Genomic DNA, 72,089 nt, shown 5'->3' on the forward strand with positions numbered 1-72,089 from the left:
AAACATAGAAGTCAGGGCAAGCCTCGGTATATCCAAGGCTGTATGGGGCCTTCGAGGGCTGACAGCAGGGGCAGGACTGTTTGGGACCCCACTGATATAACAAAACCTGGGCCTCCTCCTACGTCTGGGTCTCTCGGCCTCACACTCAAGTCCTCACCTCCCTCCGTCGCTAGACAGGGAGCACGGACGCACTGCATCTATCCCTGCCTGTAGCTCTAGTGGCGGATGGCCCCTCCCCCCTTATGAGGGAAAGGTCCCTTCATTAGCACTCAAGGTCCTACCAGGACTCCAGTCAGGGCCCATGATTCTCCCTGTAGCAGAACTGTTGCCACTCCCACTTCAGCCTAGGCCCTCCCCTCCGTGGTGCGCCCCACAGAAAAGCCAAATAATTTTGCCGAGCCTCCCTGTGCTGAGGCTGGCGCGGGACTTCGTGGGGCTTCCTTAGTGCTGGGCAGAGTGGTTCCTTCAGTCCACATCCAATACCCTAACCTTGATACCTGAGCAGTCCTGAAATTTCGCTCTCCAGTAACTCGAGGTCGCGTCTGTCAGGATAAGTTCCTCACCTTCCAGAACTTTCAAAGCGGAAGTCAGAGTAAGCCACATCCGGCCAAGCCCCCTAGGGGTCTCTGAGGGATGTCAGCTGGGGCGGTACTACGGCAACCCAGTGGTATCAACCTGAGCCGGGGACTCCTTCCTCTACCCACTTGAGTCCACCAATCTCACACCGTCCCTGAGTCCCTAGAAGAGAAAGTCGGAGTGCACCACATCTGACTACCATTGCTACGGACTCCCAGACCTGGCAGCAGGCGTGGGACTCCGGGCACCCCCCACCTCTTTTGGGTAAAGGTCCTCTCTGTAGTATTTAGGGTCCTCACCTGAATTCCGATTAGGGCTAGAACTCTCCCTCGTCATGACTTGTCACCGCTGCCTTTCTACCAAGGCCTCTGGACAGGAACGAGGAGCTCCTGGGCTGAGCGCTCAGCTTCCTGCTACAAAGAACAGGGCGCTGGGAATGTGTGACCCTCTCCACTGGCGGGGATTATCTCGTATCACTAGGTCCTCGCATTGGCTCTTGTTAGTTCTTGGGTTTCCTCCCTCTGTAGGATTGGGGCCCAGTCCCCCTAGATTAAGGGCTTCCTCGTTCTGAGGCCCTGTAGGCGAAAATGAGGGGCTTCTTCGGCCTGACAACTCTGCCTCAACCTGGGCCTCGCAGGTTGTGGGGTGTGGGTGGGGGTAGGCTCTGTGGTGTCTCCTCCGTTAGCGTGGGGGTAATTCCCTCATTGCTCCTTAAAGTTCATCACCTTGACACCTGGCTAATCCTGGGACTTCACTCTCAGGAAACGTGGGGCTCTCCCTCTCAGATCAAGACCCTTATCTCCTGGGACTACAGAATTAGAAGTTGGGGCTAGCCAGATCTAGGCTTCCCATGATGGACAGCCAAGGCAGAACTCCACGGGACCCCACTCTTCTGGCCGGGTCCTCCCCTTGAAGACTATTAGAGGCTCCCGCTTCCCCTTCTGCTGACCTGAGGTTGCCCTCCTTAGACCAAGGGTCTCGTGTTCCTGACAATGCTGTAGGGTAGCAGGATACTTAGCTGCACACACCTGCCTGGGACCCTATAGGTCCTCAAGCAGCCACATGCCAGTCTCTGTGCGTTGTCTATATTATGGAATGTTAGTCTCCCCAAGTCCTCCTACATAGGGATCCTCATTTCAGTTCCTGTCTCCTTGATTAAAGGCTTTCTGGGAAATGCCACATCCGTTCAAACTCCTGAGCAGTTTCCCAGCTGTAAATTTTGCAGAAAATAGTTCCTTGCCCCAGAGTTATGAGACCTGAAGAAGCTATAGCTTAAGATAAGAGTGCTAGGGCCGGTGATGTGCTCTCACCAGCCAGAGAACTTTGGCTGTGACTTTGACTCTCTTAACTTTCTACAGGGAAAGGTCAGAGCCTCAGGATTTTTGAGCCCCCGTTCTTTAGACGTGCTGTGACAGCGCATATGGAGATGATCACCTGATTGCCAGATATTATCTCTTTTTTCTTTATTCACACTCTTCATTTATTTTAGAATTCTTATTGCTCTGGTAGTGTGCGCCAATGCAGCAGTTTGTACACAGCCTTTTCTTCTCATTGCCCGAGATACATTTATTATTTATTTATTTACTGTAAAGATTTTATTTATTTGAGAGAGAGAGAGCACGCACAAGCAGGGGGAGCAGCAGAGGGAGAGGCAGAAGCAGGCTTCCTGCCGAGCAGGGAGCCCGATGCGGGGCTCGATCCCAGGACCCTGGGGTCATGACCTGAGCCGAAGGCAGAGGCTTTAACCCTCTGAGCCCCCCAGGCACTCCGAACCTGCATTTTTAAACAGATGATGTCAACACTGCCGGTCCACAGACAATACTTTAAGCAGCAATATCCTGGAAAACTCCTCAGGAGTGGACCCACGAACATAGACTGTTCTAGCAAACAGCACACTGGGGAGTCAGAGCTAGTCCAGACCCTCTGAGGGACATGGAGGAGCACTGGGCTGTCACAGAAGGTGGGTAGGGACACCGGGAACCATAAATGTCATAAATGTCAAGTGACCTAGAGAAAATGCTTGACTTGTCTGATTTTTATAATATTGAACATAGTTCAGTCCATATTCAGGGGACAAGATGCCTACTTTTGTGTCATTTTCTTAATAAGATGTTATCTGATATCTTTTGTATTAGAAGCCAAAGTTTTTCAATATTGAGCCCAGTGAACAGGAAGGAAGGTTCTCTGCCTGATGTGTTACCAGATAGCCGTGCATAGATTTCCCTTCCCTCTAGCAGAGGGCGTGATGAACCTCTCCTCATCCATGCCATCGCCAAGCCTGTTGTTTTCATTTCTCTGAAGTCTGATGACCATGTGGAAACCCAAATCATGATGCTCTCTTTAACTTCCTGCTTGGTGAGATTTGGGGTTGTGTCTGGGCATTTCTCTGGGGTATCTTCCAACTTTAATAATCCAAGACTCTAAAGAGAATATTAAATTCTCAGTATTACAATCTGTGCATCAATGAAGCCGCTTTTCTGACATGGCAGGCAGTGTGCTTACAAAGAAGTTAGAGTTTCTGATAAGAAAATTCACCTGGGCTTTGGATAGAGCTCTCAGCTATTAACATGGACCAACCTTAAATGTCAACTGGATTTTTATACCCCAGGTGTCTCAGAGATACTCGTCTGCTCATCTTCTCATGTAACCCAGGAAAACGAGAGATGCAGGGTCTCCTTTAGGCACAATCTCGAGTCACCTCTTTTAGCTATTTAAAACATTGACACGTTCAGACAGCACTGACAATTTAACGGTGGGGATCCATCCGGAGAGCCTTCTCCCAAGATGACCCCGTGGTCGTGATCATAGACACCCCTGCACTCTGGGGCCTCCTTGGCCTGGCTGTCAGTGTGCCCCTCGAGGAACTTGTTCACTGTATCTGATAGGCGTGCTCTCCTCACCTGGAATGCGGGGAGCTTCAGCAGCCCCCATTTGCAACCAACTGTGTTATCTCTTTCGTGCTTTTCTGCCCACTGATGGCTAGGGTTATCCCAGAAAGCAGAGGTTCTCAAACTTTGGTATTTAAGGCCTAAAAAGAGCGATTTAGAGTATCCGTCAAATAATAAAAGTATATGGTCTTTATTTCTGCAATTCCACATTTAAGATGTTTTCCTACAGCAACACTTGCTCATGTGTGTGATTATGTGTTATTCTTTGCAACCTGGTTCATCATAGCTAAATACTGAAAACACCCTAAGTGTTCATCAAAGGGGGGCTGAATAAAATGTAGGAGATGCTATGCAGATAGAAGAATGGGGAAGAATGTTGTATAATGATGTGGAAAGCACTTCAAGATAGATAGAGTGTGTGGTGAAGAAAACAAGGGGCAAAACAATGCATATAATATGCTACCACTTCTGTAAAATGGTGCTGGGCTACAGGAAAACACGTATTGTATTTACTGGCAGGTGCACAAGAAGTGGCCAGTAGCATACACATCTAACAGCATAGCCACAGTGGTCACCCATGGAGGGGGAGTGCTGATGGAGGCTGGGAACGGTGAGTAGCCTTGGGGCTTTTCCCTGAATATGCTCTCTTATGCTTTTGATTTTGAGTCATGAGAAAAGCTTACTTATTCAAAAGTTAAGTATATATCTTAAAAGTTTAATGAAACAAAACCCTTGCGTTTTGAGGAATCACCTGGGGAGCTTGTTTTAAAATGCAGATTTTTAGGCCAAACCCCCAGATGTTCCATCAATTGGGAATTGGAGAATCTGCATTTTGCAACAAGCAGCCTGGATGATTCTAATGTAGACGGTTCTGGAACAGAAGAGCCCGGGAACAGATGGCCACTGACTATAACCATGCAACAGCTTTATTTTTATTGAACACTGAATACATGCATCTGTCCATTTAATAAATTATGCTTTATTATATTAAGAAATAAAACACATTTCTTATCTTCTATGACTTAAATGTTCAGCTACACTGATTTGACTTCATGTCACACAGATCACATACAATGTGATAGAAGCACTGGAAACATGTCTCAAAAAACTGGAGTACAGTCATTGAGCACACTTCAGAGAATTTCACATGGTCACACAGTTAAGTTTGCACATTTAAAAGAACCTGAATCATTCATATTAATATTGTGAATTTCTTATAAATAATTCATTAGACTAAGGAGTCTAGGCAAAGCCAAGCCATGACATTATTTATACAAAGTACCACACCTGGAACTTGTTCTGACTTATTGAACACAGAGCACATTTTTGATGCAATAAATATTTACAAAATTTACAAAATATGAGCCTAATATTTAAAACAAAACAGAAAATGACATAAAGAAGCTTGCGCCATGTATTTTTACAACTCAGGCCTTTTCAACAAATTTTATTACCCAAAATTCTGCTGACTTGGATGCAAGAAAGGTTGTGTTTGAATCTGTTAACCCCAGGTTACGGGGGTGAGGGGGAATTTTTTTTTTTTTATCACTTTTACTTTCATAATGTTATACATTATCAGTATCGATATATCAATAGCACTGGCTAAAACTTAAGCAAAGTGATGAAAAAATACGGATTCACAACAGTCCTAAATTGTATAATGTACCTTGAACACTGAAATCCCGAGGTATACCAAAATTTTCAAGCTCATCTGGGAATTAATGAGGTGTTGAATGTGTGAAGTTTTACTGTCCACTAAAATGATCCTTTTAAAAGACCATAAAATTATGCGAGTCCTGCCATGTCATTGTATGGCTCTGGGAATGAATTTTAAATTTGGAGGAAAAAAGGAAATAATCTTATCTTCTAGAATGTGAGCTCAGAACGGGCAGAGAGACGATGGTATCTATGTTTTTAACAGGGCACCTAGGGCTAGGCACTCAGATGCCTAAGTGCATACCTGAGCTCATAACTTAGTCCAGGAGATATCTTTCTGTTAAAGGCTATTCTTATAGCCTGGGTCTCCAGGCTTCCAGAAGACCATCTGCTGTCATATCTTACTGTTTGGTAGGGGAGGGTGGGAGTGGGGAAGGGGTTCTACCCCTTCCTGACGCCTGTTCTCCAAAGAATCCGAATTCAAAGGATGTCTGGATTGACTGTTCTCACTTGGGTCTCTGTATATGGCTGTTTGCCAAGGTTTTTTTCCTCCTTGGTTAGTCACCCAACCAAGTGGGAAATTCTTCCCAGGGCTTCCAGTTGCAACTGCATTGTGTCTCTGGGGGCAACCAAACGGACAGACTTCCTCGTCCACCTGCTCTGTGCTACGTTTCAGCCTCTGCCTGCAGCAAGTCCTTCACTTCCGTGCTCAGAAGCACCTTCCATGCCTTTGTGTGTATCCCTGAATCAGCCTCCTGGGTAGCTCGTGCCTCTGGACAAAGCTAGAGTAGGGAATGGGGCTGTGAGTTACTGTGAGCTTAATTTCTCGCATGGGCTGGATTTGGGAAGCGGTGCTGAGCAGTGGAATGGACAGGGTCTTGAGAGAGATCCAGGGCCACGTTAATACTCTGCCATTCCACTGTGCCATGTGACCTCGGGAGGGTGACGGGATCTCCCTGAGCCTCAGCTTCGTCTTTTGAACACTCCCCAGGGTGCTCGTGAGCGAGAATGGGAATGGGCTCAGCCCGGCATTCGGCACATCACTGGTGCCTGGTGAAGTCGAGCCCCCTCCTCTCCAGTACTTCTTGAGCCACAGAGCTCCACTGAGGTTCCACACAGATACGGTGTGTGCTGTGGCTTGTGTTTTTACTCCCCAGGCTCCCGCCCTTCGTCTCTTAGACTTCTGCTTCAGTGTCATCAGCGCTGGTCTTCGGTATCACAGAATGGCCGTGAACACAGATGAAATCACATGACGGCAGACCATGTGAAATCACCCTTTTGTAGGTGGAATATGGTTCAACATCTGAGCCTCATCGTTCCTGGGTCTTTTCATCTAATCTAGATGGTCACTAGTAAATGCCATTTACAGATTTCCATAGTGAAGGATGTTAAGCAACTCTTTGGTGAGCAGGGAAGGCTTGGATAAATAATCGTGGACATGCAATATTTTAACCAGGGGCTCTTAAACTTCTAAAAAATCAGATAACTTCCATTGAGTGCACTTCTAATGTGGTTTCAGAAAGGTCTGTTCCTGTGCGCGATTTGTGGACTGTGCTGGGTATATTCCGCTGGCATTCATGCTCGGCCCCTACCCAACAAAAGGATGTCTTTGAAGAACAAAGTTATGGTGAGAGGTGGTTTGATATTAAAGTTATTGTGTTTGTGTTGGGGGCTGGGGGCTGGGTGCTCTGTCGGGGTGGGGGCCAAGAGGAATGACAGTCACAGGCAGGATAAACTTGAGCTTGTTAGGGCTTGGTTTCTTTGAACAGCGGACACAAAACCTGGCCCCAGGAGAGTGACTGATTTGTTTTCAGCTGTTAATCCATTTTATGAAAATTCAGCTGAACTTGAGACAACGTGCAAAATGTGCTCCACTCCTCCCAGCAACTCAGGGTTAGTTCAGAGCCACTGTCTAACAACAGCTTCTCTGGGACCTGGATGTGAAGGGCAGAAATGGCAAGAAAGTTTGCCACCATCAATTCTCCCACCCCCCTCAAACTCACCACCACAGAAGTGAGTACCGCTCATTCCGCTCTCATGCGGTCCCGGTCCCGGGGCTATCATTTCTATCTGACTTTTAGGAAAGTGACTTAGCCACCTTTTAGTCCACAGATTGAAGATGTCATTCAACGTGTAGTCCCCAAACAAAGCTACACTCTATTCCTAGAAGACATCTGGTACAGGATAGACTCTGAAACCACTAACCACCTCTACTTTGGGTGTAAATGAAAACTATAACTTCAGTGTGCCCGTGTCCCATGGCCAAGTTCATTTACTTCTGTTCAGCGTGCGTTTTCATAACAAGCTGGGTTTGGGTCATCTGAAGCAGCCTCTAAACTGATTCTTTACCTAAGGGTTCTCCATCCTTCAGGATGAAACCAAATTGTTTGTGTGGCAAAGAGGGAAATCCAGGGCTCATTAATGAGGCAGAAAACCAGGTGCAGTGGGGGGAGTGAGGGCAGCCAGAAGAAGAGGGTTAGGCCATCCACATTTACGGGGACTCATCAGATCGCCAGCAGGGAGGGGTCTCATCTGCGCTAAGTGGGGAGCATCATCTCGCTGTGGAATATCGCTCCTAAAAGCCGCGGCGCCTTCCCTGCCGGTAGCAGCCGCTGGTGGGAAGGCTGCCTTGTTTATTGCTTAATCTATCACTGTTGAGCTGCCTGCCTCAGGGAGGCTCAATTTAAGATAGATTGAAAGGTAGTGTCTGTCAATTGAATAAACACAGATGGTTTTCCGCAGCAAAAATTGATTTTTTTTTTTCCTCGCCAAAGACATAAGCGCTAAACCTGATTATCTTTGGAAGCCAGGCGTGAAATGTCTTAGCTCCAGCCCCTGCCATGCTCTGCCCTAACAGGGAGGTGATATCACTTGGGGGCTGAGGTGTCTCTCACCATAATTTCAGGTTCTTGAGGTGGAATAAGAAGTTGCTGTCCCTAGAGAAGGGCCCGGCTCAGTCCAACCCAATAAAAAGGTTTGGGTCTATCCATCAGTTGATTCACAGAAGTTTCACCAGTCCTGGCTCACTGGCGGGCAGAGGCCTTCTCCGACCCTTTCATTTTGGAGTCCCAGAGAGGTGGTAAGATTTGCCTCGGGACACGGAACTTAACCTAGACTTCAGTCTCCTTGCTGTCTGTGCAGAAGCTCGGGAGGAAGCCGACCGACTCAGTCTATGCCACGGTGTTCCCTGAAGGAGACATTAAGACAAGTCCTACTCCCAAAATGTCTTTGAAAGCAGGTCGATCAGAGATGCTTGAACAAGTCACACTACGCACCCAGAATGCTAGACACTGCAGCCCCTAACTAGGTACGAATCTATGGATCTTGGCTTCATACTCAAGAGTTTTGAAGAAATCCAAGGGTAAGATCGTGGAGCACTCGTTTACGATGATGGGGGCACGGAGGTTGGAGGTGAGCGGGAAGACGACCCTTTGTGCAATGAGGAGATCGACCAATATGTTTTCTTATGTGTCTTTCAGCTTTAATTCCAAAATGTAATAAGCTAATGGGAGATTTTTCACACAAATGGTTCCAGTGAGCTCCTGGAAGTGACGGAATAGTCGGTCTCCTTCCGTTCCACTAACGGAAACAGGACTGTAGCATGTGGGTTGAAGGATTTCCCAAGAGGAGTTGTTGCAAAGGTAACAGAAGCCGGGCAGGTGTGAGCGGGAGGGCTGTATAAAAGGCTTTAGAGACAGAGCTAGAAACGACAACAAGACCCAAGGATGTTGGCAACAGAGGGGCCTTAATACTGACCTCTCCTGCTAGAGATGAAAACATGAGTCGAGACAAGGGAAACTGATAGGTAAACTCATAGCTAGAGACAGAGTTGGGATGCCCAGCTAAGAATCTTGGTTCTTTTCAAACTGTCCAGTGTTGTTATGGAGTACCAGGAAAGCAGGTGGGTACAGAAGTGAAGAGGTCTCACTCCAACTGACAGTTCCTTCTCACTTGGACAGAGAAAACCAGAACTAAAATCATCTTTGGATGTGAGGGATACACCTTGGGGCACATTTGCAGAATTTGGATGTGAGGGATACACCTTAGGACACATTTTGCAGAATGTGGGTTAACATGTTTGCCATCTGTCAGAATCAGCCCTTTCCTGGAGTCAAGAAAAACTTGGTTCAGGGTTTCCAAAGTAAGATTGTCAAATCTCTTTGCTCAGAAAAATAATAAGATTTCAGTCTAGTATTTTTCTGCACATGACCTTTTCATAAATGCTCCTCTTAACTAGAAACTTAATGTATCTGTAGTGTTTTATGACTCTTTCTGAAAGCTAAGCCCTCTGTAAATTACTTAGACATATTCAAACAGAACTATATATTACATACATTTTATTCATTTCCTCCCACAGATTTTAGGTAAGCATATGTTAAATGTAAACATGTTTCTGTTTCCACTGAGATGTGATCCCCCTTTTTTTTTTACATAAGAAATTACTGCTTCGGTAAAGTAAAACCTGTTGTACCAAGTACCATGTACTTGTAAATGATGCATTGAAAGCATGACCAAATTCTTCCCCACAAGGACTTCTCTTTTATGGTAGAACTAACTATACCATGGCTCTGAGTTAGAATTCAGAGTCTGATATACCAATCCATAGCCTCGTGTGGATCTTGGTATATGTGTCTATGTGTTTGGTTGTGTTTTTGCCTTAAAATGATGTGTTGAGTGTTTCTCCGATGTCCCCAGTAACATCTTTTAAAAACAGTCAACACTCAGGGATTTGTTTTAAACTGGCTTCCAGTGTTACCAGTTTGGGAATGGTCCCTCCTACACGGGACTTTTTCACAGGGTTGGCTTTCACGTTAGGTGTGTAAAAAACAGTTCCTTGCTTTGTGATTATAAATATTCCTGAAAAATTACTCAAATCATATTTTTAAAGCACTAGTTTCTGCTTCAAGAAACGATAAGGTGAAGTCTTTCACTTCACTTTTAAAAGTGAACATTTAATACATAATTGTTCTGCTATATAAATCTGGTGGTTCATATAGTTTCTATGACTTAATTGGCCATACTCGTATATCAGGGCTTGATGCTTAAGATAATAATTTCTCGGGTGCCTGGGTGACTCAGTGGGTTAAAGCCTCTGCCTTCGGCTCAGGTCATGATCCCAGGGTCCTGGGATCGAGCTCCGCAGAGAGCCTGCTTCCTCCTCTCTCTCTCTCTCTGCCTGCCTCTCTGCCTACTTGTGATCTCTCTCTGTCAAATAAATAAATAAAATCTTAAAAAAAAAAAAAAGGTAATTTCTTATTCCCTTTTCTAAAAAGGGACAGTTGGCTCAACATCAGAAGAACATTCAGAAGTTGAAATGGAAAATATAAGCCTTGATGGGCCTTTCAAACACCACAGCAATCCATTTGGGCTTCTCTGCAACTTGCCTACAAATTCATAGCCTTTCGAAGGGTCTTTGGAGGGTATAGAGACAACAACAGATGTTGTTACTAGCCATAAAGCAAAAGCGGGGCCCCCAGGTGTCAGGGTCAAGGATCAGCCTAGACGTACCCTTCATGACAGATGTTTCCGTTGATGAGGCTGAAGGTGGCCACAGAGGGGTTGGTGCTCTTGAAGGAGGTCATGCACGTGGTACTTCTGCCAGTGCTGTGAGAGCGGGTCATCAGGCCAGGCCGACAGCAGAGGAGCTGGGTGTTGAATTGTTTCCTGAAACTCTTGCTCAGCATGTAGAGGGCAAAAGGGTTCACACAGGAGTTGGTGAAGGCCAGGAGGCGGGCGCAGATGCTGGTGATGAAGTGGAGCATGGAGGTGTCCACCTCAGAGTAGTGGTAGGAGCGGTACAGGTAGATGATGTGGTTGGGGAGCCAGCAGAAGGCAAAGAGGCCCACGAACACCAGCACTGTTTTGGCGAGGCGCTTCCGGGATTCAATCTAAGGAGACAGTCACACACATGGAGACAGAGGGACCAAGGGACAGTGTGGGATGAATGCAGAGAGACAAAGATGCAGACAGAGAAAAAAATAGGGAAAAAGAATCGGGGGAATAGAAAGCCACAGAAAAAGAGTTCAGTGGGAGAAAGAGGACAGGAGAAAATCCGGTAAAACGAGAGAAAAGCAACAGAAACAGACGGAGAAAAGGGGGGAAAGTCAGAAACACAGAGATGGAAAAGCCAGGAAGTAGAAACCCATGAAGTAGAATATAGTTAGAATGTGCCACTGAGAACAGATCTTTAAACAAAGTTGATTACATGCTTGAATGGATTGCACAATGAAATTTTAGTAAGTGACCTCTTTTTCCTCAGGAGAGCCCTGGTACAATTTATCAGCCATATGACTTCATGTCTTTCTTGGCTCCACAGTTAATCATTTCTTATTTCCTCTGATGCTCAAAAAAGCAGCCAGCTTTGTTCTTTCTCATTGGCCAAGCCAAAATAACTTCCTATTATTTTTTTCCTATTATTATTTTTTTTTTCAAGTTATTTCTGGGCTATACGATACAGGAATGTTCTTAGAACTTTTTGTTCCCAGCACCCTCTGCTAATTACTACAAGGGGAAACGTCTTTCTCGTTTAAGCATTCGAGGTACAATGGATGTTCACTATTGAGAGGTCTTTCAAATGTAGAGACAGTTTCACTGAGAACTGCCACTCTCTCCTCATAATGGAGGGGGGAAAAAGAGGGGTACTGAGTCAGCTGTACATTTAAACGGATGGGGAGTCTTGCTGCTTTTTCTATCATAAATACCACATGATCTACATTCTGGCGAGAAAGGAAGAACTGACGAAGCGGAGAAAGCTGGAGCCCCTGGTTTCCGCTATTCATGCCTCAAGTTTGACATTTTGCGGTCAAATGGGGAGTGAGGAGGGAGTCTGACATGTATGGAGGGCATTCTGCATTCTGTGCTCCAGGTCACACAGCCTCACAATCCAGGGGTTATCACCCTATATCATGGGTAAGAGAACTGAGGGCCAGAGTGTGTAAGCAAGTTAGTTATTAAGTTTGGATTTGAACCCAAATCGATGTGAGCCTATCTTAATCAAACTACTTCTGTTTCTTCAACCAGCCTCATTTTCCTGTTCCCTCTGCTTTGTCCCCATGTGGTAACCATCTTCCTATCCAAATAACTTGACTGGAGTTTAAAGAAGTCACATCCCTAGGAGTCTCAATATTTTATTTTGTTAACAATATTTATTCAGTTTTTTTTTTTTAAAGATTTTATTTATTTATTTGACAGACAGAGATCACAAGTAGGCAGAGAGGCAGGCAGAGAGAGAGAGGAGGAAACAGGCTCCCTCATGAGCAGAGAGCCTGATACGGGACTTGATCCCAGGACCCTGGGATCATGACCTGAGCCGAAGGCAGAGGCTTTAACCCACTGAGCCACCCAGGTGCCCCTATTCAGTTGTTTCTCAAAAAGAAGCCCACACTTCAACTCTTCCAGATTCTCAACACCTCCCTAGCTTAGGTCTTTAGTAAGAAAACAAGATTATAAAGAACGCCTGAATTCCTGGGCTTCTGTGACTAGGAGTTTCCATTTACCATCACCCACCTCCTCTAATTACAGAATCAGGTGACGTGACCACCTAAATAATGTGGTTGTCCGTGGAGTGCAAAGGGGACCAAAGCCCTGAAGAGGAAGTGAATCAATCCTAAACACTCACCTGCTTCTTGACATGTATATTCCCTTCCACAGGCAGATTGTAAGCACTCTGGATCAGATTTCTAGCAATGAAGTAGTAGTAGACAGAGATAATCGACAGTGGGATGATGTAGAAGACCAGGAAGGAAGCCATGGAGTGAATTTTGGGGTGCAGCTCATTAGAGTGTGGGTATGGGGCACAGCTAATGAAGGTCTGGTTGGTGCTTTCCTCATGGAAGGGATGTAGATCAGAAAACACAGCCTCGGGGATGGCCAGAAGCATGGAGATAATCCAGATCAATGCGGCTTTGAGGCAGATCTTCATCAGAGCGTGAGAGGCCTGGATATCCATTGGTCGGACGATGGCTTTGTACCTGGGGCAGAAAAGAGCCAATGTCATGTATCAGTTGCCTAATATTATTGTGGATGCCGGGGTTGGGACTAGGGTGAGGCAAGCCAGGCAGCTGGGTGCAGTATTTAAGGGTGTGCTCGCTCTCAAGTTCATGCAAATGCTGACTCTGTATTCATACAACCGCGACAGTGAGTGCCTCCTTTAATGTTATACCCTAGTACCTTGCTCTCCTTATCCTAGTCCTGGCTCTGAAGGATGTGTTCCCGTTTCTTCCCACAGTCCCTCCTGAGTTTAAAAATGCTTCTCAGGAAAGCTGAAGCTCCTTTTCTTATTTATTTGTTTTTTTTAAGGTGTTATTTATTTATTTGTAAGAGAGAGTGTGCGCACAAGCAGCAAGGAGCCCGATGCGGGGCTTGATCCCCAGACCCCAGGATCATGACCTGAGCCGAAGGCAGAGGCTTAACCGACTAAGCCACCCAGATGCCTCACTCCTTTCATTTCTCTTCTTAAATCATAGAAATTAGTAACAAGCATGTTTAACGAAGGACACAGCAGGCACGTGGCACCTGGGTGCCTCGGTGGGTTAAGCATCTGATCCTTGGTTTTGGCTCAGGTCATGATCTCAGAGTCAAGGGATCAAACCCTGAGTCAGCTTCTACACTCAGCACGGAGTCTGCTTGAGATTCCCTCTCCTCTCCTTATGCTCTCCCCCTGCTTGCACTCTTTCTTTCTCTCTAAAATAAGTAAATAAAAATCTTTTAAAAATATAAAGAAGGACACAGGGGCAAGAAGGTTGGGGGGTTTTGTTTGTGTTTGGTTTTCAGCAAAGCCTTCATTTTGAGTATTCAAACGCAGTTTAGGAAACCTGAAGTCACTGAGTATTTACTTATACCTCTTCGCTTTTTCAAAGGGTGCAGAACAAAGAGCTCACGGAAAAAGTTATACCAGGAGCATCCCTGTAATTGTCAAATTAATCTTCCCCTGCTCTCCTTTCAGTCTCATCTTCTCTTGGAGTATTTAGGTCCCTCCTGGGTTCTGTGCTCTATGTGCCCCATTTTAAACTGAGTGCTCAGGGAAGCAGACACTGAGATGGAACCAGGGGGACAAAAATTTATTGGGGAGTAATACCCGTGAAAGGCAAAGGGAAGGAAGTAATATTGGATGGTAGAGAGCTTTCAGACTCTGATGCAGACATGACAAGGTCTACACCAGGGAAAGTGACCAACCACCTTAATTTGCCTGGAAATTTCCCAAGTTTAGCACTGAAAGTCCTACATCTTGGGAAATCTCTCAGTCCCAGCAAACCAGGACAGCTGGTCACCCTATACCAGCCTAATGGGTAGTTTGTGTTAAAACTGGTTCTACCACTGATACTCTTTTATGTGATGGACTTTAGTGATGGGGGAACACTTGTTTCTACTTGCTTCTGTGTTGATTAAACTTCCATTGGGTTACCACTCTTTGCTGCACCCTGATTCTTCACTCACTCTCTGCCTCCCTCCAGGGAACGGGGAGTGAGTTATTAAGAGGTTAGTTTGAGAAAAATAACGTGGCCTATACACTGGGCTCAGAGAGGCCTATGGTTGTCTAATTGTCCCTGACTAGGGGAGTGGCACATGTAATATAGGAGATCAGGTGTTTGCAATTCATTATTGCTGTGGACCTAAGTCACAGTCTCCAAATAGATTTATCAGGCATAGAAGCAATTATTTGTATTGTTCTCGATTTCTTTATCTAGCTCTCTGTTCCCAGCTCAGGTAGAGAAGAGAGGGCTCTGATTTCATGGGTACCCCCAGCACTCCCAAACAATACTATAGTCCTGCTTCAGTGTACCTCAGTTTGCTTTTTCCATTCACAGACTATATTAGTTCATTTTTAAAAAGATGTTATTTATTATTTTGAAAGAGAATGAGAGAGAGAGCCTGAGAAGGGGGAGGGTCAGAGGGAGAAGCAGACTCCCTGCTGAGCAGGGAGCCTAATGCCGGACTGGATTCTGGAACTCTAGGATCGTGACCGGAGCTGAAGGCAGTTGCTTAACCAACTGAGCCACCCAGGTGCTCCAGTATTAGTTCATCTAAAACAATTACAGAAAAACATAAAAATTTCAGAGGAAGTTTTATTTTCTTTTGGCACTTTCTCTACTCACTAGTCATCTCAAAACATTTTTGTTCCTAGTTTAGAATGTAGGCAAGGAATTTATCTTTAATTAAAGGTATGTCAACATCTTCAGCCAAAGATGTATACGACTAAAGCTATCTCTGATAGATCAATTATAGATAAAGTAGTAATTACGGCTTCTATCTGCATTTTCTGCAGAAAGCAGTCATAAGTACTATTAAATCTCCAATTGAAGGTGATTGACTTCTGCATGAGTGACTCACTTCTGCAAGAGGCAGAAACCAGAGTGAATGGCTTACCTCCTTTTCCCTTGGGAATCTTGTACTCCCAAGTGCAAATGCCATGGGAACTGTTGAGCTGCTATTTCAAATTCACAACTTTTAAAACATAAAAGATGGTATAGGGATGCCTGGGTGGCTCAGTTGTTAAGTGTCTGCCTTCGGCTCAGATCATGATCCCAGGGTCCTGGGATGGGCCCCACATCTGGCTCCTTGCTCTGTGGGGAGCCTGCCTCTCCCTCTCCCTTTACTTGCTACTCCACCTGCTTGTGCTCGCTTGCTCTCTCTGTCCAAAAATAAATAAATAAATATTCTTTTTAAAAAAAGATAGTATAAGAACATTACTTTTCTAGTTTTGCCAGAAAAATAATTTGAATCTAAATAAGCCTCTATAGCTGTGTACCAGTTTTCAGAAAATGTGGGGATAAAAGAATCTGCTAAATGATGAAGATACAGTCAAATCCCAAACTGGAAAATTCTACAGAAATGACTCCATTTTTTCCCCCAACAAATATATGGCATAAAAAAGGAGAAAAAGAATTTTTAAAAAGGAGGGAGGATGTTTATAGACCTACTGGGATGTGTAATACATATTAAGTGCAATGTGTAGGCTCCTGTTGGATTTGATTCAAACCAAACAACCATATAAAAAGATATCTTTGAGATTATTGAAGAAAATCAAATATAGATTTACTACTGGTAATATCAAAAAGTTATTTTTAATGTACTGGGTGTGATAATGGTATTGTGCTTCTGTGTTTTTTAAAAAGACATTATATGTTGGGATGCCTGGGTGGCTCAGTGGGTTAAGCCTCTGCCTTCGGCTTAGGTCATGATCTCAGGGTCCTGGGATGGAGCCCCGCATCAGGCTCTCTGCTCAGCAGGGAGCCTGCTTCCCCCTCTCTCTCCCTTCCTGCCTCTCTGCCTACTTGTGATCTCTGTCTGTCAAATAAATAAATAAAATCTTAATTAAAAAAAGACATTATTTGTAAAAAGCACACCCTAAAATATTACCATGAATATATTTACAGTGAAATAATATAGTGTCTAGGAATTGCTTTTAAATATCCAGATACATTTCTGTATCACTTGTGCAATTAAAAAGCAAGTAAAAATGCTCTGCAATTTTCTGTTAATGGCATATTCATAAAATATCAAAAGTAATTAAATAAATCTCATTTACTAAGCTCTTGCTTTATGCCAAGCAGAGAATAGCATCCACATTATCTCATTTATGTTTCAGACAACAGATGGGTGCCATGATCCCCATTGTCCACGTGACAAACTGAGGCTCACTTTCAGAAGTGGTAGAGTCAGCATTCAGTTGAGGACCAACTCCTTTCAGGATATCATAGCTCTTTCAGAAGAAAGCTCCAGGTAAATCCTTCTTAGAAGCAGAGAAACAAACCAGAAGTTTCCCAAATGGGTATGGGACACACCAAAGGTTCCCTGGAAGTCTTATGGTTCCATAGAGCATGGGACATGTCAGTCTGTTTCTTCTTCTGGTTTAGATAGCTCTCCCCAGAGCGCCCAATGCAGGGAGACACCACTGGGGTGGGGTGGTGGGGGCGGGGGTGGTGGTTCTTATTTAGGAGTGATGGCTGGTTGGACTGGGGTGGATACTTCATCTAAACCAGCCAGTGAACTGCCTGACCAGCTACTAAAGAGCCTCTCTTTCTCTTAAGCATTTAAACTGAAAAAAAAAAAAGAAAAAAGAAAAAGAAAGAAAAAAAAAGAGAGAGAGAGGATGTAGTTAGTCAATAACAGATGCTGGAAATAAAAGATTTTGATGTCAAGAAAGGGAGTGGGCATATTTTAACCATGTGCAAGATAATAAGCAGAGTAGGTAGATTGAGAGAAAGAGAAAGAATGAGGCACACTTGAAAGAAGCTGATGGGGCGCCTGGGTGGCTCAGTCGGTTAAGCGTCCAACTCTTGATTTCGACTCAGGACATGATCTCAGGGTTGTGAGGTTGAGCCCCAAATAAGGCTCCTCGCTGAGTGTGGAGTCTGCTTAAGATTCTTTCTCTCCCGGGGCGCCTGGGTGGCTCAGTGGGTTGAGGCCTCTGCCTTCGGCTCGGGTCATGATCCCAGAGTCCTGGGATCGGGCCCCGCGTCGGGCTCTCTGCTCGGCGGGGAGCCTGCTTCCTCCTCTCTCTGCCTGCCTCTCTGCCTACCTGTGATCTCTGTCTGTCAAATAAATAAATAAAATCTTTAAAAAAAAAAAAAAGATTCTTTCTCTCCCAAGGGGCACCTGGGTGGCACAGTCAGTTGAGCGTTTGACTTTTGGTTTCGGCTCAGGTCATGATCTCAGGATTGTGAGATTGAGTCCTGTGTTGGGCTCTGCACTCAGTGTGGAGTCCGTCTGAGACTTTCTCCCTCCCTCTCACTCTGCTCCTCCCCCTCCTCCCCAGAAAGAAAAGAAAAAAGAAGCTGAGATGATGTGGCTCTAAGTCAAATGGAGGACCCCTGGTTCCTGGCCCATGAACTGCTTATGAGTGTACAAGAGGTCTCCTGTTACAGTCTTAAACTCTACCATTTCCTTTTCACTTGAGTTAGTTCGAGTGGCCTCTGTTCTTTGTCAGCGCAAGAGCCTTATCTAGAACAGTTAGACATGATGGACATTTAAAGTTATCATCAGATTTATTTCCAGCATCATTTTGCATGCATTATCCCCCACTTGCTGCCCTCTGAAAGAATGAGCTATCAACCTTAATTGTACCCAAGAGATGAACTAGTCTATGGTCTGTTCCTAAATTGTCTGTCACTCTCCTGCCTTCCTCCTTTCTTTCTGCCCAGTCCCGGAGTCTTCATTCATCAGAATCCTATCCTTCCAGATTCCAGCTGATAAGTACCATCTTGATGAAGCTTTTGCTGCCCAATCTAGGCTTCCATAATTCCTGTTCTTTCTCCTAACCTGTTTAATTTTATGACAGGATTATTGATTTTTTTTTCATTTTATGTTTACTAGGCACCATCTTAAATTCTCTGCTAGCTTTCCATGGGTATGTCTTTTCTACCTGACTTCCTAATAAATGTCCTAAGCTTAGAAACTTAAACATCTGTTCCTCTTCTTCTGTCACTAAAAATGCTCCAGGTTCCTTTTTCTACGTACCATTTAATTCAAAGTAGAGGCTCAGTGCATATTGCTAATTAATTAATAATCTGTGACTTGCAGGTGTGTCTCTTATTCCCAACTTCTCAAAAATAAGAGTAGATTCACTTTTACATATTGAGTAAGAATCATTCTTCTACAGACTGACAGATTCACTCCTCTGATACCATGGGGCTCGAGACAGTTGCTTCCACTCCTAAAAACATCTGTGCTTCATTTTTCTTATGCAAACATCAGAAAGGTCAGAAACTTTCCGTGTCATAAGATTAAAGTCTCAAAGAGATTTTTGGCAAGTAGCAGGAGTGGACTCCCACATCCAGGGTTAGAAACCTTTGCCCACAGAAGCATATGTCTTTTATTCAAATATGGGCAGTGTGTTTATTTTTTTTTTTAAAGATTTTTTTATTTATTTATTTGACAGACAGAGATCACAAGTAGGCAGAGAGGCAGGCAGAGCGAGAGAGAGGAGGAAGCAGGCTCCCCGCTGAGCAGAGAGCCCCATGCGGGGCTCGATCCCAGAACCCTGAGATCACGACCTGAGCCAAAGGCAGAGGCTTTAACCCACTGAGCCACCCAGGCGCCCCCAGTGTGTTTATTTTTAAGAATGCTGCATTTCAGCCCTCCTTTGTCCATAATTACCTACTGAAGTCTGTAGGAGTTGTTGAACAACAATATTTTAAAATCTCCTGAGGAGCGGACTGAGGGGAAGAGAAAAGTAAAGGAATCAAATGGTCTAGGTCATTGGCACATTGTCATCATTTAAATTAGAATCCTAACACCTAATCAGATTTGATGAGGCTATTAAACATCAGCTTTATTTTGTCCTGAGAATAACGTCAGGAAGTTTTCTGAAGAAATGTGAGGTGATTATTAGCTGACTTGTAAAATGACCATAATCCAGAGCAATGGCATCTTATCTCCCTTTGAGCTATTACTCTGCCAGTGCAGAACTTGCTGGTCCTTGGTGCACAGCCAACCATTATCTTTAAGTGTATAACACATTATAGTTATCCTTTTCTGTTCTCTCCAGGCCAAATAGCTCCAATGCTCTTTTTTCACTCCTTCTTGATATACTCTGGTTCTCTCTGGCCTCTAATGTGTACTTGGGAGCAGAGATATGTTTCCTAATGGTGATACTCCCAAGTAGATTTACGGTCTTGGACAAATCATAGACTCTGCACTTCAGTATTCTCATCCCTCCACAGGAGATGATAACTGTAGTCTTCAATGTAATTACTGATTCTGGCAAAAATGATAAAACCACTGAAGGAGAGGTTTTAGGGGAACAGGATATTCACATAGACTCAAAGAGTCTCCCCATAGACTACTAGCTAATTGCAAAGAGGAAAATGTACCTTTATGTTGGGGAGATCCAGAAGTCAGTCCTTTCACTAGGTGGCCAAACCCTGGGTGAACTTCTCTACTAGTTAGAGTAGGCACAAGGCCTATGGCCCACGATACTTTTAGGGGTTTAGGAAAGTGTTTCAATTTCTTTTGGAAGTAAAAGAAAAAAAGATGAATATAATCCATCTTGGATTATATTTATCTTTATGCTGAGACAATTATAAAATATAGTCATTAATTTTTTTTATGGAGAAAGGGTCCCGTGAAGGTAAAAGTGCCAAGGGCCCATGAAATTCATAATATGGCCTTGATTAAGTTTAGCATCACCGATAATGGGACCATCTGAGATCATGCGCCTCCTCATAAAATGCAATGGGAGGAACACAACATTGCCTATGCAGTCATCTTCCCAAATTTTTAACCTGAATCTATATATGAGGAAATAATCAGACAAATCCAATTCTAGCACCTTCTACAAGATAAGTCGCTTAGATTCATCAAAATAGTCAGCATCATTTTTTAGAAGAATATAGGGGAGCTACTGTTAACACCTTTAAAGGAAATACAAGAGATATAACAAGTAATCCTTTTCATAATATGTACATACAGCGAATTATGCATCTTAAACGTATACAATGTTATGTGTCACTTGTATCTCAATAGGACTGGAAGAAAAGAAATATAACAAACAAATGCAATGCATATGCCTTAATTTGATCCTGGATTTTTTTTAAAAAGTAGTAACTTCTGGGGTGCCTGGGTGGCTCAGAGGGTTAAAGCCTCTGCCTTCGGCTCAGGTCATGATCCCAGGGTCCTGGGATCGAGCCCCACATCGGGCTCTCTGCTCTGCGGAGAGCCTGCTTCCTCCTCTCTCTCTGCCTCCCTCCCTGCCTACTTGTGATCTCTCTCTCTGTCAAATAAATAAATAAATAAAATCTTTAAAAAAAAAAAAAGTAGTAACTTTTTTTTGAAAGTGGGGGAAATGTGATTACATATTACTTATGTAATGTTATGTATGTATGTATAATATTACTTATGTAATATTCTTTAATACATAGATCATATTAAGGAATTCATTGTTAATTTCGTTAGGTGTGATAATGGTATTGGGGCTCAGCAAAAGACTGTCCGTGTTCTTAGGGAATGCACACTGAAATACTCAGGATATCTGCACCTTACTTTCCAGAGTTCAACAAAATAAGATAAAACAAACAAATGTGTGTGCACATGCATGCACACACACACGTACATACCACACACACTGGATTGCCAAGAACAAAGTCTAGGAAACGTTAATTGTTGAATTTGGGTGGCTATTATATAGAAGTTCATAAACAAGGGAGAAAACATGTTAAAATACAGAATTTTAAAAAGATAAACTAGGAAAAGAGATAAACTAACAGTAAAATAACAAATTCAAAATAATGTGTTAGGGGCACCTGGGTGGCTCAGCTCAGGTCTTGATCTCAGGGTTGTGAGTTCAAGCCCCGTGCTGGGCTCCATGCTGGGCGTGAAACCTACTTACATAGAAAAAAAAATAATGGGTTATATAATTTATTCTGTTTTACTAACTGTCAACCTGTTTGTCGTCAGAAAAACTTTATTGTAATTCTAATGTGCTTGAATGTGTCATATCTGATTAGTGCCTATACCAGGAAGGAGGGAACGATCTTCTTTGTTATATTCATATTGTTGTCTTGGGCTTGCAATTTTAGTATCGTTGACAATCTGTGGGGTTTTGTTTTGCTCTCTTTTGTTTTGCGGGAATATTTTAAAGCTGCTTATCCATTTGGGGATGTTAGTTTAATTAAAAGTAGATCATGCCAAAACCCAGCAATCTGGGAAGCCTCTCCAAAACCCGAAAGTGGGGGGGAGAAGAAGGTGCCATGGTTGACCCTTCTATATGCTGGGCCTTGTACTCCTGCTGCCTGAGCTGCACGCGATAAGGGATCCTCTGATGTGGTCTCAGGGAGACAGTGAGCCTCAATTTCAAGAGTACATATTTCTAATGTTTAATTCATCTTTGTTATTAAATAAAAATCAGTATAAATAGAAGTTTTGATACCTTCCTCCCTTATCTGTTAAACCAGGTTGCGCCTCTGCTGAAGGGCATGAACCCCACTTTGCAGTCCTCGCAGATGAGAGTTCCCTTATAAATGTCAGTGTCTCTTCCAAAAGGGTAACTTTAAGATTTTCAGAGCCTGTCCTGTGTCTGCTGTTTCTTAAAAGAATAATCAGCCTAAAATAAACCTAACGCCAAAAGGGCACATTTGGAAGTGGCGAATTCTGCCCTTCGGCTGGTATCAAAATTAAAGGAGAAGAGCAAAAAAATTATTAGAATGTCCATTCCCCACCTGCTCCATCCATGGTGAAAACATGGTGGTTCGAGGCAGAGACAAAATTCCTTTCTTCCTTGAGTCTGTTACACGGACTCTCCGGCCGCTCTCACTGCCATGTGCACACCCTCAAGTTCGCTGTGGCCTGGGCCTAGAGTGAGGTCTGAGCTCGGTCATCAAGTCAGAGGCCGCTCAGATGAGACTTGGGAGGCAAGCTGAAAGTGGCATCAGGGAAACTGCAATCCAGAGGCTGGCACGGGGCTAGAGAAAGGGGGACTGACACGGAGAAAGTTCAGAAGTGCAGGTACTGTTTTCGGGCTACGAGGGATGCAGAGGCTGAGGTCTAAAACGGAAAGAGAGCTGCAAATAATTGTTGGACATCTCATGGTGCTGTGGCAGAAGGAGTCGGGAAAATATCGACTCTTAGGGCCCAAATGAGTTTCAGCAGGATGACCTAATTCCAAAGCTCCGTGCTAATCCTATAAGGGAATTTGTCAGAAGGGGTATAAGCAGGATGAAACACTACAGTTGCCGGGGGTATGTTTCAAATGACAAAGGAGAGCGGTCACCTAGTGCGGTTTCAGTCGCCGTACACACATCCTGGCACAGGCTGTTCGTAGGCCATTCCTTAAAAAAATGTTACGGAGGGAACAACATATATTTATAACTTGTTAAACTGTTTCAGTAATTTATAAGCCCAAAAGTTTGAAGAATGTTTATAAATCCCACTTGCGAGTTGTAGTTAGACTTGGCCTGCATGAACTCACCTGAGTACAGAGAAGCTAGAGAACAGGGAGGACTCACAAAGAAGAGAAAAATTACCTGTGCTCTAGGGCAGAAGGTAAAATAGACTCGGGGCAATAAACTGCCTTCACAAATGGTCATTCACGGCCCAATAGGCCCCAAGACAAGGATTTAGGTGGAAGTAGTTTGTTTGAGGGGGCATCCCAGGAAGCACAGGGAGGGAATGGAAGGGACTAGAAGCCAATGAAGGGTGCCATTCTGGGCAGCTGGAGCACAGGCCTGCTGGGGACACCCTGAGAGACTGGCAAGCCCATTTCAGAACTGTGCCACCAAGGCATGAGGAGGCTGAGGTGTTTCTCACAGACTCCCATCCCTCTTTGGTTGAGAATGGTCCTCCATTGTTCATTCTGGAGCACTCCCGCCTGCTTCAAACCCTCCCATGGCCAGGTATCACTCTTGGTCCGAGAAAAACAGCAAGTCTGGGTCTGTAAGGGACCTCCAAGGAGTGCGAGGGATATGGGTGGGCCACCAACAGCAACGATGATGCAAATTCTTCTCCCGGTCCCATCAGTTTACCAAATGCATACACAGAAAATGAAATATCAGAGAGAATGCCGGTTTTTTAATATATTTCAAATTATGGGGGATAAAAAAAGAATTTCTAAGTTATCTCAATAAAATGCATTATCTTTTTTCTTTCAAAATAGGAATCATTATTAAAGCTCAAAAATAGCATCATGGGATATGACTCATTGTATCTAAGTATAAAAATTTAATGGCACTATATTTAAATAACCTTTTATGAGAGGCTTCATACAGGGTGAAATGTTGACCTAACTCTGTAGCTTCTTGGGTCCTCTGGCCCAGAAGGTTGATCCTGACGGTGTTAGCAAGGTACCCCTGGGTGGTAAAGGAGCCCAAGACAGTGAGACGGAGGGACCGGAGGGAGACTGGGAGCCCTGGCTTCTACGCCCACTTCCATAATTAGCTATTTTTGCATAAGCATGCTGTCTCAGTTTCCTTTATTTTATACTATTTATTTAACAAAAACTTATATGAGACTATGTGCCTGATATATCTCTTAACACTTTTCAGGAATTAACTTTCTGAATCCCTTATAATGACGCAAGGAAGTAGGTACTACGGTGGTCATCGTCTTCTTACAGATAGAGAATCTGCTGCACAAGATGAACTAGGTCACCGGAGCTCACACAGCCGGCAGGTGGCAGAGTGCAGGTTTCAACAGAGGTCCTGGGCCCAGACCTTAAACCATGAGACTTTCAGATCTCCATCTCCTAACTAATGATATCAACCTTACTTGCTATAACGAGGAGCTAAATGAGGACTTTCAGATCTCCATCTCCTAACTAATGATATCAACCTTACTTGCTATAACGAGGAGCTAAATGAGGTGTTTCAAAAGCACTTTGGAAACTAGGAAGCACGATTTAAATAAAAGGCTATCGCATTCCATGAAAAGAGATGACTATCCTGGGACACCTTGTTGAGATTTCAACAACATCCCCTCAGCTCCATTATGAACAGAAATAACAATCATGCTAATGGTACACTCACTTTTTTGACTAGGAATTCTAACAATTCATAAAGAAGTCAATACATTACCTCATTTCATCATTATAAAAATTATATTTAATATATCACCAGAATCTGTGATATATTAAAAGTAAATATCGTTGTCCCCATTTTAAGATCAGAAAACTGAGACCGTAGAGTGATTTGCCCAAAGTCACACAGTTGACAATGAGAAGAGCCAGGACTCCCAACTCAGACACCATTTCAAATTTAGTGCTTTTGAACTTGTCCTCACTATGAATAGTGCTGCACTAAATGTGACCTCCAAAAATTAACAATGAAAGAGCAAAGAAAAAATACAATGAAAGAAAGGACAGTGATTATTTAATAGGGAATTTCAGATTGGGAAGATGAAAAAAATCCTGGGGGTGCATGGTGGTGATAGTTATACAACCATGTGAATGTACCACAGAATGCCACAGAACTGAGCACTTAAAAGTGATCAAAATAGTCAGTTTTATGTTATGTATATTTTACCACAATACACTTAGGAAGGAAGGAAGGAGGAGGGAAGGAAAGGCGGGAAGGAAGAAAAATTTAGAAGTTTGTCACCAGGCAACTTCGGGGGCATCTTAATTAAGAACCAAGTGAAAAAGTTTGCTTTGAGTCAGCAAAGCTATCATCAAAGAAAATGGTCTAGACAGTGCATCTGAATGACTTTTTTCAGTTAAAAATTTTAGTATAAAAGTGCTAACAGCCTTCTCCCAAGACATCTGCCATGACCCAAACACTTCCTATTTCTCTAACCATTTCAAGCCCAGACACATCCCTGGATGTATTGAGGAAATGATTCTCCCTGAGAACAATTCTCCTTTTACATAATTTTAAAGGGCCTTGCTCACAAGAGAAGAATTTAGAGGAGGCAGCACTGTGCATGATGGTGAAACCATCTGGAGGAGGTTGGGAGAAGTGCAGCATCTGGTCACATCTTCACTTCTGCCAGGAGCAACAGGAACCCTCTGCCCCCCTGCCCTCCCCCCCACCCCGCCATGCCCACCAACCAAGAGAGCTGGGATCTGGGAAGCCTGGTGTTAAACTCTCTACTTAAAAAACCTCTCTACTTTTCTTCATTTAGACAACTGTTAGTATCCAGTGGACCCAGGGCATGCTGGAAAAGACACATATCTTAAAGACTCTCAAGTTTTTGATTCGAAAGCAAATGCGCATGACTTGACAGTACCTCATACTTTAAAGCACCACAGAGCTGTGTGATTCATCTCGTATTGTTTTTTTTCAGATCCCCTAGGATAGTCCATCCTGGCTAACTGGATAGGGGTCGTGGATTCCCCTAGGTTCTACTTTGATACAGTGATTTAATGGGACGGGTAGGTAGCTGTCCTTGTGGTGAACATAGCATAACGTAGAAACATGTCAAATCACGAAGCTGTATGCCTGAAACTAATATAACATTGTGTGTCAACTCTACTCAGAAAACATATAGTAAAGACTCACTGGTTAATGACCACGTCAGCAAGCATGCACACACTTCTACATCAGGAGAGCAAACCAAGGATCTATGGGCCAACTCTGTCCCTCTGCCCATTTTCGTATGGCCCACGAGCTAAGAGTAGTTTCTGTTTTTGTTTTAAAGATTTTATTTATTTATTTGACAGAGATAGACACAGTGAGAGAGGGAACACAAGCAGGGGGAGTGGGAGAGGGAGAGCCCAATGAGCTGAGCAGGGAGCCCGTCATGGGGCTTGATCCCAGGACCCCGGGATCATGACCTGAGCCGAAGGCAGATGCTTAACGACTGAGCCACTCAGGTACCCCAGGCTAAGACTAGTTTTTATATTTTAAATGGTTGGGAAATGATCAAAAGAAGAATCACATTTTGTGACATGTGAAAAGTACATGAAATTCAAACTTCAGGGTCAGTTGGTAAGGTTTCACAGCAACACAGCTATGCCCATTTTCTTACATAACATCTAGAGCTGCTTTCATGGTATAATGGCAGTGTCGAGTGGTTGCAACAGAGACCTTATGGCCCACAAAGCTGAAAATATTATAGGGCCCCTTGACAAAAAATGTTTATTGGTCCCCAGCCTGTGTGCACTGAATGCGTGAACACGGCTAGCATTTCTATTGTTCTCTGCCTGTTTATACGAAAATTGCTGTTTCCTTCTTTAATGGAGGAGAGAATCTGTCTTCATTTTACACAGCGCTCTGCCTGTTAGGCTTATTAGTTTGTGATAATAAGACAACAGGCCACTGACCTTTGCCGTTGGGTCTTCCAGTGCTAAATGCTCATTGTCCAGGATGCTTCGTCAATTTATCGGCACAGGTAAGTGCTAATTTAGTACCTCAGGCTCTCCTTGGCACTACGGACATAAAAATCCTTGACCACAAAGGACTTAAAATCTGTTTGGGGAAGCAAGCGAGGCCCAGGTAAAGCCCTGAAAGAACAGAATGATACTTAACATATTACATCCCCCTTCGTGAGGCGCTCTTAGAACAGACGATGCGGGGTCAGTCTGCGAAGTGCTTTTACCATGGTGCAGATATGTGAGTACATGTTTATTTTTTTTTTTTTAAGATTTTATTTATTTGACAGAGAGAGATCACAAGTGGGCAGAGAGGCAGGCAGAGAGAGAGGAGGAAGCAGGCTCCCTGCAGAGGGGAAAGCCCGATGCGGGACTCGATCCCAGGACCCTGAGATCATGACCTGAGCCGAAGGCAGAGGCTTAACCACTGAGCCACCCAGGCGCCCCGTGAGTACATGTTTAATGACAAGCCTGTTTTCTGTATAATTATGGAATTTAAAACTTACGAGTCATTAAGTCCCATTCCCTTCATATTACAGAATGGGAAACTAGTGCCCACAGAGGTTCCACGGTTGGTTAGCTGAGATCCAAGACTTGAACCTACGTCTCTGGATCCCCTAGTTAGTTATATTTGACTATAGCTCTTCAGTCTCAGGTCTTTTTAAAGCACCAGTGAAGAATACTTTAAATATTTACTATGCTTATCTTCATCCTGTGGTACTTGTTTCCCTCAAACCATCATTTCAACCTTCAATTGCACCTCTGCTGAAAAACCTAGGAAAGAAAAGATGTCAAATTCTGATTTTTCTATTCTTCTGTAGTGTCTCTGATCATTCAAAGTAGGAGGGGAGGCTTCTACTGCATGGCTCAGTCAGTTGAGTGTCCGACTCTTGATTACAACTCAGGTCGTGATCTAAGGGTCATGGGATCAAGTCCAACATTGGGCTCCGCACTCAACAGGGAGTCTGCTTCTCTCCCTCTCCCGCTGCCCGTCTCCTGGCTTGACCACACATGCACACACACACGTGCTCTCTCTCTTTCTCCAATAAATAAATAGATCTTTTTATTTTATTTTATTTATTTATTTGACAGAGAGATCACAAGTAGGCAGAGAGGCAAGCGGGGGTGGGGTGGGGGAAGCAGGCTCCCCGCTGAGCAGAGAGCCAGATGCGGAGCTCAATCCCAGAACCCTGAGATCATGACCTGAGCCCAAGGCAGAGGCTTAACCCACTGAGCCACCCAGGCGCCCCTAAATAAATCTTTAAAAAAAAAAATAAAGTAGAAGGGGAAAAGAATAAATAATAATGAAATTCTTAAAAATCTGTTTTGATTGTCATTTATTTAAAAAGAAATCAGCATTTCCCATAGGCTCTCAAGGAGAAACTACTGTAATTTTGTTCTTACATAATTTTGTATTGTTTTTTAATTGTGTCTAACATATTTCTCAGAGGCCCAACCCTGCTATGATGAAACTGTCTGATAATTAAACAAAACACAACAAACAAAAAACACCACCAAAGGGGGAAAAAAAGAAACCTTGAAAAGCTTGAAGTCGACCTGTAGTCATTCTATTTATATGTAGACAGCATAAAGAAATAAGTGAGTCACATGGACATATTATTATTGTCACAATACTTTCTTCTCACACTGGAAATAACTTTCTTTCTGTGCTGCACTTCGCATTTTCTTCCTGCTTCGTTCCTATGTACCTTTAGCTATTCCCACTGGCCAATTGGTCTGAGTACAATACAAAAAAAGAAAAAGTAATAAGGAAGTAAAGTTTAAAGAAATGTACCTCAGGAACATTTTGGCTCTTTCCTTGCCGTGAAATTTTAGCTGTTATCAATCACTGCATAACTCGATGTCGGCTCTAGCTCTTGCTTATGGGGCCTCAGAGTCCTGGCTGAGTTGAAAGGTTCCAGAGACTTTGAGGTACCTCCACCACTTGGCAGTGTCCACTGCGGCGGGCCTCAGCAGAGAGTCCCGACTTACTCGCTTTGAAGTTAGCCAGAGCTCACTTCTCCGAATCTAAACTGCTAAGACAATGTGAGGCTGTGGGTGCTGGTCCCACAGGCCCGACTGGGGAGTTCTGCACTCTTCTTTAGAGGATCTGGGATATGAATAGCTTCGAGGGCTGCAGATCAGGTCTTTAAGAGAGGTGGGATGGGATTTTCCACTTCTGATGATGGCAAAGCAGTTTGTTGCTGAGTAACTCTCCTAAAATGAAAAGGTAGAAGATCTCTTTGAAAACATCAGAGAAATACCAAGGGAGTGAGGATGTGAGGGGCCAAAATCCTGGAAAGAAGGGAACATAAAGAGATGAAGCTATTAGTACCATTTTCCCCATAAGCCATTTACCAAGTTGCAAACAGCAGCAGAGAAATAAAGTTGAGCAGAGCTTCTAGCATTTTTAGGAGGAAGGAGGACAGTCAATGGAGTTCAAGGCCGCCAAGGAGAGGAGGCCAGGTAAACGCTCCAAGCACTCAGTTCGGATTCCCAAAAGGGGAACACTTTGGTAGGAGGGGTGAACTAATTCTTGCAAAACCAAAGCCTGGCCTCCAATCTGCTCAGTCCCTGATTGGGTCAGATATCCTGCCGCCTCTGATGATCTCCAAGAAGCAAAAGCTAATCTTTTCTGGAAGATGATAATATCCAGAGCCTCAAATTATTTACAGTTCTTCATCTACAAAAATCAGGTAGTCAAACAAAGTTGCCTTGTATACCAGGAGGCAAAACAAAATGGCCAATAAACAAGAAAATTTGTAATAGAAACTGGCTTATAGAGCTTCTGCATGTTAGAATTAACCAGAGAGGGATTTTAAAGTATACTGGGACTCGTTCAAGAAATTAGATGACAGGATGGAACCAAATGGAAAGACTAGACACAGCTGAAGAGAGGATTCGTGAGTGAAAATGGCCACAGGGAAGAACAATGAGAAAAGAAGAAAGGAAAACGCAGTAAAACATAGGAAATTTAGGGGACATGGTGAAGGAGATTGTGTTTAAAACAGTTTCTAGAAACAGAGGCCTGACCCTAGGATGACATTTTCTGCCTCAGTAAAAGCAAAAAAACAAGCAAAGGAGGAAGAAAATTTGAAAAGCTTAAAGTTCACCTGTAGTAGTCTGTTAATACCTAGACAGCATAAAAAAGGCGAGGAAAAAGAGAATGTGACAGAAGCAATATTTGAAGTTGTAATGGTTGAGCACTTGACAATACTGGCTAAAATCTGCAAATCACAGATTTAAGAAAGGCTATGACTCTCAAGCAGGAAAAATACAAAGAAAACCACAGCTAAGTGCCTCATGGTAATGCTGCTGAAAACCAAAGATAAAAAAATCTTAAAATCACTCAAAGAGCGGCAAGTCAATAATTCTAAAGAAGCACCAACAAAACTGACATCTGTCATCATAGTGGAAGTCCACGTACAATAAATGCAGTGTCAAAGTGTGAAGGCTCAGAACTACTGGCCTAGAATTCTATGCCCAGTGAAAATCTCCTCCCCAACTGACATCAAAGAAAGGCATTTTCATACACACCAAACCAGAAAATGTATCCCCATTAGATTTACACTCAGTAAAATACTGAAGGGCATTCTTTGGGCAGAAGTAAAATGATCTCAGGTGAAGTCAGAGTTGCAGGAAGAAATAGAGAACAGCAGGAAAGGTAAATACAGGAATAAATTTAAATCTAAAGGTAAATATGTGAGTAAATGTAAAGTATGTGTAAATAATGAACATAATGAGTTGTGGGTTTTAAAATACAAAGAGAATTAAAATATAAAAAACCATAGCTCCCTCCACCCTACCTCCCACAAAAGGCAAGATGGAATTAAAATTAAAGTGTCCTGGGGTGCCTGGGTGGCTCAGTGGGTTAAAGCCTCTGCCTTCAGCTCAGGTCATGATCCCAGGGTCCTGGGATCTCTGCTCCGCGGGGAGCCTGCTTCCCTTCCTCTCTCTGCCTGCCTCTCTGCCTACTTGTGATCTCTCTCTGTCAAGTAAATAAATAAAATCTTAAAAAAAAAAAAAAAGAATTAAAGTGTTCTTGCACTGCAATCTTTGAATTGTCCTGGAAGTAGGAAAGTACTAAATTATAGCAAATTCTAGTAAGTGAAGGATACATGTTTGTAAACTCTAGGGTAGCCCTTGAAAGAATACTAAGAAGAGAATATATAGTTAAATTCATGGGGAGGTGTAGAATAATTAAAATATTTCACTAATTTAAAAGAAGGCAAGAAGAAAGGGAGAAAGGATAATGAGACAGGTGAGACCAATAACAATCAAATAATACAACAAGGTAGATTTAAATCCAAATATATCAGCAAAGACATTTGTGTGAAGTGACTCGTGTTATGCATATCCTCAAAATGCCAACATTGATGAGGAAAACTTAAAACTTATAATGCAATGGCATTCATGGCAAACAGGTTAATGGATGTTAATTAAATGAGCTCTTAAGATTACTCAAGGCACAAAATTTTAAAATACTGTGAAACTGTATAGCCCATATAGGAAAAAAATTTGATAGTGGGTTTCTCAAATAATCTTAATCATTATACAATAATCCTAAATAATACTAAACATATATGACATAACCAGTAATGACTTATGGAGCTGAAAGAAGCTTTTCTAACTTCTTAATAATAAGCCCATTTTAATCAACCATGCTACAAGTCTGACTCATCTTTCTCATGTCTCTACAGAAAAGGATATCACCAAACCATTGCCATTTTAAGAGGAGACAAATGAGGATGATGAACCCAAAATACTTAAGAAAACAAGCGTGATGGTCATGTGTCAGGCAATGAATAATAGATATTATGTTATTTTTCTGGATTTTGTGATGTTTGTAGAATTTATCAACTTATTTACATTTTTAACACCGTGATTTCTAAATCTAATATTTTTCTAAATCTTTTAAAACAGCCACATTTCTACCTAACTTTGCATTCATAATTTTACTTGTTTTTTCTTAAAAAGCATCCTCCGGGGCACCTGTGTGACTCAGTTATTCAGCGTCTGCCTTGGGCTCAGGTCATGATCCCAGGGTCCTGGGATCGAGCCCCACATTGGGCTCCCTGCTCAGCGGGGAGCCTGCTTCTCCCTCTGCCCACCCCCTCCCCAGGTTGGCTCTCTTGGGGGAAAAAAAAAAAAAAAGTCATCCTCCAAATAGTTCCCATAAAACCTGGATAAGGTCTTTTCATCTAGAGTTGGGATGACTGTTCTGTTGCAGTCATTCTGTTAACCATCAAAGGAGATGAATATAGGGGCGCCGGGGTGTCTCAGTGGATTAAACAACTGTCTTTGGCTCAGGTCATGATCCCAGGGTCCTGGATCGAGCCCCACATCAGGCTCCCTGCTCAGTGGGGAGCCTGTTTCTCCCTCTCCCTCTAATTGCTGCTCCCCTTGCTTGTGCTCTCCTGCTTTGTCAAACAAATAAATAAAATCTTCAAAAAAAAAAAAAAAAAGGGAGATGAACATGATTCATAAACCATAATCCAGCCTTTAGGTTCTCTCAGTAGGACCTACCAGAATTCATTCATTTCTTTACTCCTTCCTTCATGTTTCCATCCACTCATGTATTCAACACTTACCAAGCCTCTACTGCAGGTTAGGGATGGTTTTAGTATCAGAGAATATGCTACTGAATGAGATAGCCTCCCATTTTGGGGAGGGTTCTATTTCTAGTGGTAGGAGACAGAAAATAAACAAGTGAGCAAATAAATGAACAAAATAATTCTCAAGAAAATAATACTGGATGATATTTACCTAACAAAAATGAAGACATTCATCCATACAAAATCCTATGTGAACATGGATGACAACTTTATTCATAATCACCCAAACTCAAAAACAACCCTAATGCCGGCTGACTGAAGGAGAGATAAGCCAACTGGTATACCCACACAGTGGAACACTACCCAGCAACAAGTAAGAATGGGTTCCTGATACACACAACAATGGGAGCTGAAAGAGGCCAGACTTAAACAACTATACACCGTATAATGTCATTCGTACGCTATTTTGGAAAAGATCAGTGGTTTTCGGGAGCTGAGGATGAAGGAAGGGGACAGACCCCACAAGGACATGATAGTATCTGGGGTGATGGATGTTCTGCATCTGGACTCTAGTGGTGGTGGTTACCTACTGCATAAGTTTGTCAAAATTCAGAGAAATGTACACCTAAAAGTTTACTGTACGTAAGTTACACCTCCATCAACCTGAAAAAAGAAACTGGATGATGGAGTAGTGTTGGTCATTCCTTTAGAATGAATGGCCAATGAAGACCTTCCTTAGAAAGTGATATTTATTTATTTTTGTAGAGGGCACAGAGGGGCAGGGGGAGACGGAGAGAGAATCCCAAGCAGACTCCAAGCCCGTACAGACCCCAACGTTGGGCTCAATCTCACGACCCTGAGATCATGACCTGAACCGAAATCAAGCGTCAGGCTCTTAACTGACTCAGCCACCAAGACACCCCTATAGTGGAGCACCTGGTGGCTCAGTGGGTTAAAGCCTCTGCCTTCAGCTCAGGTCATGGTCCCACGGTCCTGGGATCGAGCCCTGCATTGGGCTCCCTGCTCAGCGGGAAGCCTGCTTCCTCCTCTCTCTCTCTCTGCCTGCCTCTCTGCCTACTTGTAATCTGTCTGTCAAACAAACAACAAAAAAAAAGACACCCCTATAGAAAGTGATATTTAATGTGTAAAATGAAATAGCAGCCTCTTAGAGGTTCCTAGACAAATCAGATCATTTCAGGTAGCAGCAAATATCAGATACTAATCAGCAGAATTTCAAAGATGACTATAAGAAACAAAATCCCTTGTTCCATGACTGGGAGGTAGAAAGAGAGGAATGGAGAATTTTTTTTCTTTTATTCTGCAGAACATGTGTTTTAATTGAGAGAATTTATGCAAACCCTACACACCAGGAGGATTTACAAGTGCAAAAATGCTAATTTAGTCTATTTTTCAAAGGATGTTATTGACAAGCACAGTTCAAAAAACCTCACCAGGAAGCCATTTCAGGCTGTTCAGTATGTTTCACGATCAAGTTTGTGCTTTTTTTCCTTTCTCCCTCCATGCATATTAAGTTGCCAGGAATGATACTTAATTAATCACACGTAAGTTTAACACTTTCGAAGATAAAGTGTGAGAGACAAGGTCAAAATCCTTTTCTGCCCTTCTGTCCACAGCACTCCAGTTGAGAGAGCCTTGCTAGGAAACCCCACTTCCGCTGCACCTGCCCTCTGGGCACCCCAGAGTCTGCCAGCATCCGTGGCAGATCCATCACTCTGAGGAAACACAAGATGAGTTTCCTTCCAGAGAGGCAGTATGCCTCAGAACAATCATACTATCGAGAAGTGACGAACTGGTGACTCATGTAAGCCCCTCCAACAGAGAGACTTTCTGGAAAAGATGTTTTATAAGAAATTAAATTGTCCTCTCTTGTGCAAAAGTGTCCATCTCCTTGAAATCAATGAAGCTGGGCCTCTAGAACATTAGAGGAGCCTCCGGCATCACTGGGGTGACCTCCTTAGGAGGGCACCACTTTGGGGCTACTCAGGTTATCCTCCCTCAGAACAGTAGGGTTTGGAATCAGAAGTTCCCACTGTCCAGGGAAGGGAAATGGAATCAGACTCTGTGTTTTGATGGTGCGTAAAGAAAAGCTTCCAGTTCTCCTGAACGCACTAGGACTTAAAATGAGGAGAGCAGGATTACAGTCTGACTGTATTCTGAATCTGCTGTGACAAGGCCAAATTCCATCTTTTGGTCTCTGTCAAACAAGGGCTTGAATTTTAAGATGACTTCTACTTGTCACTGCTCAAACATCAACCAAGCTGTGGTTATCGTCCTCTTACTTGATGTACCGTAGGCCCGGGTGTCATAGAAGGCACAGACCCCAAGGAGCTTCCCACATGATTAAGGATATAGAAAACACATCTACACAAAGGACCCAGTAATACAATGCGGGACAGATTGGGTATTTCATAGTACAGGCAAAAACATCTTGAGAATGGGAAAAATCAGTGAAAGCAAAAGATCAGGGAATGCTTCATAGAGGAGAAGTGACCTGAACTGTGCCTTGAAAGATTCATAGGATTTGGATAGAGGGAGGGAATGGAAGCCAGCTCTTAAGGAGAGGGAAATAAAGTCAGAGAGGGAAGAAGTCAGAAGGCACATGTGGAAGCAATGAGAAGAGTTTAGCTAGAGGGGCGCCTGGGTGGTTCAGTCAGTTAAGTGTCCAACCCTTGATTTCTGCTCCATGATCTCAGGGTTGTGGGATCAAGCCCCCTATTGTTGGGCTCCATGCTGGGTATGAGCCTGCTTAAGATTCTCTCTCCTTTTCCCTCTGCCCCTCCTCGCCGCCCCACCCCCACCCCGATCGCACACCTGTGCTCTGTCTCTCTCTCTAAAAATTAAAAAAAAAAAAAAAAAAGGATTTTAGCTACAATAGTGTTTGTTCTGGCAAGCCTTGGGATAGGAAGATAGAAAGACAGACTGGCAGATGGAAGAGGGCCCAGCAAAAGAAAATGGATCAGAGAGAAGTTCGTAAAGCAGACCTGGAAGTTGAACCACACATGTATTCTTCAGAACGTCTCAAACCCTCATCAGTGGGATGCCCCAATCCCCCAAGCCTGTGACTGGGATTGTATTAGGCTGCCTGGTTTCTCCCCTCTTCATTTTTGGTATCTTCTAATAGAAGATATTTGACAGACAGGAATAGCCCGTGCAGCTAGTTCAACTAGTTCTGTCCAACAGAACTCTCTGCCATGATGGAAATGTCCTGTATCTGCACTGTCCAGTAGAGTCACATGTGGTTACTGAGCCTTTGACACGTGGCTGGTGTGACTGGAGAACAGAATTTTTAGTTTTACTTGGTTAGGGGCTAAGATGCTGGACCATGAAGCCTAAGATGGCAGGAAAGACCAAAAGTCCATTAGCTCATAAATGCCTTGCAATTAATTCAAAGAATCTATATTTCAAGAAGTTTATGTAAATGCAACTCTTTCCTGTTTCTTTATACATTGCCAGTCACAAGGTAGGGGAAGATATATGAATAGTGTTTTTCATGAAATCAAGGAAGGATCACAATTATAGTGTAACTCCTCTATCCATGTGCCTTTAAGATTCATTCAGCCAGTTCCATTCCAGCAGAACCTGAAGCAGGCACAATATAACTTGGGCATTATATGCTGTCAACATTACATCTAGTTTTAAACTTTACATTTATTGGAAAAGAAAACACAAATTCTCCCAACCCTTCTCCAGTTGAGGGCCCAATTTTGGTCTTAAACTCCATTTACCTAACACTGAGGCACCTAGTACGGAAATGGGCATCTCATAGGAAAGACCAGTATGTAAAAAGTATATCTATCCATCCAATCATTGTCCATCCTTCTACCCATCCACTCATCCAACCACCTGTCTTTTCATCTGTCTGTCCATCCACACATCGTCATCCCCTGAATGCATTCACGGAAAGGTTTTTCTCACATTGACTCAAACAGGGAGAGCTTCATAGAGAGGAAGAGATAAGCTGGTGACTGTATGAGACATTTTAAAGAATGTGCTTTCCGATGAATTCTGAAAAAGGAGAAGAAGAAGAATGAGAAGAAAAGTATGGTTTGAGAATGAGAAGAAGAAAGTATGATTAAAAGTAATTCATCAAGCAATGTTTACTGATCACCCACTTGGTGCCAAGGAATCATGTGAGACACTGTGGAAGATAGAGGAATATATAAGAAATTTCCACCCTCGGCATCTTTTTTTTTTTTTTTAAAGATTTTATTTGACAGAGAGAGAGTGGGTGCACACAAGCAGGGGGAACAGCAGGCCCCCCACTGAAGAGGGAGCTCGATGTGGCGCTCGATCTCAGGACCCTGGAATCATGACCTGAGCTGAAGGCACAGGCTTAACCGACAGAGCCATCCAGGCGCCCCTGCCCTCAGCATTAATAACCTACTTGAAAAGTCAATGCGGTGAATATACGAAAGGCTAAAAAGAGACAAATGAGTGAAATACTTCCAAAGAGCAAAATGAAAGAAGTCATGAGGTAATTCATGTCTCAGATAATAAGCTTTATGTTTGGGGGAGTGCTAGGAACTTGGGGTTAGAATGGTCCAACTTAGGGTTTTAAGGAGGAAGATTGAACCATATTCTGAATGATAGGCAAGATGATAGATAAGAAAAAATTTGGAGGGACCTTAGAAATAATCGAGCTCAACTCTCTCTACAGATGATTCAACTTAAGGTCAGAGAGCTAAGTGACTCAATCTGACTCCTTTCAATGGGGAGTAATGGCGGCAAATAGCCTAAAATGCAGGACCATTGATGCTCATTCCAAGCCCGTAGGTCACATGGGGAGGAGCATCTTCTATGCAGGGAAGGAGAAAGTGTTCTGGAGAGTGGGCGGGACACAGCATCAGCAAAGGAAGCAGAGCCAGGAATTCAGTATGAGGACATCGGTGCATGTCTAGGGGAAGAAATCATGGAAGGAGAAGGAGGGCAGGGACCAGAAGTGAAGGGCTTGAATGTAAATCTGCAATTAGTCAACTGTGTGAAACCCAGCGTTCTGGTTTCTGGGACTGCCTTGAAGTCTCCCTCTGACACAGTGGCAGCAGCATAAACGTTTCTAGAAAACTGTTATTCCCTTCATAGAAACAAAGATTCAAGTTGGTCTGCGGGGAGGGAGGACTGCAGCGGGGAGGTGGGGATGAGTCCCGGCACTGCAGGTGAACCTACGGGGGCAGGGAGGCCTGACTCCACGGCCCTTCCCACCTCGGCACCCCTGAGGCTGTAGATTGAGGCTGGTTCATCCTTCTACCACCCCGTCAAATACAGACTAGCACTTTAGGAAACTCTTTGACGAAGCTTACTAAACAAATATGTACCCCCTATGATCCAGCAGGTCCATTCCCCAGCTCAAACCCAAGAGAAATAAACACGTATGTTCCCCAAAAGTCATGAATAAGAACACCCAGAGTGGGTTATTATGGAAACAACCCAATGTCCATCAGTATTCGAATGGATACAGAAACGGAGGCATATTCCTACAGCAGAATACCACACAAGAGTTGAGAAGAAACCATTGCCGTGCGCACCCACACAGGTGACTCTCTCAGACATGATAAGCATAAGAACCATGATGCCCTTTATATGCAGTTAAAGAACGGGCAAAAATCATCTGTGTTAACTGAACTCCGAAGCGTGACTGCTCCTCTCTGGGGGAGGGCATTCACTGGAACGAGGCACAGAAGAAACTCCTGGACGGCCGGAAGTGGACTGTATCTCCATCTGGGTGGCGGTTATGTGGTTACGAAGACATAAGTAAAAACCCCATTGAGCTATACACTTGTTCACTTTACTGTATATAGATAGTAACTTGTTGAGAAAAAAGGAGTATGTGTGTCTCTGTGATTGCCCTGCCATCCTCGTGAGGTTACTGTAAGACCCCGATAGCTTTTAAAAATGAGATTCAACAGATAAGTACAGGTTTACAGGATTTAACTAGCTCAGTACTTACTCTTGTCGAAATTGATGACACGCACTACCCGTGACTCACGGGACTCGTCAGCTTTTTGAAACCTCAGCGAAGCACAGAAGGTTAGGTACAGGGAAGCTTCTAGTAGGGGAAGGACACGCAGGAACTCTAAACTTGCTGGGAACACACGGGAGCTGGCAAAGGCTGCAACCGGACTTTGGAAAGAGCCTTTCTGCCCACAGGGAACTCCGTCTGCTGGGCTACTCGGGAAGGGGTCCCCTGCAGCTGCCTCTTTACATTCCGCAGCCTCGCCCTCCTCTCTGTCCCCCCACCCTGCCCCAAGAAGCCTGTAAACACCCACTACACCACTGTACCCACCAGTCCAGAGTCCAGAATCTTACCCTCCCATCAGGAAAATTCACCGCTATCCTGAGATGCCCTTAGCATCTGTGGAATGAGCCACGGACCTTCTGCCTGCCCCAGAGTCCGCCTGGCCCGGGACAACCGGCGAGGCTGCCTGTGGCCACGAGTACCTGGTGGGCCAAAGTTCGGGGGGCAGCCAGCTGGGAATGGAGGAAGCCCCTCCGGCCGGTTCGATGTGCAAACCTTGCCTCAGGGCTCTCATTTTTCCATCTTTGAAAATGAACAGTGTACTTCGGGCAGCTAACTATAAACATGTGTCTATAAATACTGATAACACTGTCTTTATTCGGCCGTTACTTGACAAAGCCAGATCACCGGGGGACTGTTTGCTCCTCTATAAAATGAAAATCCACTACCGTCTGTGTTCAAATGTGGGAGTTTTCTTCAGAGCATAAACTTTCGAGAGCTGCTTCTATGCCTTTCCTGGTACGTGCTCAAATCCTCATACGTCTTTAACGGCATCACATACAGAGCATTTTCGAATCAAAGCTTAAGAGTCTCTGGTTCATTGTTCCAGTTTTTCTTAATTTGACCGTATGCCCTGTGATGTTTCTGGAGTCTATACATTACTGGGTCCAGTTTCTAGAGCTCAGAAGCACGTTAGGTCTAGGCAGCCATGTGTGCCAACAACCTGCACATATTTCCCAACTGGTCCACTCAGGCAAGTGTTTTTTTACAAAATAGATGCTTGGTACATGTTCGAGGAATGATTATGAATCTTTAAGAATGAATAAATGTGAATTTTTAACCAACACGTTCACACAAGAAATGCAGTTCACACATACGAGTGTTGCCCAGAAAGAAATGCTGGACTCCCTCTCCTACCGACCCCCCTCCCCAAAGGCACTTTATGTGCAAGTACATCAATAAAAATATTAAAATTCAAAATCAAACTTGAATGGAACTTTCTCAAGGGGGAACAAAATCTACATAATGCTTGATTTCACTGAAGGGATACTTAACAAAAACCAGCTTTCTGGTTACAGAGAGCCAAATACAGAATCAGCTATAAGAAAAGTTAAATGGTCTGAGGAAACTAAATTTCAAAGAAATGCTGCTTATTTTCTCCTCTTGTTTATTTCTGAAAGAATATTTTGAGGAAGAAATTCAGTGGGACTTTTCTGTTCTCTGAAGCCTTTGAATTACTTCTAAGAAATGTTTGCCTGGGGTGTAAACTCTATTAGGTGTGATTTTTTTTTTTTCTCACCAATTAATTTTGCAGGGAGGGAGAGGGTAGGAAAAAGCAATGCTAAACCGATTTGTCTCCAGAAAATACATGTCAATCTTATGCTCAGAGATTTTTTTTTTTCATTTGTCCCCTTTTGTCCCACGACCCCCTCACTTTCCTTTCGTAAGCCGACATGTCAAACTCAAGAAGGAGTCCCCAGAACAACGTGCCTGGAAGGGAATCTGAGTTTGAGTGAAACTTCCCTTTGTGCAAACAGCTCTGCCTGCCCCGAGCGGGTGGCTCATTTCCCAAGGCATCTGCTACCCTCAGAGGGAAGGTGACTTTGCTCCAGAACTCACCTGTCCGCCGAGAGAGCCGTGAGCGTGAAGACAGACACCCCCACCGAGGTGAGCTGTATGAAGGGGATCAGTTTGCAGCCAATCCTGCCGAACAGCCATCTGTCGGCCAGGTACCGGCTGGCGTCCACGGGAGCGCACGTTACCAGGAGGAGCAGGTCTCCCAAGGCCAGACTGGAGATGAACAGGTTGGGCACATTCCGCATGGCCTTCACTGTACAGAAGATCTTGATCAGCGTGACGTTGCCTATGAGGCCTATCAGGATGATGACCCCATAGACGGCCGGGATGACATAGAAGACCCCTGGGTGGAACCAGTCGTCGTTCACGGGTACATCTGCACTGTGATTGGAGACGTTGCAGTACAAGAAGTGCTCCACTTCCAAGTTCAAAAGCAAGCAATCATTCAGAGCCATCCTCTGGGTTCTTTCCCACCTGAAAAGGGCTCTCAGATGCTGTTGCTTAACTCTGATTTTGTAGTTGGGCAAAGATGAGGCTAAAATCTAGGCTGGGCTCTTTATCTTCCTTGACACAGATACTCTGAAGACACATGCACTGTGGCATTCGGAAGGGTCTGGCGCTATTTGGATGCTGGTCCTGCTCTGGTCCTCACATGGCCAACGGAATACATGTCTAAATTCAGTAAGTTGCAACCAAACGACAACAAAAAGCCGGAATTAAACCCACTCTGTATCAACTCCTTCTACCTCCATTCTAGGCTGAGTCTCTCTGGCTGCAGTTCGCTAGGAACTTTTGGCCGGCTCTTTTCATACGGCATGTCCTATCCTTCCTGATATTTCGAACCTGAAGGTTTAAAGTGGGTAGAAAAAAAACCGCACTGAGAAGCCCTCCAATCCTCTAGGCAGGATGCTGTGCACGTCACTGACTTCACCAGCAAACAGCAGCGGCGCTGAGCCGGGGCTCTGCGGGGGAACCGGGGCTACTTATAGACAGAGAATGCCAGCCCCCTGCTGGACACTTCCATCACTGCCCGGCAGCCGGCTCTTCCCAGATGGGAGCCGGCCCGCAGACTCCATCCCGCAGATGTCCTGGGCCTCTCATTTCGGATGTGGCCCCCTCTGAAAGGCACTGCAAACCTTGCTCATGCTGAGCCCATGAACCCAGATAGAACTCACAGCCCCATTTCTCATCTCTTCCAGTACGTTAGAATGGCATGTTCCAAGTTGCTATAAAATGCGGTCTGTATCTGAATTAAATGCACACGGACGCACGCGGAATGCCCAGGTGGGAGCTGTCCCACCAGCCCTCCCCAGGGCTCTTTGAAGCATGGGATTTGTACCTTAAACCTTCAGTAACTGACATCTGGGAGGGCCGAAGCAGAACACACACACACACACACACACACACACACGCTTTTCCCCACAGGCCGACACACACACACACACACACACGCTCACACTCACACACACACACACACACACACGCTTTTCCCCACAGGCCCACACACACACACACACACACACACACACACACACACACGCTTTTCCCCACAGGCCGTTATTGTTCCCCTTTACCAGGGAGAAATAAAATGGGGAGCTGGCTGCATTCTCAAATCTCAAAGATCAGTAGTCTTTTCCAGAAAAATGGGATTTTTCTCACTGAACCTAAAAATTACATCAACTGGCATTTTGATGCAATTACTCGCAATTTTTTTATCGACTGCCTGCCATGTTTTGTAGCAACTTTCCTCTTACGCCCTGAGCGGGAAATGAACTTTCTGAAAAGGGCTTAGAGATAGAATACCAAGGAATGGGGGAATGGTAAGATATAACTCAGAGTGGCCTGGGGGCCAGAAAAGGCTCTGCCGAGGAGGTAACAAGTTCTGAGTTTGGACCTTTAGCCAACAACTCACACAGACGTGATGAGGGTTTATCTTCAAGACTTCGGAGGAGCCTGCTCTCCCAGGAATATCACAGGAAGCCAGTTACTGACGGGTTCTGCCATTGAAGGTTTGGCTTTTGGGGATTCATAAGGAGTGGAGAAGCTTGCACTTAGCACCAGGCCAGAGGCCACCCAAAAGCCTCCAAGCTTGTTGTCATGGTAATTTCCAACGCCCGTGACAGCACTAAGATGGCCGCCACGCTCTTCCACAAATCCAAAGGGCTTGTGCTCACCTCAGCCAGCCGTAGAGAGTCTGACTGCGCATGCCTGGAGTGGGAAGAGCTGCTCAGGGGAGATAAGTATCACCTGTAATGAGTCAATAACCACGAGCCTGGTAGTGTTGAGTCCTTGTTAGCACTATACCTTCATAATGCTCTATATGGCTTCCGGGCTTCGATCTGGCCTTCTTCACCTACTGCCCTGGCAACTGACGTAGGCAAATTAAATGACTTGGTGTCTTCAACTTCAAGCTCCTAATCTGAAAAGAGGGGATAATTTGTGAAGTTCACTGAAAATATCCATGTTAAGATTTCACAGCGCTTGGCACATAGGAAGTGCTCAATTAATATTAGCTGCTCTTGCTATAAAGCTGTTGTTATTGTTGTGATTGAGAGAGATTAGTGTTGTGGTTTTACTCTGGAAAAGCCCAATAAAGTCAGAAGAGGGATCGACCTTGCATTAATTGGTGAGTCAGCAGCTCCTCCATTTACTTGAAAGACATCGATCCCACGTCTGCCAGTTTTCAGGCACCATGCAAGAGCTTGAGAAAAAGAATATGAAGATACAGGTTCTTACAAGATCCGTCATGATCCCAGCTACTCTAGCTCATAGTCACAGGACCTGGTTTCAAAGAATAATGCAAGAAGGGTTTTCATATAGATTTTGCAAATGCTTCTGTTTGTTTTATACTGAATTAATAACTTTGCTTCTTGCAATTGCTATGGTGGCTTTCTTCTCTGGCCATTTACCTTTCTTCCTCTCAATGACGATGACTGCTTCTGGCATTGTTTTTGGTCATCATCACTGGAGGGATAGCCTCGTGTGAATTACACCAAAACTCAGAGGAATTCACCACTTGTGGACTGGGAGAATTAGTGAGATGTCAGACCACCCAGGGTTGTCCTGAAGATTTCAAAACTGGCACCCGGCTATAATATTATATTAAACCAGCTATCTTTGGGCCTTTTGACCTTCTGAAAAATTCCTTGAGTATTGTTTTAAAAGAAATAAACTCCATCTTTAAAAAAAAAAAGTGGCAGCAATTCAGAACCCATTCCCTTCCCAGAATGAAGCCACTACCTTTTCTCCAGAGGTGACATTTGATCTTAAAGGTTGAGTGACTGTGTGGCAGGACCTCTTGAACAAAGAAAATAGTATGTGCCTAGAACAGAGGCATAAGAGAAAGAGCATGGCAGTGGGCAGGGGACAGCTTTAGGTCCGGGAAAGTCACCTGGATTAGAAGAGAGGGGTTGATGAATGAGCTAGAGGCAGGTTTGGGTGACGTCATGATAGATCATGTTTTCTTGTTAGGCTTGGTCCAGAGAGCCTATTTTTGGTTTAGAAAGAGGACTCCTGGAGGGGCACCTGGGTGGCTCAGTCAGTTAAGCATCTGCCTTCAGCTTAAGTCATGATCCCGCAGTCCTGGGATCAAGCCCCGCACCAGGATCCCTGCTCCATGGAAAGTCTGCTCCTCTCTCCCGCTCTGCCTCCCGTGCCTCCTCTGTGTGCTCTCTAGCTGTATCTCTCTGTGTCAAATAAATAAATAAAATATTTTTAAAAAGGAGGACTCCTGGATGTTGTTTCTCTGTCTTTAGACATCCCAGGATGCTGAGTCGTGCCTTACTTCTTAATTCCACCTGAGCCAGAAGTGTTTCTTCCCAAGTAAGTTAAGCGGATGCTGGTAGATTCTGATTTCTCACAGCCGGTGTTAGCCTTACGTGTTCCGTGGCACTGTAGGCTGTTCTAATCCTATTTTAGGAGTAAAGATGTACTGAGGTACAACACCTCATGTTTTCCTGGCACAAGGATGTTTACAAAAGCTAATTAGAAAATTTTGATGTCATTTCAACTAATTAGCTGTAATGACTCTCTCCATCCCTACCATTATGTGTCACCTTCTGGCAGATCACCAGACACACTCAGACATTTGCTCAGCATTTCATTTAATGGTGAACATGAGATGCTTTTGATTTATGAAAATAACACAGAACAAATACAAGACAAAGTCCCTGTCCCCGGGGACTTGTTTCCAGATAGGACTGAAGTGTGACTCAGCATCCTTTCTTATGTGTCAGGACAGGGTGTCACTTCTATTTCAGTCAAGAGAGTCACATTTTCCATTCTTCCAGAAAAGTGCATTTCCCATGGGACTTGAATATGGGGGTGGAGGCAGTGACTTGGTAGAATTGGGGAGGACGCTTGGACTTGACAGGGCTAAAGAGAGTGGAGACAGTCTCTTCCTACCAGCTGTGCGCATAGCAGTTTGTCTTCCAGTAGCTGGCATTCTTGGTGGAATGACAATGAACATACACAGATAAGACAGAGTAATTCTAGAGTGGGTAGAATTTACAGGTGGAGCCAGAGTAAAGAGGAGGGAATGCTTTGGGTCTTTTGAAGAGACAGCCTGCCTGGAACAAAGGTTTGGAGGGGACTAATTAATGAGAAATAAAAGAGATTGGATCTGCTGGGGAAGACTTTATTTAAGACTTCAGTTTGGACTTTAGTCTGTAAGACACTGGTTCTTAAAAAATCATTAAGACTGCCTGGGGTGCTTCTTAAAAATATAGATTCTGAGACCCTACCCAAGACCTACTGAGTCAGAATCTTTAGAGGTGAAACACAAGAATCAGTGTTTTTCATGACCTCTGCAGGGGATTTGAGCACGGTCCTATGCTGGAGACCAATGATGCTGGCGGTGTGAGATCCAGAAAGCCTGGCAATCAGACAGCACTTGTGTTTTCCCCTTTGTGGAGGAAGAAGGTGAGTGAGGAAGCACATTTAGGAGAGGGTTGCTGTGAGCCCTTGCTACTGAGTGTGGCCCTGGAGCCAGCAGCATTGGTATTACCCAGGAGCTCGTTAGAAATACAGAGCCTCAGGCACCGCCCCAGCCCTCCTGGATCAGAATCTGCATTTTAACAAGATCCTCAGGTTTTCATGTGGACATTGTAATAGTCTGAGAAGTGATGATCTACATGTCAGGGAGATATGGCAGAAAGCGTTAATTTAAGAAACCAGGGCAGGAAGTGGGGACAGATAGGAAACTGGAATCTCAAATTCAGAACGGAGCCAGCAATTGGACCAATCTGAAGCTACTGAAGAGCCACGGAACTGAGGCTTTTTGATGTCCCTGATAATGGCTGGGAACCGTGCCAGACTGAGCGGCAGATGAGCTCTTTTTGACACAATACAGGGGCAAGAAGGTCATTACAAATATAAGGGAAATAGGCAACAAAGAAGCCAAAGCTGGTGAATTTTTCTTGATAGGCTCATGACTCATAGAATAAAGAACAAGGGCAAGGAAGAAGCTACTGTGGAGAAAAATGCTAAATCTGGTTTTAAGTATACTGAGTTCACTAGCTGAACAAGGGAACGTAAGGAAGTCAACAGAAATGAGAACTGAAGTCAAGTCAAAGAGGTAAATAATTAAGAGGACTTCCCGAGAACTAGCACACTGAATGTCAAATAGTACAAATGTATAGAAAAGGACTTGCCAAGAATCAAGTAAAGTCAGGGTTCAAGGACAAGGTCAAGGGGTAAAAGTCAGTGGGTACCGAACATAACTTCAATGTCATTCAGTGGCAGCACCACGGAGAAGCTGCTGAAAGTTGCAGCAACCCTTGCCTGAGAAGAATCAGAGATGTCACATTTTAGTGCAGCAGCAAGAACAAAAGAGACAGGTGACTATATCCAGATCCTGAAAGGTTGGGATCATTTCAAGTTCCCTTCTCTTTTCTTGGCATTCTGTGACTTTTCATGGGGCTTGGAAACTCGGAAGAGTAATGGGGGGAGTCTTCTGAAAGAAAGCCAAGTTTCACTTTGAGCCACATAAAACTGTGGGAGGAAATGCGGTTTCCCAGAGAAAGCCGAGGGTAGAAAATCAAACTTCCAGTCAGAGTCACGTCTAAGAGGGCACCTGGTGTGGTAGTTTGAAAATATATCTATCAGTTCTGGGTATTTTTTCCCTCAAGAGGTGAAGATTAATTTCCCTCCCCGTGAGTGTGAGCTGCACTTAGGGACTGGCCTCTAACAAACAGAATGAGGCAGCAACGATAGTGTGTCCCTTCCAAAATTAGATGACAAAGGATGTTGCAGCTTCCTCTGTGCAACGCTCTCCAAATCACTTGCTCTGAAGGAAGTCAGCCACCGTGTCATGAGGACAGTCAAGTGGCCCTATGGATAGGTGCATTGGGTGAGGAACTGAGGCCTCCTGTCTACGGCTATGTGCGTCTTAGAATTGGATCCTCCAGCCCCAGTCGAGCCTTCAGATGACGGCAGCCCTGGCTGCCATCTTGACTGCAACCTCCAGAGATGCTTAGAGCCAGAACCACCCAGTCAAGCTACAGCCAAATTCCTGACCCATGGAGACTGTGAGTTAATACATGTTTTTCCTTTTACTCCACTGTGTTATAGTCATTTGTTATGCAGCAATAGGTAATACCTGGTAAGCAGAATGGAGGAAGAAGGTGAGAAAAGAAAAACACCAAAAAGACAAAACAAAACAAAACAAAACAGAAAAGAAATACCAGAGAAGGCAAGTGCTAGAAACCTGAATTGAACCTTGAGTGGTGAGGGAGAGTATGAGGGGGGAAAAAAGTATGATTGAATCTAGGAAAGTTATGGAGACTAAAATCCACTTGTTATTCAGTAACACCAAAGCTACTTTTCTGGATGAAATAGATTGATTTTTAAAATATTGTGAATGAGCTGATCTTTCTTATCTAGCCACCATATACCTGGAAATTAGACAACTAATATTCCATTCCCCTCTTTGCTCAGTGAGCTTGGGCAAATCAAATTAATTCAATGAACATTATTTGCCACCGAACTGTTCTGTGCCATTAATTCTCCCTCCGTTAGATACAGGGGCATTCTCCCTTTACCTATAACTCCAGGATGACCTGAGGTATTAGTACCACCCAGTGGCACCCAATGCAGTGGAGAGTAGCAGCTTCCTTCAGTGGCAGCTTCCTTCTACCCTCAGTCACCTCTCTTTCCAGCTATTTCTTCGTTTCTTCCAGGAGAATCCAACCAGTATAGCCCCCAAATCCCCAAAACACATCCCTGTATTATCCCCCCCCCCCCCCCTTAACAGATCTGATGAGATAAACATTACTGGGCGGGATTCCTTTTTAAACATTTTATTTTGAAATAACTTTAGGTTTACAGAAATTTGCAATAATGGTATGAAGAGTTCCCATATACCCTTCCCCCAGTTTCCTCTATTGTTGATGTCTACAAAACTAAGAAATTAGCATGGGTACAGTAAGACTATCTGAACTACAGACTTTATTCAGATCACACCAGTCTATCACTGTTATTCTCTGTTCCAGGATCCAGTTCAAGATGCCACACTCTATTCAGTCCTTAGGATTCTTTAGTTTCCTCTTTTCTGTGACACTTTCTCCAGCTTTCTTGTTTCTCATGACCTTGACACTTTTGAAGAGCACTCACGAGTCAGGTATTGTGTAGAGCATACCTCCATTTGGGTTTGTCTGATGTCTTTTCATTATAAGACAGGAAAGAGAAACCACAGAGAGTAGGTGCTCTTCTCATCACATTATATCTGAGAGTATGTCTTTGTTGCTGCTGTAACAAATTACCATGAATTTAGTGGCTAAAAGTGACAGAAATTTATCCTCTTACCATTCTGAAGGCCAGAAGTCTGAAATGAGTCTTACAGGGCTAAAATCAATGTTGGCAGGCCTGCTTCCTTTGGAAGGCTCCAGGGAGCATTGTTCCTTGTTTCTGCCAGCCTCTGGAGGCTCCCAGCATTCTTTGGCAGTGGAGTGGAGTGGTACAGCTCTCTGGTCTCTATTTCTGTCATCACGTTGCGTTCTCTTCTTCCATAGTCAGATCTCTCTCTGCCTCCCTCTTATAAGGCAAGCAGTGGGAGCAGCAGGCAGAGGGAGAGGAGAAGCAGACTCCCAGTGAGCAGGGAGCCCAATGCAGGAGTTGATCCCAGGATCGCAGGATCATAATCTGAGCCAAAGGCAGACACAACCAACTGAGCCACTCAGCGCCCCTATAAGGACTCTTAAGATTACATTGGGCTCACCCAGATAATCCAGGATAATTTCCCTATCCCAAATGCAACTGCAAAGTCCCTTTTGTCACATAAGGTTTGCCATATAACACAGTCATGGGATCCAGGGATCGGAACCTGGATATCATCGGAGGCCATTATTCAGCCTACCACAGGCTATGTGATATCTACATGACTTATCAGTGGTGATGTTAACCTTGATCACTTAGTTAAGGTGGTACCTATCAGGATTCTCGTAGAGTTATTATTTGCGGGGAAAGGTTCCTTTTGGTGACCAGAAGTATGACTGTGCTCAGATCTGAAGTAATGATGTTGATACCATGTAGCCGTTCAACACCACTTACATGAAGCGCCCTACCCCACCAGACCCAGTTCGAGGCCCTGCAATGGTCCCTACTCTCAGGGAGCCAACTGCCTAATGAGGACAACATTTTCAATTTCTTTTCTTTTTTTTTTTTTTTTAATATTATTTATTTATTTGAGAGAGAGAGAGACAGTGAGAGAGAGCATGAGCGAGGAGAAGGTCAGAGGGAGAAGCAGACTCCTGTGGAGCCAGGAGCCTGATGTGGGACTCGACCCCAGGACTCCAGGATCATGACCTGAGCTGAAGGCAGTCACTTAACCAACTGAGCCACCCAGGTGCCCCACATTTTCAATTTCTTAAAGAAAGCTAATTTGTAAACATAAACAAGCTTTCCTTTTAAATAATCTGGACACTGCTTGGGTGATGACCTTTGATTATAGAGAGTTTCAGGTCATGTGAAAATGGTAACTAATTTTCTTATTGTTTCTGAAATATAGTTGGACTTTCTATGACTATTTCCCACTATTACAAGCTCCCTTGGATTTTCTTCCTGAAGATGGAGTATTATCTCAAAGGCAAACCAATAAAAATGCCATCAGGTTTCTCATGAGAAAGACTAGTTTTTATTATGTTTCCAGCCAGCTTTATGGGACAGAAAAAGTTGGGATGCACCCCCAGACTCTGGGTACTCACATAACTAAAGTGAATTTCCACCCCTCACATTTCACCCTTTTCCTTTGGCCTGTAAAATGATACACCATGTTCTTCTCTAAGGAAGATGCGAGGAAACAGGATTACCCATAGATTTTTCTCCAGACGCCACTGTAGCTCTCCAAACGCAGAGTGGTTCGATGGGAACTCATCACCCAGTATAAAAACTCGGTTATTTTTACTGCTTGAAGGAGGTTCGCCTTAAATTAACTCCAAGTCATGTCTGAAATATATATGCCACCCCAGGTTCTTCAAGTCACGTACTCATGAAATAGAACTGAGAAGCACACAGGAGTTTATCAGTCACATACTGCAGAATTCAAACTTCCCCTTGACCTACCACAATGTATCAGAGGCAGAGGCTTATTCAAACTGCTTATTAGCTGCCTGGCTTTGATGAGATCACTTTTAAATTCTCTATGCGTCCATGTTTCTTCATATAGAAAAGGGATTTAGATGGCATTAAAGTTTTCCAGCTTTATCTCAGGGAGTTGTTGCGGATTCAAATGAAGTAACAAATAGGAAGGCACTTAGTAAGGTATAAATTCCTAAACAATTTCAAGTTACTGCATAGTAAATTACTGGTAATTTTTGAGGTGTGATAATAGTATTCTAGTTATGTTTTTTTAAAGTCCATATCTTTTAGAGCAGGGATGGGGCAGCTTATCAAACTTTTTCTTAGAGGGCAAATAGTAAATATTTTGGGCTTATATCCCATAGGGTCTCTGGGAAATGGCAACGGACAAGAGGTAAATGAATGGGTATGGCTGCATTCCAGTAAACCTCACTGATAAAAAAGGAAGTTGATCCATGGGCCAGAGTTTGTGAACTTCTGTTTCAAAGAAACTTACTCAAATACTTAGGGATGAAATGATATGATAGCCTGGATTTGCTTCAAAATCATATGGGAAGTAGAGAAGTGGTTTGGGGTAAAAATGAAAACAGGACCGGCCCCAAAATGATAATGATAGATGTAGGGTACGGGGCAGCTCGTGTTATGCATGTGTCTGTTTTCTTTAGGTTTTAAATCCTCCACAGTTAAAAGCTTGTACAATGTCTAAAACATAATCTAGGACTGACAGGATTAATAATGCCAACCAAGTAACTCTGCACATGTCTTTGAGGCCTTGGATTGAGGCATACATTGGAGCTTTCCAGAAGGTTGGCAGCATCATTCCGGCCATTCAGATATGCTTTTCTTTTGGTCTACATCAATCTGGGGGCCCAAGATTGAAGTGCCATGGAGCACCCATGATTTGGGATGGAACTGACTTCAGATTGGCCAGCGGATGGTCAGTCTACGAAAACACATCTTCAGTGCAGTGGGGAAAGGGACTGAATTGCTTTCTTTTACTACCTTCTCTCTCTGTCATCCTTTCCCATTCCTCCCCACAGCTGTATTAATGCATTTTAAATTCTTCTTCTGTCCTACAGAAGCTGAAAGAGTGCGATCCATTTTTAGTCCGAATTCTTTTCCAAGTAGATGTAATAAAGGGGCTCTCTATCATGGGGTCAGAGAAACTAGATATGGCTTTGCCTACATCCCTATTTTCCTATATGAGTTATATGAGCTCAAATGATTATTCTAGACCCTTATGCAAAAATTCTAGAGAGTGCCTTCTCATACTTCAATGACAACTAACACTCCACTCCTGCCCCCAACTCGAAAGCTACTATACCAGCATTCACCTTTTTGTTTCTTTTAGCCAGTTTTCCTTCCCTTTTCCTTACTTTACTAAATTAATAATAATTAATAGTAGTCCTTAAATTCCTTAAGTTGCTAGTTAATGAGTGATCCTGGATTTATGGGAAGGAGTGAGGACAGAGGATATGTAATAGAGCTAACAGTGATTCGGATGCTTTTTACAGATGAGGACACAAGCTAAGAGAAGGGGAAGCAATCTGCCTGAACTTACATGCACTAGGAAGTATGTTCTGATAACTGGGTACTTAAGCATGCCTCTCAGGGGACAAAGGGTAGAACTGAAGAGACTTCAAGGTTCTCCTAGGAGGTGAAATTGACATATAGGAAGAAGGAAAAAGTCTGCTGAAATACAAGTGAGTAGAAACTAGGGATAAAAAATTAGGGAGCTGAAAAACAAATGGGAAAAAACAGAGTCCAGCAGCTGTGCTTTCTATTTCTTCCTCAGCAATGGCGTCCTGTATTTTTTGTTTTCCTGTTTTTCTTTTCTTTTTGTTTTGTTTTGTTTTGCCTCTAGGGACATAAACAGGATGCTCAGTTCCTGTCTCATGACTTCAGGCACATTTCTTTAATATCAAAGTAATTTAACATGTAGAGAGAAGGGATTCTGCTCACTGGTTCCCAGTTGTGAAAGGACCTCAACTGTGCTCCCTCTTTCAGTAAATGAAATGAAACATCTTTATGGAAACATAAAACAAATTATGCACCATTTTTCTGAAGGCACTGCTATGCTTCCGAATGACTATTTTTTTAAAGATTTTATTTTTAAGTAAACTCTAGACTCAACATGGGGCTCAGACTTACAACCCTGAGATCAAGAGTCACATGCTCTACTGACTGAGACAGCCACGCGCCCCCTGGTTGACTCTTAACAACCATGAACATTTGCCATTTCTGATCCCATGGCAAAGAAGCTACTTGTAAGATCAGAGCAAGACTTGATGTGTTGTTTTTTATTTCCCCCTCACACACCCTCATCCCTGCCCTAATTCCACTTCTGTATCCTTTTGCCAACAGTGAGGATGTCCTTTCAAAAGGAATAGCCCTGCTGTTCTACTGCAATGAGAAAGACCTCATTCCAATCATCCAAACATACAATCTTCTTCGTTCACTTGGAAGCTCCACGTTTGATGATTATGATTGACAACAGTCTTTCTCTTTGGGTCTGTATCATCATTGGAATCAATTTTGAAAATATGGGAACCTTGCCTTTAAAAAGAGATTGGCCAGACCCCCACCCCCACCCCTCCTGGGAGGCTGCCTTCCGGGTGATGCCCCATTAAGGCCGTAGCAAAGGAAGCCTGGGTGTCAAGCATCCAAAAAATAAAAGAATAGAAAGTTAATAGCTCTGAGCAGGTTGTAGCACATGATGATGTTTATGGGCTTCTAAAGCCCAGAAGAGACTCAGTGTTTGCTTGAGACTCAGTGACTTTGAATGGTCAGAAGAGCAGAACTCAATTAACAAGTTTTAAAGACCTTCAATTAAAAAATCATTGAGGTGAAAACAATCAGATCAGAGAATGAATGAGAAGAGATAGCCCAGAAGCAACACACACTGTACTCTGGGAAGAAAAATGCTTTCTACCCTTTCTCAAAAATGAGGATATTCAAAAAGCAGGGCTAACATTCTTAGACGCAGCTGCAGCCCAGCCTAACCTGGACCATTTGCCCCTGAAAGTCTCACTCTAAGCTTGGGGTCCTTTCAAGAGTATTTGTGCGTGGGGAGATGTGTAGTGAGGGGACAGGAGTTATTACTAGCATCTGCTGACTATTCACTGTGTGAATAAATGCCTCCTTCTCTTTTGATTTTCACCCCCATTAGGTAGGTATGTACCATTATTCATCCCATCTTAAAGAGGAGGGAACCAAAGTCTACAGAGATTTTTATTTCTTAATTTTCTTTTTTAATTCTTAAGATTTTATTTACTTGTTTGACGAGAGAGAGACAGCGAGAGAGGGAACACAAGCAGGCTTCCCGCCGAGCAGGGAGCAGGGAGCCCGATGTGGGGCTGGATCCCAGCACCCTGGAATCATGATCTGAGCCCAAGACAGACGCTTTATGATTGAGCCACCAAGGCGTCCCGCAGAGAGATTTTTACGATTTACCTAAGATCAGTGCTAAAGCCAGATTTCAAACTCAAGCCATCTGCCCTGGAGTCCATGCTCTTAATACCATGTTAGTTCCATGGAATTTCTAGATCAGAATTCATGCTATCTGGAATAAAATATTTCTTTGATTTCAAATAGAACCCCCTCTCCCTTTCTTAGCTGAGGAAACTGAGACCCAGAGAGGTTAAGAGATGCTTGAGTGGGGGTCAGTCAGAAATCAGGTCTGCTGTGAGCTTACCTGTTTCTCATCTTCCATCTCCCGTCCACGGTGTTCTCCTAGGAGACATTTCATCGGAAGAACTATGGTAGCCATTGAGAAGCACTTCTCAGGTCTTCCTTCCAGACAAAATGTATTGTTCAGCTATAAGGAGTACAGTTAGCTGAGGACCTCCAGCACTTAATCGCCTTTAAGACCCACTTTAACTTCTGAGCTGGGGCCACGGAGCGGAACCTGATCCGGATGCTCAACAGGCCTGGTGGGGGGAAGAGAGACAGGGAAAGAGTCTTTGCTTCTGCCATTGATAAAGTTAATTCAGCAGATTTCCCAAGGCCCTCTTGTCTTCCATTGCCTTTATGTTCCTGTCTCCTGAGTTTCCTCTCCTTTTTACTCCTTGATTCTCTGAAATGTGAAGTAGACAACTATAATTGTTATGGCTCCTGGGTTCAAGCAGTTGATATTACTAGGATCTACAGATTGGGGAGTGGAGGACAAACCTAGGCCAATTTTTCTCTGTTTAAAGCTTTCTTCCTAGCTCTCACTGCTATGTGTCCAGGTATGCACCCCGATGTGGTGAGAGCAAAAAGTGTGGGTCTGAGCCGTGTTTAATTGGTAACAACTGTGCAACTCTCAGTACTGTTTCCCCCGTATATGAAATGTGCCACCTTGGGCTAGATTCACAACTTCGGTATATTTTTATTTTGTCGTTTAGAAAATAGGAATAATAATTTCTAATTCAGAAAGTAGTTGTGAAAATTAAATGACACATAGCAGTGCTCAATGAACAGTAGTTCCCTTTCTCAGGATCACTGTCAAATTTTGTGTTTGACCTTCATCGTCCACTCCATTATAGTCTCTTGAGCCATATATATATTTTTAAAATATTTTATTTATTTATTTTGACAGAGATCACAAGTCGGCAGAGAGGCAGGCAGAGAGAGAAGGGGAGACGTAGGCTCCCCGCCGAGCAGAGAGCCCAATGCGGGGCTCCATCCCAGGACTCTGGGATCATGACCTGAGCCAAAGGCAGAGGCTTAACCCACTGAGCCACCCAGGCGCCCTTCTTGAGCCATATTTATATAAAATTAGCTAATTCCCACATTTTATGGGGATACTTGATTTTTCACTATAAGCATGCTGCCTTTATGTGACTATAGAATATAAAATACATTATATATAATAAACATTCGATGTCATAATCAATATACTTACTTTTTTGGACAGACAAATCAAATTATTTGATAGGGAGAATGATTTGATGTGTAAAACTGACTGGGAGAAGCAGATCTTATTGGTTACTAGGAGATTTTGTTCTAATTCATGGTAAGATGAGAAGGGATGTAAGAGTTCTAGTAAGGCATGGAATGGTAAAAGGATTGTTAATTGGAGGTAACCCCTCAGTAATTTATGACTATGAGGGACTAAAATATCAGGAAAAATGGGTTTTCAAACTGCTGTAACATTTATTCACACATCCACTCACTCATCCGTGTACCTCTTCATCTACCCATCCATTAGTTACCTGTCCTCCGTCCAATGCATCGATATTTTTACCCATCCATCAGCTTGTTATCTAGCCATTCATCTACCCATGCATCCCTGCTTCCGTTCACCAACCCATTCGAATAATCCATTCAAGCTAGTTAACACTGCACTGTATAGAAGCCTGTGTAAGAAACGGTCTGTACCATATGAGAACTTCCCATTTAATAGGGAGAAAAGAAAGGAGGGAGAAATGAGATAAACGTTTGCAAAAGTTGTAGGATAAGTCTGCAGATGTCTCAAGCAGGAGAAATGACATCTGACAGAGGAGAAAGACAAATTTCTTCAATGGAGGAGATAGAATTTATTTTGAGTTTTGAAGATTCTTGAAGAATTAGTAGGATACCATAAAGAGAAAAGAGAGTGCATCTTGGGCCAAGAAGGTGGTAGAGAGAGCAAGTCATAACTCCGGGAATGGTGAATATATTGCTTTAGCCGATGATAGTGATAGAAGATTAAACCTGAAAGGCATGTTAGGTGGGTGGGTGGGGAACAAGGAAGGTCTACAATAAAGGTCTGAGAAATTTCATATATTCCTGGTAACCACGTAAGGACACAGAGATTTTTAAGTAGTAGACTGATATAGTCAAAGTTGCATGTGCGAAATATTTTTTAATGAATTTCAATTTTCAAGTAGCTATATAAGTAGCTAAAATATAATAAACTGGAGATTCCAAAACTTCCTCAGTTCACAGTACTCTGTGTCTCTGTAGTTTCTTTCATGGGATTTCTAGGCCAAAAGAAACACCTAACAATTCCATTTGTTAAGTAACTAAGTCCAAGTAACTTATTGAATATTTATATCCTAACAATTTAGCAGCCATTGGAAAAAAATAATGCATATAAATAATTTTCAAAAAATTTCAGTCTTCAATAACCACAGTTACTTCCCAGCGGGATGTGTGCACCTACTGGGCACTGTACAATTTCTCAAACCTTGGAATCAGATCAGCTACCACCTCCCCCATTTTCTGTTCTGCATTGATTTTCATTTGGTATTTGGTTTTTACCACAACAACTGCTGAACACCAGGTTTGCAAAGACATCATGTTATCAAAAGTAATGTCACCAGATCTAACCTCAAGCTTGTCGTTTGCATAGTGTCCAAAAGATGTTGTATAGCTCCGAGTTTCCCTCAAAAATGTAAAATATCCTGCTGATCTCACTTCTGGGTTTGTATCCAAAGGAAAAGAAATCAGTATTTCAAAGAGATATCTGCACTGCCATGTTTACTGCAGCATTATTCACAAGAATGAAGCTATAGAAACAATCTAAAAGTCCTTTCACAGGAAAATGGATAAAGAAAATGTGATTATATATAATGCATATACACACTACATATGCACACCAACACACATACACATACATACAACAAAATATGACTTGGCCGTAAAACAGAGGGAAAGCCTGCTAGTTGTGACAAAATGGATGAAACTGGGAGCTATTCTGCTAAGTGAAATAAGCCAGGTAGTGAAAGACAAATACTATATGGTACCATTTATATGTAGAACAAAAAAAAAAAAGAGAGAGAGAGAGAGAGGCTAATTTCATAGAAACAGAGAATGGGGGACGCCTGGGTGGCTCAGTTGGTTAGGCAGCTGCCTTCAGCTCAGGTCATGATCCCAGCGTCCTGGGATGGAGTCCCACATCGGGCTCCTTGCTTGGCGGGGAGCCTGCTTCTCCCTCTGCCTCTGCCTGCCACTCTGCCTGTGCTCTCTCTAGCTCCTCTCTCTCTGACAAATAAATAAATAAAATCTTTAAAAAAAAAAAAAAAGAAACAGAGAATGGAAAGGTAGTTGCCAGGGGCCTTGGGATGGGGGAAATGGAGGGATGTTGGTCAAAGGGTACAAACTTCCAGTTACGAGTAGGTTTGGAGGATCTAATATACAGCCTGATGACTATAATTAATAAATGGTACTATAGACTTGAAAGTTGTGGAGAATAGATATTCTCACCACTCACACACAAACATACAGGAAAGAGTTAACTATGTGAGGTGATGAATGTGTTAATTCTCTTGATCTCTGTAATCATGCTACAATGTATATGTATATCAAATCATCACACTGTACACTTTAAATATATACATTTACATTTGGCAATTAATCCTCAATAAAGTTGGAAACAAACAGACAAACACATAAATAGAATATCCTGCTGCACTCATAGTGAATTTCCCGCAGTGCTCCAGAGTACCTCAGTGCATGACTTAGGAATTCAATATTTAATTGCCAGGTGCTGTTCCTACGCATTTTATATACACTGTTTCATTTAACCCTCACAATGCCCCATTTTTCAGATGGTGAAACTGAGGTCCAGAGCTGAAAAGTGATGAAACTGCCCATTAATCCTATGTAGCACCTCTATTAATACATATCAGAGGACACTGTGCTTACATGCTTCAGCCCATCTTCTCCCAAACTGACTCTAAAGAACCCAAGAGTAGGGACTATACCCTACATATATTTGTATTCCCAGTGTCCACAGTATTCTACCTGATGCTGTTATCAGGCTGTAATGTGTTTCTTGGTCTTATCCAATTGGTTTCATTTCCCTAGAAGCAGGCCTGGAGACATGAATTTTAGGGCAAATAATTTATTTGTGAGATAATTAAGGAAGTTCTGGCAGATGAGTGGGGATGTGTGTCAGGGAAGGGAAAGAAGAAATAAGGTGTACACTACCAAACACACTGGGAAGTCTGGGACCCAGTGTAGAACACATGGCTCAGAATGATCTTACTGGAGGGACAAGGGAGCCGGGGTATTTACATACCAATTCAGACTGCTAGGGGAGTTGGAGGGTGTTAATTTCTTGGCCTGCCTTGTGAATTGTCAGAGAGGGCTTCAGTGGCCAGAGACAATTCTCAGGGAAAGAGATGAGATTTTGTCAGCTAGAAATCAGACCTGTCCACTAAAATGGTAAGACCCAGGTAGATATGGGTGAGGTATAGATAGTAACTGCTTCACTGGTAGTCTGGGATAGGACTTAAGTACTTTTCCACATGGGTGAATCAGAATACCTGGGAGGCATGTACAGTTTGTAAAGCCATATTTAATAGATGATTTTATATTTAGAAAATAAAACCAATTTTTTTTTGCTTTTATCTCTTTGGTGGATATATAGAGAAGATAGTAATTTTTAAGAGTTCAGCGTAAAAGTATACCATTGAGATAGATGAGTCTCAAAAGTGTTTTTTAGTTTAAAATGTTTGAGAAGGGCTAAACCAGATCCCTCATGGCAAAGTGGTACTGAAGGAGGAAAGCATTTGCTAATGTGCACTTTCCATTTTGTTTTTCTAGCCAAAGGGAAAGAAGGCTCAGATCTCTCAACTGAAACAGAAAGCTGAGATTTAAATCCCCATTTCATCTACATCTTTAGGGCCATGTTGAAAGTTTATCTCAACAAAGAAAAAAAATGACCTTTGGGAATATTTACAAGCATTTAGCAGAAAGACTCAGTTTCTAAATGCATTCTCAGCAAAATTAAATGGGTTTGCCATGTTGCAATTCAATTTAGCTATGCCCCATGAAACTGAGAAGTTTTCTATAAATTGCATTTTAGAAACCATTTAAAAATGTCAAGTAATAATCTCTAAGGGAGAAAAAAATAAGAGAATTACAAAGCAAGTCACTAAAACCAGCTATTTATCATTAATTTCCGTTTCCTAATGGAAATGATGGACTCACGCCTTGCTGAATTCCATTTTGGGCGACAATTTTTTTATGATAATCTGTGGGCTCATTCTTCAAACAAAATATGTGAAAACAATCTGAGTTTAGGTCTTAACTGTGATTCAGATATGTCTGGTGAATTTATATCTATAAACTGATTTGCATAAACACCCTTGGCTGAATGAAGAGAAAGTTGCTCTGTGTCACCTTAGGGAAGAGTCAAAAATGGTCCTTTGAACACAGGTCCCTGGTCTGGCTCTGTATACTCATGTCTGAACTCTCTGGAGAAACAGGATAACAGCAAAAACTTAGGAACCCATCTGCATGAGAAAGTCTGAAAGGTCCAGGATGCACTGTACTGTCACTCTACTGAGGATGTGGAAGAAGACTGCAGGGAACACAGTGTCATGTCAGCAACTCGAGGAGTCACAGCTCTGGGGCACCTGGGTGTCCCCGAGAGGCTGGCTGTGATGATGACTAGCACCAAGCCACAGATGTTCTTGAGGGGCTTGAGGGGGCAGATGAGAAGGCTTCTCCTGAGCCACTAGAAAGGATTTTGCAAAACCAGTGAAATCTGAACTTTTCTTCCTAACGTGACCACTTTAGTACCCACAGGCTGGAGAAACTTGGGTTGGCAATGAATGAAAACAGTACCACACTGAACATGCATCAATGTCATATGCCTTTGCAGACAGTGATTACGGGAACGTATGAATGGCTTTTAATGATGTGAACAGAAAATAGAAAAAAACTATATAATATAAATGTAACCAGTTAGGCAGTGTTGTATCATTTTGATAATTTACATTTCCAGAGAGATATTTTAAATATATCTATTGTACACTCCACTGAGTGCCTTCCTGGTTACTGGAAAAAGCCCTGGATGGGTCAGGGGTGGGTCAGGAGACCTAAATTCTAGTGTCTTGAATGAGCCATTGTGTAGCTCTTTGATCACAGGCAAATTTTGCATGGATGATTAAATGGTTGGCTCTATCTCTCCATCACTTCCTCAGTCCATACCCTTGGCAGGGCCTTATCATGGCCAGAGAATATTTCCCTGCCCCATGACTTTGGGCTTGGCTGTGTGACTGATGTTGGCCAATAACATGGGGTTAGAAATAATAATCTTTCAATTCCAAGTCTGGGCCTTAAAAACCTCCTGTGCATCTACTCGCTTTCTTGCGCCTCTACCATGACCAAAGGACAACCTCCTCAAGGTGGCTACTGGTTCAAGGAAGGTGAGAGTCATTTGGAGTAAACCCAGGGACCTAAAATGTGAAAACAGAACTACTCTGGCCACAAGAAACCTCCATCAGCCAAACTCTGAATAAGTGAATGCCCAGAAATGCATTAGCTAAATACATGTTTACTGCAAGCTGCTAAGAGCATGTACTTGTTTGTTATGCAGCCATCATTGACTGATACATCTTGCGATCTCTCTGGACTTCAGTTCCCTCATCTGTGAAGTATATAACCTCAGGTCTCTTCTAGTTTTAACTTTTTCCCTAAAATAAACTTCTCTTTGTTTCTCTATAGTTAAATATTTTTCTTTATCTTTTCTTGTACTTCTAAAGTGCATTGATTTCAGGGAGTGCTGCTTCCCTGGCTGGATATGTCAGGTCTGTGTTAATAAAACTCACTGGGCAATACAAAGTCTTTCAACCATGTAGCTAAAGAGCCACATGAAATGTGCAGAGAGTGAGCCCGAGATACACAGTATACATTTAATTTCTGACCTTCAAAGTAAAAGTTTCAGAAAGAGTGCCTTGTTTCTTTATTGACTGAAAAGAAGTACATCTCCTGGACAGACAGGTGTGAGGGGAAGAAAACTCAGCATCTCCCAGACTCCTTGGAAGCATTTACACTTTTGGCTTATAGAACTCCAACCAAAAGCTTCAGTTAAGGCTTACCTTTGGGGACCAGCAATCATTAGCCTCCTCTCTGGTAAGGTATTTCTCTACTCATTTTTTATAACAGATTCTTGACTATACCATATGATATAGTCACAGGGCAAAATAACAGTATTCAACCTCTTTCTATATAGAAAGTTAACTTTCCCCTTAGTTTTTCTTCCTTTTTTTTTTTTTTTTTCTGCATTAGAAGTATCCATAAAAAACTACTTCACCACTAACACTGCTACTACAGGTAGAATGCAGACACAGAGCCCTCCAGGCTAATAAGTTTTAAGTTGCTAAAGATCTGGTTTACCAACCTTTATTAAGAAAAAAGAGAGAGAGAGAGGTACGTGCATGTGGGTGTGTAGGTATGTGTGTTGGGGGTGTATGTGTGTGATAAATAGGTAAATAGGGTATAGGGCTCTGCTGAACCCTGGAAGAAGTAGGGGTGGAACAAGATATTGGGTGTGGTAGGCTGAAAATGTCCCCCCAAAATATATCAGGTTTTAATCTCTGAAACCTATAAATGTTACCTTATACAGAAATAAGATCTTTGCAGATGTGGTTAAGAATCCTGAGATGGAGAGATTATCCAGGATTACCAGGGTGGGACTAAATGCAGTCATATGTGTCCGTATAAGAGGAAAGTAGAGGGAAACTTGACAGACAAAAGAAGAGAAGGCAATGTAGCCATAGAGGCAGAGACTGGAGTGACAGAGCCACAAACCATGGAAGCCAGCCGCCACCAGAAGCTGGAAGAGGCAAGGAATGGACCATCCCTAGAGCCTCCTGAGGGAGTCTAGCCTTGCTGACACCTTGATTTCATCCCAATGACACTGTCAATATCCTTAGGTCAAGCCTATCTGCAAAGATCCTGCTTCCAGATACAGTAACACCTCCCTCTCTCTCCCCCCACCCCACACCAATCTCCTACTGCCCAAGCAGATGCTAAATTGGGGAATGAGATAATGGCTTCTCCTCATTGTAGCCTCTCCATTCTCTACGAATGGTTTTATTCCTCCCATGGCTTCCCATGTGAAAGAAAAAAAATAGTTTTATATAGTCATATGATATATGATATATATATTCATATGATATGTATTATACAGAGAATACTACATATAGTACATACATAATCTATACATTATGTGATTAAGTCATATTTCCCAAGACAAGTTTAAGAATATACGCATATATATTCATCAACAAGCAGAACTTTCAATGCAAAGATAGAATGATATTTTTCCTTTTTTGGAGAACCACTACCCATGTCCTAGCCTAGAGACACTAAGGAAATCCAGTGTAATCTGACTTTTCTCATTGTCCCAGTAGCTCTAACACTGCCCAGAAGCCCATTCAGTTCTTCCTGGTTTGTGTAAGGAAGATTATAGTCCAGGCTGATCTTCTCTCTCTCCCTAATTGTTAGAAGGCACAGAGAGTCCTGAGGCATCCCCAAATCTAGCAGTCTGTTTGATAATCACTCCTCCTCGGCTGCTAAGCACTTCTGAGAAAGGAGGAGATCAGTCTCTGACAGAACCAGCTACTGTGTTATGGATTTATTCTCTTACCCCCTTTAAGTGCTCAAATAAACCTTGGATGCAAAAAAGACTTGTCAGGGGTTATAGAGAAAGCTCTATAAGCTATAAGTTGTCAATAAAACTCTATTGAATTCACTCTCTCATTCTTCTCCTGCTTGTCTTTAAAATCCCCAATTGATTTTTTTCCCCCCAATTCACAATGTCACCCAGCTAGGGCTGTTTCTAATTGTAGGCAGGGAGTTCTCAATGAAATAGCAATTATTTGGTGCTGCTTTTGCAAAGTCAGCAAGTATATCGCACAAAAGCCCACTCCCAATCTTCTGGGAAGGCATGTGCATGATTTCTTAGCCAAATTCATTTCTCTTGCTCACTCCCTTTTGGTTGTGCACCTGCAATCTGATTGTGCACTATAATAACTCAGTTTTGCTTAATCTGATGATACCTGACTGAAAATGAAAAGTAGTGTTGATACGATATACTGAAGGATCTGTAAGAGGAAACTTGGAAATTCTAGCAGACTATGTTAGTTTCAGTGCAGTTTCTTTGCCTTATCACTGTTGTTAATTATAAATCCATTTTGAGAAGATGCCTGGAGCAGTCAGAGAGATTGCATTGAAAACATATATTAGAGGGGTGCATGGGTGGCTCAGTTGGTTAAGCCTCTGCCTTCAACTCAGGTCATGATCCCAGAGTCCTGGGATCGAGCCCCACATCATCGGGCTCTCGGCTCATCGGGGAGCCTGCTTCCCCCCACCCCACCCCCTCTGCTTGCCTCTCTGCCCGCTTGTGATCTCTGTCAAATGATTAAATAAAATCTAAAAAAAAAAAACCAAAAACATTTATTAGAAAGTGTGTTAGCCAGCCTCCAAGACGACTTTCAGTGAATAGAACTGACCCATGTAACTAACTGGATATTGTGAAACTGGCAGAGTGTGATCTTTTAAGCCAGGTCATCAGAAACACTGCTGTCTTTGATTACTTGCTCTAGGGAACCTAGCTGCCATGCCATGAGGACACTCAGCAGCCTTGTGGAGAGGTCTACATGGCAAGAGGCTCATGAGAAAGCCACCTTAGAAGTGGATCCTCCAGCCTCTGTCAAACCATCAGATGACTCCATCCCAGCTAGAGTTTGGCTGATCTTGGCTGGGCACGGCTCCAGGACATGGGTTCAGTTCATCTCTGCTTCACACATCTCTCACCCTCCTTAGACCAGCAGCTTACCCAAGGCCTGCTCTTCTTATGGCTATGGCAGAAGCGCAACAGTGCAAGCAGAAGGAAACACATCTTAAGACCTAGATTATGGCTGTCACTTCTGCCCATATCCCATTGGCCAAAGCAAGTCTCATGGCCAAGCCCAACATTAGCAGGGAAAGGAAATATACTCCTCCCATGAAGTTTTGGGGAAATGGGTAAAAGGAATGAATACAGGCTAACAACAGCCTAATCTCCAGGTTGCGTTTTTGGTTTTCTTCTTGTCTGTATACATTTATTCTTCTTATCCCACTGTAGACAAACACAAACTTATGTTTCACAATTTACAAAGTTGATTACATGTATATAAGGCTTCGCTTTCAATCACTTTGCTGACAGGTACCATATTTTTCCCTTTGGTCCATCAGGCTATCATATTAAAACATTATGGGGGGGGGTAGCGAATATACCAGGGAGGGAGGTGTCATTTGGGAATGCATTTAACAGTAAGTAGCTGAAATTCAGCTTCTAGTTGCCGAAGCAAATAGTTTATTTTCTCGTGACAAACTGTTCAGAAGTATATATTCTTGGGTGAATGACATCATCAGACACCCAGTTCTTTCTACTCCATGGATGAAATAAGTTACATTGGCTTTTGCCATCATGGTTGTAAGATGTCTGGTACAACTCTACATGTCAAGTTTATATTCCAAGCAGAGAGAAAGGACAGAGGACTGTGGCAGCTGACAGTCTCCCCTTGCATTCAGAAAGCAAAACTTTCCCAGAAAAGCCCCCAGTAGATGCCCACTTATATCTCATTTGAAAATGAAAATAAGGTTTCAAGCTTTATAGCCTTTAAAACAAAAGAAGGCAAGGGTGGAAGCCATTGAAAATGGGTGTTGAGACAATCTATAGTATCTACCACAAGAGGACACACATGATCCCCATACCCAACCACCCCTACCTATCCCTAAGCAATCTTTACCTTCATGTATCCACTTGTAACAAGCACAAAATATACATCCGATGGGTACCCCCTTACTAAACAAAAACCTTGCCCTGGGGCCTCTGTTCCGCTTAGGAATTTACCCATCTGAGGTTTTCTTTCTTTTTTTTTTTTTTATAAAGATTTTATTTATTTATTTGACTGTCAGAGATTGCAAGTAGGCAGAGAGGCAGGCAGAGAGAGAGGAAGGGAAGCAGGTTCCCTGCTGAGCAGACAGCCCGATGCGGGGCTCGATCCCAGGACCCCGGGATCATGACCTGAGCCGAAGGCAGAGGCATTAACCCACTGAGCCACCCAGGCGCCCCCCATCTGAGGTTTTTATCAGGCCACACAGAAATTGATCCTGAGTTTTCTGGATTACTTTAAAAGTTCTGATATTCTCAAGCAATGCTATATCTTTTAGTGATTTGAAAAAAAAAAATTCTAGGAAAAGCTATTATTTTAACATTGTGTCCTTAGGCAGGTTACTTAACTACTCTGGGCTTAGTTTTTTTTCTTTAATAACTATCTTGCAGGGTTGCTGTAAAGATAATATATATGTCTGAAAAAAGGGGCACCTGAGTGGCTCAGTCAGTTAAGCATCTGCCTTTGGCTCAGGTCATGATCCCAGCATCCTGGGGTCAAGCCCCACATTGGGCTCTCTGCTCAATGGGAGCCTGCTTCTCCCTCTGCCCCTCTCCTCGACTTGTACTCTCTCTCTGGCTCTCTTATTCTCGAATAAATAAACTAAATCTTTAAGAAAGGAAAAGAAAAGAACAAAACTTTACAATTTGCCCGGCATATACAAGTTGAGTTTTGTTACTTACAGCCAAACACATTCCTAATTGGTATACTCATTATGCTTTCAGCATCACCATCTATCACAGTGGTTTGTTTGTTTGTTTTAAGATTTTATTTATTTATTTAGAGAGAGAGAGCATGAGCAGGGGAGAGGGGAAGAGGCAGAGGGAGAAGCAGACTCCCTGCTGAGCAGGGAGCCTAACATGGGGCTCAATCCCAGAATCCTGAGATCACAACCTGAGCTCAAGGCAGAGGCTTAACCCACTGAGCCACCCAGGCGCCCTATCACAGTGTTTTGATGTAATACTCCGATGAACCAAAGGGGTAAAATATACTTGTCACAGAGGGAATACATTGTGAAGTTTTATAATTAGCAGCTGATACAATTATCATTATTTGTTCTAGGACACTTCAACTCATTCTGATTATACAGTTCACCCTCATTTAAATATTTGGTAACTTTGCAAACGGTTTCAAAGAATGAAAAGGCTACCAATAATATGTCTGGAACTGTACCCAGTATTGCTTTCATTAGGCTGCTAAATCTGCATCATTATTATGTGGCAGGTTTCTGCACTGGTCTAATTAAGAGGATGAGTGGATGGGACTCTTTAAAATATGAAGGGAAAATGGAGAGCAATATAAGAATATTTTGCCTGAGGTATAACCTATAGACCACATGGAAACTGTTTTCCTCGTTCCTTTCCTGTCCCTTCATCACTAAGGCTCATCTCTACTCCTCCTTAGGATGGAGGTAGGGCATTGGGAAAGAGCAAGACAGTTTCTGTCTGCACCACGTTCTTATTCCTCAAATTCTCTGGTTGTAACCCTCACACATGTTATTTTCCATTCACTGCTCTCATTGGGATTCAGGCCCAACCACTCAGCTATAAAGTTAACTAGAGCAATTATCAATTAAGAATATTCAGTCATTAATTGCATGTGACATTAACCCAGATGAACAGGCACATGACCTGTTACAAACTCATTGGGTGGTTGAGTGTTCATGTTGAATTTCCCTTGACTTCACACACTAGAAGTAATCATAGGTTCTCTCCCTTCATTCATAAAAGATGGACCCCAGCAATGTGGGGGTGAAGAGAAAGCTGCCATCAAAATTATTCAAAAGAAGTGGTTCTTCCTATTGTTTAATAACTAATGATTACTTTGAATGTGAGAGGGCTTAAGTTTAATAACAGCTCTCAAGTTAAAGGTGTCATTTAAAAATTTTCATTCTGCACATACTGCCCTGTTCAGATTAGTTTTCATAACCTCAGTAAATAGGAGTGTGGATACCTCTTTTGTTCTTTGGCTAACTGAGAAGAAAGCAATAATGGTGGTGTCTCAACAAAAGAAAGAACAATTGGGACACTTCAGTAAGGTTTACCTAGACCCTGGATTTGCTTAAATCATCATAAAAGATCAGGGCTTAAAGGTGTCTTAAGAATTACACTTTCATCATACAGATGGTTTGTGTGATGATTGTGTACAGGTTACACCATATGGCAGAGACGATATGTGTGCAACACTTATGCCAATAGATCCGGTGTAGGAACAATGCTTATATGGAGGAGATTTGCTTAAATCAGCCCTAAAAAGTTGACATAGATGTTGTGTCCCATTCCACGTCCGAATACCAATTACACTGGAAGAGGTAAGACGTCACCTTAATGTCATGCTAGTGTTTCATATAAACTTCTTCCTTAAGAGCAAAGTCTGATAGAGGAGGGTCAAGGAAGCATGAGGATATTGGGTAAATGAAGTGAAATGGGGAATGAGAGGAGGAAAGAAAGGGGCAAAGACAGGGGCAAGTGCAGGGAGCTGAAGTCAATAAAGCTGTGTTACCACACTGCCTGAATGGTCCTCCGTCCCAATGCATAAATACCCAAGATGAAACCAGTAGTTCTCCAAGTGTCATTTTCAGACCAGCAGTATCAGCACCACTGAAGAAGTTGTCTGGCCCCTACTCTAGCCCTACTGAATCAGAAACAACCCCTGCAGGTGATGCTGATGTACACTCAAGTTGGAGAACACTGTGCACTAAATGTTATCAGTGGTGTCTACCTGGGTGCAAGTGAGTTCCCATTAGACCACGGGCATCTCAAGGGCCAAGACCAGGGATCACCGATGCATCTCCCGCACTGGAGCGGGCTGGCATGGAACCACTGAATATATATTGCTTGAATCAATAATTATTCTTATTTGGGAATAGGTAGGTCTTTTTCATGACAGCACAATTTAATATAGTAATGCCAAGTTGGAAAGAAGAAAGAAGGAAGTATGGAAGGTGGGGGGTGTGAGAAGAATACCAGTTTCACAGTTTGGGCCAGCATTCTCTCTTCCTGTTTAACAACAACAACAACAACAAACAACAAAGCACACTCAGAAATATCACTTTAAAAGTAGGTTCTAGAGGTAACCAGAAGGGAGGCGCGTTGGGGACGGGTGAAATATATGACCGGGATTAAGGAGCGCACTTGTTGTGGTAAGTACAGGCTGACATATGGAAGTGTTGAATCACTATATTGTATGCTCAAAACTAATATTACACTGTATGTTGACTAACTAGAATTTATTTTTTTCCCTTCCCTCTCCCCTCAACTAACTGGCATTTAAATAAAAACTTAAAAAAAAAATAAAAGTAGGTTCTAAGTATTATAGAAATAATTTTAATATCCTCTCTCCTTTTTGTTTTCCACTTGGGCAACAGGTTAAAATAGCAATCCATACAGTTTGTAACCTGTCATGAAGCCATGGACCAACATTTCAGATTTAATACCCTTTCTTAGTGGGTATTCTGTCCACAGAAAATATTAATTTACACAAAAAACAATAATTCTGCCTGACACCTTTTGGAAATAAATATTTTCCCATTGAAATAGTGTTCTTGAGATTGTCATATTAAGAGTTCAAAAAAAGGGGGAAGTGAATGAAAGTATTCTTGGTTGGTGATATTTTGGAGTTATGTGGCAGCCTGGTAAAGTCCGGCCGACTACTGTCAAGGTCATTGTCTAGTGCTGAAGTTCTCAACCAGGGTGATTATGCTTCCCAGTGGACATCTGGCAATGTCTGGAGACGATTTGGCTGTCACAACCAGGAGTGGGGCTGCTACTTGTCTCTAGTGGGATGCTCTTGAACATCCTTAAGTGCATAGGACTCAGCTCCCTGCCCCCCCACAAGGAAGAGTTATGCGGCACCACATGTCAGCAGTGCCACAATGGAGAGCTATTGGTCTGAGTTGGGAGGCCCAGCTCCGTATAGCAGGGGAACTTGAGATCAAGAGGGTATGCTGTTAGTAGCTATGCCAGGATGATACACATAAACAGGGATAGTTTCAGGCAAAGCCGCTAGTCTCAGCACCCCGGGGTTATGTGAACCTGGGCAAACAACCTCCTCCTCTATAAAATGAGGTGATAAAATTAGCCCCAGGCCCCTTCGTGCTCTAGCATCCTAGTTTCAGGGACGTAAGGCTTTACTGTCTCAGACATATGTTATTTTTTATGTGTCACCTCTATCGGGTCATAAACTCTTCCAGAAGAGGCCTTTGTCCTATTCATTTTTCTGTCTCTCTTATTCTCTTAACACAAGCCCTGCAGAAATAATGTTTGTTGAACCGTATTCTTTCCAGCAGATTTATAACTTCCTACACGAGCAAAATGTTAACATGAAAGATTTTAATAACAACCATATTTTGGTCATACTTTTCCATGGGGAATGCAGATGGGGCTTGACTTTCTCTTCTTGAGTTACTACCATGGCCACATAATTTATCTTCTAACCTAGGACACTTTTGAAAGCAAAAGGGAATGCTATTAATAACCACACCGGGATGATCGGCATGAACTGGGAAGTACAGTTGCCCTGACCAGTTTGAATGTCATTAGAATTCAAATTGTTCACTAAACAGATGTGTGTGGCTGGCAGACATATTATGCCCACCCTTTATGATTGCTGACCCCAGTTATATGGCCTCTTTGAAGATAAAACAGAGCTAGGTCATTTTGTTCACCTTGGATCTGAATCTTCCCTTCACCCTTGCAAAACCCAAAGCTCATCCTTCCCCACATTAGACTAGCTGACCTTTTAAAGCAAATGGAAAAAGTCCAGGAGTCTGGCTCACATTAACCCAATCAAATTTTATCCCATTCCTTAGCTTATATGATCAGCCAGCATATCCTGTATAGAACGTGGGGGCCCTTCGTGATTCATTCAGGCAGATGAGGAAGGGGAAGGCTCTGACCCTGTATTCTCCCTCCCGATGAAAATGGCCAAGCATTTATCTTAGGGCTGGGAGATTGTAAGGCAAAAACGTGCTCCTCCCACTTATATGCATTTATTTTTTGACCTGGTTCCCTCCTTCAGAGTGTATTATTTACCTCTCTATCCCAGGATCTGGCACAAAGTGGATGATTCATAGATATTTATTGAATGAATGGATGGATGGATGAACCACAGAGAAATTGCCTCTTTCCCCAGTATGGATAGAAACTGATGACCTCATGCTGAACCCCATAAGTCTTGGCACTAAAGAATACTTGAGCTGGAAAGTGTCTTCGTCTCCCTCCCTCCCCTGTCCTTCCTTCCTTCACTGAATTGTCAGTTCTACACAAGACACTGTAGCATTCTAGCCCTATGCCGCTTGTTGGAGACAGATATCTCAACCTGATGAAAGTCTATGGCCAATTGCAACCCAAAGAAAGGGAATGTAAACAGAACTACCCCAGGATACAGCAAGTCCACTTGCAGGTATTTAATCTGAAGAAAACAAAAACGTGAACTTGAAAAGAGATCTGTACCTCCAAGTTCACTGCAGCATTATTTACAATAGCTAAGACATGGAAGCAACCTAAGTGTTGTTAAAAAACAAAATTCAATGGAATAAATTTGAAGATCTAAGTGGCTTTATTAAATGATTCATAAAGGGGCACCTGGTGGTTAAGCGACTGCCTTCGTCTCAGGTCATGATCCCAGAGTTTTGGGATCAAGTCCAGCATCAGGCTCCCAGCTCCACAGGGAGTCTGCTTCTTCCTTGACTTCTCCCTCTCATGTTCTTTCTCACTCTCATTTTCTCTCTCTCTCTCTCAAATGAATAAATAAAATCTTTTTAAAAAATAAAATAAATGATTCATAAATAAGATATCATCCCACCTAACAAAGCAGAGGGGAGCTCCAATGAGCTGTACAAAATGGAAGGTTTTTATTAAAAAGGTGGGGGGAGGGGCACCTGGGTGGCTCAGTGGGTTAAGCCTCTGCCTTTGGCTCTAGGTCATGATCTCAGGGTTCTGCGATCGAGCCCCGCATCGGGCTCTCTGCTCAGCAGGGAGCCTGCTTCCTCCTCTCTCTCTCTCTCTCTCTGCCTGCCTCTCTGCCTACTGTGATCTCTATCTGTCAAATAAATAAAGTCTTTAAAAAAATTAAAAAAAAAAAAGAAAAAGAAAAAGGTGGGGGGGCACACTACTAAGAAAGTTACTAGTAAAAGAAAAGGACTGTTCTAGGCAAGGTCGCTTTCCCTCAGAGGCAAGAGAAGGGGGTTTTATCATGCAGACTACTTCATCTTTCTTTGGGGGATAGAGAGGGCCCATGTGGCAGACTCACTGGTGCTGATCAGAAAATTCCTAACTGACCAGTTATGACTACATTTTGGGGGCAGGTTGAAACTGCAATTAGATTAGGTATTAAACCCTATTTGGGGGACTCAGCCTAAGGGATGTTGTCTTGGGCCTGCGGTTTTCTTTTCAAGTGTCCATTGATGGATAAATGGGTAAAGAAGATCTGAGATATATATATATGAATGTTATCCAGCCATTAAAAGAATGAAATCTTGCCATTTGCAACAACATGGATGGACCTAGAAGGCAAAATGCTAAGTGAAATGAGTCAGGAGAAAGAAAAAAAAACATATGATCTCATTTATATGTATAATCAAAAAAAAACTCAAGCTCACAGATACAGAGAACAGATTGGTAGTTGCCAGAGTCAACCACCTGCCCCGGGTGGGCAAAATGGGTGAAGGGAATCAAAAGGTACATACTTGCAGGGATAATACAAGTAAGTCCATGATGTCGTGTACAACATGGTTGACGACAGTTAACAATTCTGTATCGCATATTTAAAAGTGGCTAAAAAAGGTTTGTGCAGTGGTCGTATCGTAGCCAATGAGGTTTATCTGAGGCGCGATTATTGCTAATTAAGAGTTGTTAAAAGAACAGATCTTAAAAATTCTTATCACACACACAAAAAAATGGTAACTGCGTGGTGATGGATAGTAACTAAACTTATGGTGATCATTTCACAATATATACAAATAATGAATCATTATGTTATACTCCTGACACTAATATAATGTTATATGCCAGTTATATCTCAATTTTTAAAAGGAAAAAAAAAGTAAGGAAATGCCACACTCCCCATCTGGGATTATAATGAGCTGATGACTATAGAGGGGTTTCTCAGCTATAAAATAACCATGATCACAATTATCGTCACTAAAATTCTTTCAGTTTGTCGGCATTGGGTAATTCTTTCAGAATGCTATTTTCTAAGCAGAAGAGATAAGGCTGGAAGGTTGGAAAGTTCTGTGCATGGCACTGATGATCAAGCCATTGCCTCTTCGCTCCCCAAACACAGAATGAGGACTTTGATTTCATATGTTCTGGGCACTGTGGAGAGTGCAAGGGTTAAAATGTGACTAAGTAGTCATGACCCCTGCCCTTCACAAGTCATAGTACTCAAAATTTAACTGCCCTGTCACTTAAAAGAAGCTTAAAAACCCAACTAACTTCCTCACCCATTTTTAAGTTGACATCTCAAATTTTTCTTCATAAATTAAATATCTGTAAAGGTTAGAATTACCAATGCATTATAAATATGAACATTTAAAAGTACCCAACAGGGGCACCTGGCTGGCTTAGTCAGAAGAGTGCGCAACTCTTGATCTCAGGGTTGTGAGTTCAAGCCCCACGTTGGGTGTAGAGA

At 43.0% G+C, this 72,089-nt stretch overlaps 1 protein-coding gene and 1 pseudogene across 1 annotated transcript; one reads left to right on the forward strand and one right to left on the reverse strand.

The window, feature by feature from the left end:
- Window positions 1-10,333: 10,333 nt before the first annotated feature.
- GRPR (gastrin releasing peptide receptor) lies at window positions 10,334-41,540 on the reverse strand. The gene is made up of 3 exons (XM_047716646.1): window positions 40,288-41,540; window positions 12,739-13,090; window positions 10,334-11,008 (listed from the first exon to the last, which is right to left on the reverse strand). The coding sequence occupies exons 1-3, from the start codon at window positions 40,698-40,700 to the stop codon at window positions 10,619-10,621; spliced, it is 1,155 nt and encodes a 384-aa protein (XP_047572602.1). The 5' UTR covers window positions 40,701-41,540; the 3' UTR covers window positions 10,334-10,618.
- Window positions 41,541-71,240: 29,700 nt separating this feature from the next.
- On the forward strand, window positions 71,241-71,425 carry LOC125092468 (uncharacterized; annotated as a pseudogene).
- Window positions 71,426-72,089: the final 664 nt, after the last annotated feature.

Source organism: Lutra lutra, chromosome X (genome assembly GCF_902655055.1).
Source record: "Lutra lutra chromosome X, mLutLut1.2, whole genome shotgun sequence".
Lineage (NCBI taxonomy): Eukaryota > Metazoa > Chordata > Mammalia > Carnivora > Mustelidae > Lutra > Lutra lutra.

Bases quoted from the DNA above. Each gene is read 5' to 3' on its own strand.
- GRPR (XM_047716646.1), bottom strand. From the start codon at position 40,700: ATGGCTCTGAATGATTGCTTGCTTTTGAACTTGGAAGTGGAGCACTTC. The intron at 13,091-40,287 runs GTGAGTTCTGGA...TTTCTGCCCCAG, and splicing joins ACGGCTCTCTCGGCGGACAG to GTACAAAGCCATCGTCCGAC. The intron at 11,009-12,738 runs GTGAGTGTTTAG...CTGTCTCCTTAG, and splicing joins ATATACATGTCAAGAAGCAG to ATTGAATCCCGGAAGCGCCT.